General features: G+C 42.9%; 1 protein-coding gene, 1 long non-coding RNA gene, 1 other non-coding gene and 1 pseudogene across 3 annotated transcripts; 2 read left to right on the top strand and 2 right to left on the bottom strand.

The window, feature by feature from the left end:
* Positions 1-32,796: 32,796 nt before the first annotated feature.
* LOC127306333 (uncharacterized) lies at positions 32,797-34,595 on the top strand. Its single transcript, XR_007854607.2, has 2 exons — positions 32,797-33,873; positions 34,381-34,595. It is a non-coding gene; the product is annotated as an uncharacterized lncRNA (long non-coding RNA).
* Positions 34,596-44,641: 10,046 nt separating this feature from the next.
* On the bottom strand, positions 44,642-51,688 carry LOC127310094 (pentatricopeptide repeat-containing protein At2g35130-like; annotated as a pseudogene).
* An 848-nt stretch (positions 51,689-52,536) lies between these two features.
* Positions 52,537-52,664, top strand: LOC127311026 (U11 spliceosomal RNA). The gene has a single exon (XR_007857519.1). It is a non-coding gene; the product is annotated as a U11 spliceosomal RNA (small nuclear RNA).
* Positions 52,665-53,316: 652 nt separating this feature from the next.
* On the bottom strand, positions 53,317-57,355 carry LOC127306334 (uncharacterized). Its single transcript, XM_051336949.2, has 6 exons — positions 56,847-57,355; positions 56,667-56,767; positions 55,462-55,559; positions 54,410-54,621; positions 54,247-54,302; positions 53,317-53,549 (listed from the first exon to the last, which is right to left on the bottom strand). The coding sequence occupies exons 1-6, from the start codon at positions 57,235-57,237 to the stop codon at positions 53,478-53,480; spliced, it is 930 nt and encodes a 309-aa protein (XP_051192909.1). The 5' UTR covers positions 57,238-57,355; the 3' UTR covers positions 53,317-53,477.
* Positions 57,356-72,089: the final 14,734 nt, after the last annotated feature.

The raw sequence follows: 72,089 nt of genomic DNA, 5'->3' as shown, positions 1-72,089 counted from the left end.
ACAACTCCGCTGTTAAGGCTTTCAAGTATTCTTTGTCTCCCCTTGTGTCGAATCAATAAATTGGGTTTTACTTCCCTCGAAGACTGTTGCGATCCCCTATACTTGTGGGTCATCAAGACTATTTTCTGGCGCCGTTGCCGGGGAGCATAGCTTTATTTGGAAGTTCACTTGGATTGATATTGTTCGCTGCAAATTCTCCATCATGGGTAAACCTCGCGATACTAAGGTCGCCATATTACCATCCACTACAAGAAAAGGTACAACTCTGAGTACCTCTGCTGCTCTTGATTCACCATCTGTGATTGATAAACTTGTTTCACCGCCACATGCTTCACATGCGGGTACTGTTATCACCAGATTTTGGCCAAATCAGGAGGTGGGCCGTGAGGGAGATGGGCTTGGAAGATTACACGTGGAAGATCTCTGAAGCGGCCTTGCACAAAGAGTTTGGGCTAGATTGCCCGTGTATCTTTAATTATAGTAGATCGCATCTTAGATTAGAAGTTAGAATTCGTCTCGTGCACGGTTGGGATTACTCCCACGTTAGAAAGTCCTCTGGACTATAAATATGTATCTAGGGTTTATGGAATAAACAACAACCAACGTTCAACCAACCAATCAATCTCGGCGCATCGCCAACTCCTTCGTCTCGAGGGTTTCTACCGGTAAGCAACATGCTGCCTAGATCGCATCTTGCGATCTAGGCAGCACAAGCTTCATGTTGTTCATGCGTTGCTCGTACTGAAGCCTTTTTGATGGCGAGCAACGTAGTTATCATAGATGTGTTAGGGTTAGCATAGTTCTTCGTGTAACATGCTATCGTAGTGCAACCCTTGCATATCTAGCCGCCCTTACACCTATCTTAGGTGTAGGGGCGGCACCCCGCTTGATCATTGTTTAGTAGATCCGATCCGTTACGGTTGCTCCTTGTTCATCAAGGATTAGTTTAATATCTGCAATAGTTAGGCCTTACAAAGGGTTGGAGGATCCAGCGGCACGTAGGGCGTCGTTTGCTAGTCCTAGACAGGATGTTCCGGGGATCAACCTCGTGTTGGTTTTTAGACCCTATCTAGGATCGGCTTACGATCACCGTGCGTGGCCGCGAGGCCCAATCGTGAGTAGGATGATCCGATTATGCGGTGAAAACCCTAAATCGTCGTAGATCTCATTAGCTTTATCTTGATCAAGCAGGACCACCATATATTCGTGCACCTCGTACGAATCATGGGTGGATCGGCTCCTTGAGCCGATTCACAGGATAACCTGAGAGCCGATCGAGGCTCGTATTTAATGTTTACGTGTATGCCATGCAGGAAACTAAGCGAGGCATCTCCATCACCTTCCTGACCAGGTATAGGTCAGGTGGCACGCCCTTGCATCAGCATCGGACGTGTGTACCAGAAGCTTTGCGGGCCGTCGCTCGGAGGGACCTCGGCCAGCCGCAGCCCTAGGTTGTTCCCGGCTCTACGGTGTGGCCCGTCGCTGCCCGCCGGTGGGTTTTGACCGCAACACATTCTGGCACGCCCGGTGGGACAAGCTTCTACATCAACCACATCGCCATCTACATCTGAGATGGCGGACGGCACGCCAGTCACGTACGAGGATCTGACCGACGAGCTCAAGAAGAAGTATGACGAGATCAAAGTCATCCTCGAAGCCGACCTCATCGGCTCTTTCCACAGAACCCGTTCACATGGCATCAGGTGGAAGGGGTTCTCGCCTAATGGTGCACTAGATGGGATAGACCTCTCTGCCCCGTCGGAAGAACGCACCAGGTCCCTGCGGCAGGAGATCAACTACTTGGTGGCTCACTCGCTACACCGCCACTCTGAGAACCTGGTCAACACGTTGGAGCGTGTCGCTCTTCGCGTGATCCAGGAGATCATGAGGCACCAGTACTCGCCGTCAGGACTAGCTCTCGGGACGCATCAAGGAGAGTTGCCACTCCAGTCCCGTCCACCGCTGCCATTTGCGTTGGCAGTACCAGAAGTGCCGACTTCACCGGCATTCGTCGTCTACAAGATCGGTGGTGACCCTAGTGACTACCAGTTCTTGCTTGAGGCGCCTAAGGAGATCCCTCACGGGTACACGTGCACGTATGTGCCAGATTGCGGTAACTGGGCACTCACAAACCAGGCCACAACATCAGGGACTTCTGGGAAAGCGGGAGGAACGTCGGCGACGTATCTTGAGAAGCGACGTGGCTAACTAAGTACGCCACCCCGACGAACCTCCGAGCTCAGCTCCTGCGGTTGGCTCGAGCTGGAAAAGCAAACATGGCTGGCTAAGTACGCCACCCCGGCGAATCTTCGAGTTCAACTCCTGCAGCCGGCACGACGGATCAGATCAGCACCATGCGAGAGATCGGTTCGGCATGGTGCCGAAAAGGAGGGCAATCGGCTATTCCTAGCCGTACCCGGCGGACTACGAGATGATCCCGCTACCACCTAAATATCGGCTCCCTGATTTCTCCAAATTCGGTGGATCAGATGGTTCCAGCTCCATCGAGCACGTAGGCCGATATTTGGCACAACTAGGACCGGCCTCAGTGTCGGATCAACTACGCGTGAGGCTCTTCTCACAGTCCCTCACGGGATCGGCTTTCGGGTGGTACACCTCGTTGCCACCAGACTCGATCCGGACTTGGAAGCAGTTGGAGGAACAGTTCCATATGCAGTACCATTCAGAGGCTTCCGAGTCCGGCATTGCCGATCTAGCACAATTACGTCAGAAGCGTGGAGAAACTGTGACAGAATACATCCAGCGCTTCAGGAATCTTAGGAACCGATGTTATTAGGTTCGTATAACTGAAAAGGAAGCAGTCGAGTTGGCGATAGCGGGCCTTGCAACACCGCTCAAGGACATGGCCTCCTGCGAGACTACCCCTCATTGGCGCACATGGTTCAGAAGCGTCGGCATATGAACAGCGCCACCGGACTGTGCAGGACAAATTCAAGCGTGCAGTAGTCCTGGTCGAGGCAGAGGAAGACGAAGTTTCTGCGGGAGATCAGGAGGTAGCAGTGGCTGAATGGACTCGGGGGGGAACCCCCATGTCCTGCAAATGGGTAAAGCCACCAGGCCCGCCCAGGGGGTTTGATTTTGACGTGACCAAAACTGAGCAAATCTTCGACCTCCTGCTCAAGGAGAAGCAGTTGACGATTCCCGAAGGTCTCAAATTCCCCACGGTGCAAGAGCTGAACGGAAAGCCATACTGCAAATGGCATAACTCGCTCTCCCATGCCACCAACGACTGCAGGGTGTGGCGTCAGCACATCCAAGCGGCGATTGAAAAAGGGCGTCTGATTTTCAACCAGTACGCCATGAAGGTCGACACCCAACCCTTCCCCGCCGTTAACATGGTAGAATGCACTTACCCTGAAGGTTGCCAGCCAGGATCCTCGTTCAGCATCAACATGGTAGGACCTGGGAACCACTCTGGCAAAGATGGAGACGAGGGCAGCTGCTCTCGTAGCAAGGACACAGAGGAGGCCGCTCCACGCGATCGGCTCCATCATGATGGCAAGCGCTACGTCACAGAGGGAGAAGTGAAGAACATAAGATATCAGCGACCCCTCTCTGATCACCTCCTCAACAAGTATGTGAGTCAGTATGACCAACGCCGACGATCCAGCGATGATGATGAAAGAGATCGTCTGGCTAGAGAAGCCGGAAGATATCGTCGGTATGATCGCGATGAGGAGGAGCACGAGCGCCGTGCCACAGAAAAATCAAGGGAGCAAGACGACAACGACAGGCACTGGGACTGCCCCTTCTTCAGACACTGCTGGGATTCAAGAATGAGCCGATTGCCCACAATCGGCAATTGCCCAGAATGCAACCAGAAGAAGAAGGTGGCAGCCAACGTGTCCGTGTTCAAGCGCTTAGGGCCTCTCCCGCCACAAAGCAAACGTGCTGAGTCCCCTCGATGGGAAGATCTTGAGGATTCAGAAGACGAGGGACAAGAAGAAGAAGACAGGTACCACCGTCCAAGGTGGTGCCCTGATGGACTCAGTCGTTCCCAAAAGCGCAGGGTTCAGCGATTGCGCGGCCTGGAGGAAGCCGAAAGGTTATATTTGCATACGCTAAGGAAGGCACGACCTGATCTGGCTGTGAAAGTTCAGCGAACCCTGGATGAAGAGGGTCGTCCACGGAAAATGGAGTGGCGTCCCAAGCAAAGGAAAGCCGATGATGAAACATCGGCTGGCACAAACATGGTACTCGTCCTTCCGACAGAGCTTAGTGCTCCACGATTACACGATGCACTCAAGGTGGACGACAGCAAGCGCATAAAGTCAAAGGTTGGGCTGGTTTTATCCACCAGTCTGACCGAGTAGCAAGAACAAACCGATGAGCAAACGGGGCGAGGCTGATCCTTGTGATCGGCCCCAAAAATTATGAAGGGGCATTACAAAACCTTCAGTCAGCGCTTCAATCGATATGGAGGCCGATTCCAGCAATCGGCCAAAATTATCTTCACCACATGTTCTGCTTGTGTTCAACATCGATCTACTGGGCAGTGGCCACGTCGGCGGATGAAAGTCAGCACGAATCCTCGCGGAGCCGACGTGCAAGTACAGTGCTTTGGCTAACCACAAAGCCGATATCTGCAGTCACCTGGCAGATTCGGCTCGGGGGGCATATAGTCAGAGGAACATGTGCAGATAAACATGTGTAAACATGTGCGCAGTGAAACATTATGGGCCGATTAGGAAAAATCGGCCATTAAAATTTTTTTTTTTTTCATAACAACATACAGCCGATGCGCAGCCATCGACTCTAGTGCAGTTACACAAGACCAAGACCTACTGGCTATGTGCTCAAAGTTCACATCAACATTGACGTTCAGTGGAAGAAAGCTGATCAACGACCTGTGCATCCTCGCCGGTATTTTCGCCTTGATCAAGGCTCGGGGGGCAGCTAACTTGGCAGATGTTCTGTTTTGGGAGCCGATTGAAGTCGCATCGACTGACCCTGCATCGTGATCTTCTATGAAAGCGGTTCAGGTGTGGCAAAAGAAAACTGCTAAAGCTACGGAGAGGAATCAGAAAAGGAGGCCGTCGGTTTTACAGATTTTTGGACCGTCCTGTTGCTGCAAGAATAGGAAAGAGACTGGATTCTCAAAATGGCCGATGAGTAGTCATCGGCTAAGGGATTGCGAAAATTATGGTCAGATATCAAATCGCAGCCTGAATTTGAGAAGTGCTTGACTGACGGTCTAATCGACATATGAGTCCGGCTTCGCGGGCGTCCAAAGGAAAAGGAATCCGATACGTTGCTATCGGTCTTGGCATGACAGGCGGAAGGAATGAAATTGGATTAATTGAAAGAACAATTTTCATTAATTCAAAGGAGCGGCTTTACAAGAAAGAGCCGATGGCTCTCAAAAGAAGGATCTAGTGCCTAGTGCACTGCTACTACTAGTCCTACTCTACTAGTCGTCGCTGTCCTCATCGTCGCCGTCGTCGATGTCATCGGCGCTGCTCCCAGGAAGCTCCTCGTCGCTGCTACCCCAGCCTTTGGCCGGAGCTTCGTCTTCCTCGTCATCATCATCATCCTCGCTGTCCGCCCAGGAGCGGAAGCGCTTGGTCGGCGGATACCCGATGGAGGAGGAGGATTCATCCTCCTCCTCTTCCTCCTCGTTATCATCATCGCCCTCACTGTCTGCCCAAGCGCGGAATCGCTTGGCCGGCAGAAGCTTAGCGGGGGAAGGGGGGCCGCCCTCCTCTTTTTCTTCCTCTTCCTCTACTTCTTCCCCCTTCCCGTCGGGGGAAGTGGGTTTCGCCCAAGGGTGGAGGTCGTCTTCACTTTCGCTTATCAGCTCCCCATCGATGAGGAACTTGAGGTCCTCTTCCCCATCGGTCAGAGGCAGGTGGCCCTCTGGCGCGTGGTCAGAGGTCCACTCCGGCTCGCTCGAAGAGAAGGACTGGAGGGAGAGGCCGGAGGAGACAGAGGAAGAGGAAGGCATCGCTACAGAGGAAGAGGGTTTTTTGGTGCCGATGGCTGGAACAGAGGAAGGGGATGAAGAGGGCTAATCTATCGGCACGGTTAAATAATGAGAAGCCTGGTGAAATTTAATGCCATTGCAGTATCCGAGGAAGTGATGCCAAAGCTATCGAATTTCGCAGAGAAGCTGGAAAGACAGGGCATCATGATGAAGAATACTGCGACAGGTCTGCTCTGCCACGACATGACCCTTCGAAGGAAAAACAGAGTGGTTTTGAAATTATCATTGCCAAAACCAGGGGGGCATGTGTTATCACCAGATTTTGGCCAAATCAGGAGGTGGGCCGTGAGGGAGATGGGCTTGGAAGATTACACGTGGAAGATCTCTGAAGCGGCCTTGCACGAAGAGTTTGGGCTAGATTGCCCGTGTATCTTTAATTATAGTAGATTGCATCTTAGATTAGAAGTTAGAATTCGTCTCGTGCACGGTTGGGATTACTCCCACGTTAGAAAGTCCTCTGGACTATAAATATGTATCTAGGGTTTATGGAATAAACAACAACCAACGTTCAACCAACCAATCAATCTCGGCGCATCGCCAACTCCTTCGTCTCGAGGGTTTCTACCGGTAAGCAACATGCTGCCTAGATCGCATCTTGCGATCTAGGCAGCACAAGCTTCATGTTGTTCATGCGTTGCTCGTACTGAAGCCTTTTTGATGGCGAGCAACGTAGTTATCATAGATGTGTTAGGGTTAGCATAGTTCTTCGTGTAACATGCTATCGTAGTGCAACCCTTGCATATCTAGCCGCCCTTACACCTATCTTAGGTGTAGGGGCGGCACCCCGCTTGATCATTGTTTAGTAGATCCGATCCGTTACGGTTGCTCCTTGTTCATCAAGGATTAGTTTAATATCTGCAATAGTTAGGCCTTACAAAGGGTTGGAGGATCCAGCGGCACGTAGGGTGTCGTTTGCTAGTCCTAGACAGGATGTTCCGGGGATCAACCTCGTGTTGGTTTTTAGGCCCTATCTAGGATCGGCTTACGATCACCGTGCGTGGCCGCGAGGCCCAATCGTGAGTAGGATGATCCGATTATGCGGTGAAAACCCTAAATCGTCGTAGATCTCATTAGCTTTATCTTGATCAAGCAGGACCACCATATATTCGTGCACCTCGTATGAATCATGGGTGGATCGGCTCCTTGAGCCGATTCACAGGATAACCTGAGAGCCGATCGAGGCTCGTATTTAATGTTTACGTGTATGCCATGCAGGAAACTAAGCGAGGCATCTCCATCACCTTCCTGACCAGGTATAGGTCAGGTGGCACGCCCTTGCATCAGCATCGGACGTGTGTACCAGAAGCTTTGCGGGCCGTCGCTCGGAGGGACCTCGGCCAGCCGCAGCCCTAGGTTGTTCCCGGCTCTACGGTGTTGCCCGTCGCTGCCCGCCGGTGGGTTTTGACCGCAACAGGTACTTCTGCTGAATCTGAAAACTCTCATAATATTGATAATATTTCTGCTGTGCTTGATGATAGTGGTTCATTGGGATCTTTTCTAGATGCTACAATTGCTAGGTCTAGACAAATTGAAAATACTGAAACTCCTAATGAAAATCTTGTTACACTGTTAATTCACACGAGTCTGTTGAATACTCTAGTGATGATCTTGATGAAGATTATGTGGAACTTGATGATGATTTTATTGAAAAATGCAATGCTACTACTGATGCAAGAAAAATTAAAAAGTTGCTTGCAGAACATCTTTGTTAGATATAAACTGTCTCCTGATCCTAAGTTTGCCACATCTCCTATAAACATTAAGGATAAAGATTATGATTTTTCTCTTGATTTATCTCATATAGCTATTGTTGAGAAAACACCCTTTTGTGGTACTGAAAAAGAAAGTGCTGTTGAACACATGATTGAGCTATCTACTCTGAGTAGCTTGTTTTCTGATGATGTTAAGAAGCGTACTTACTTTGTTGCTAAAATCTTTCCATTCTCATTAAAGGATGACGCTAAAACTTGGTATAATAGTTTGCCACCTAATTCTATTAAAAGTCCAAAAGAATTGCTTGATGTTTTCTTCCGTAAATACTTTCCTGCTAGTGCTCAACATATTGCTTTGCAGAGAATCTATAATTTTGACCAGGAAGATGGAGAGAAATTGCCTGAGGCTTGGGCGAGATTTTGCTCTCTTATTAGAGCTCGGCCTGATCATGATTTGGAAAAGCATGATTTACTTGATATATTTTATAGTGGACTAACCATTGAGTCTAGGGCATACCAGGATAGTTGTGCTGGTTGTGTTTTCAGGAAAAGAACTCAGGGCAGCTGAAGAATTATTGGCTAAAATAGGCCGGAATCATGATGATTGGACTACGCCTGAACCAACTCCAACGCCAATATTGAAGAAGAGGGGTATGATTAAATTAAATGATGAAGATATGAGGGAAGCCAAGAAGTCTCTCAGGGAGAAAGGTATTAAATCCGAAGATGTGAAGAATCTACCTCCCATAGAAGATATATGTGAGATAATTCTCCCTTCACCCATGATTGAGGTAAACTCCCTTCAACGCTTTACTAGGGAAGATATTCCGTATTCAAAACCTCCTGCGCAATGCTTAGATGAGTTTGATGATTATATTGTTAAGCAAGAAAATTTTAATATGAGAGTAGAGAATCATCTAATGGAAAATTCCCAAGCTATTAGCAATTTGCATGATATTGTGGAGAGAACCTCCAATGATGTTAAGGTGCTTGTTAAACATTTTCAAATGATTCAAACTCAAATTGATCAACTCACTAAAGTGCAAAATGACTTGCTAAATAATAATTCTAAAGAGAAACATGCTTATGAAGTAAACAACTAGAGGCGGTGTTTCTACTCAGGATCCTTTATATCCTGAGGGACATCCCAAAAGAGTTGAACAAGATTCTCAACGAACGAAAACTAGTGCTCCATCTAAGAAAAAGAAAAAGAAACATAAGAATGTTGTAGAATCCTCTGAACCTGTTAATGATCCTAATAGTATTTCTATTTCTGATGCTGAAACTGAAAGTGGTAATGAACATGATAAAGATAATGATAAGAATGATGCTTCTGATAAAGAAGAGGTTGAAGAAGAACCTGAAAAGCATGCTAAAAACAAAAAGTATACTAAAGAAGATTTTATTGCTGAGAAACATGGTAATGAAAGAGAACCTTGGGTGCAAAAGCAAATGCCCTTTCCTGCTAAGAAACTAAAATCAAAGGAAGAAGAACACTATAATAAATTTTGTGATTGGATGAAACCTTTATTCTTGCAAATCCCTTTGACTGATGCTATTAAATTGCCTCCTTATTCAAAGTATATGAAAGATATTGTTACTAACAAAAGGAAAATCCCCAATGAGGAAATTTCCACTATGCTTGCTAATTACTCTTTCAATGGCAAAGTTCCAAAGAAGTTGGGCGACCCAGGTATACCGACTATTCCTTGTTCTATTAAGAATAATTATGTTAAAACTGCTCTATGTGATTTGGGAGCGGGTGTTAGTGTTATGACTTTTTCTCTTTACAAGAGACTTTACTTAGATAAGTTGATACCTACTGATATATCTTTGCAAATGGCTGATAAATCTACTGCTATTCCTGTTGGTATATGTGAGGATGTTCCTGTTCAAGTTACTAATAACTGCTTGATATTAACTGATTTTGTTATGTTGGAAATGCCTGAAGATGATAATATGTCTATTATTCTTGGGAGACCTTTTCTTAACACCGCAGGGGCTGTTATTGATTGCAATAAAGGAAAGATTACTTTCAATGTTGATGATAGGGAGCATACCGTTTTTTTTCCCAAGAGGATTGAGAAAGCGTGTGGAGTTAATACTATTTCTAATGTGAGAACTATCAAAGTGGGAACTATTGATTGTCCTATATATGAGCCTAAAGAAGAATATCAAACTCTCGTGATTGGATCCATATCAATACAATTCAAGGTAACATGATTGATTTGAGGTTTATTTCTTCTTATGCTATGTAAAATTTATTTGATGGCAAGACTTGATCAACCTTGTTAACAAATACTTTTTATATGCATAGAGGAGGTAAACAACATCTCTTTCTTCCTCCACTTGCTCTAGTTGCTGTAGCACTTTTAATTTGCAAAGTTCCTTAGTTAATTAGAGATTTCAAAATTTTTCCTGGCCAGTAATAATAAACTTAATACCCAGAAATGTGCATTTTTCAAAGTTTTCAAAAATTCACAAAAATTATACCGTTGGTCCTATTTTTCGACGAGGCACCTGGGAGCACCAGAGGATGACCTGTGGGGCACCACAGGGTGCCACACCACCAGCCGGCGCGGCCAAGGAGGTGGGCGCGCCACCCTGTGGTGTGGGCCCCTCCTTGCCCCACCACTTCATCTCTTTCTCCCAGCATCTTCTCTCTCCCGAAAAAACTCGAACCAGCTTTCTCTCACTCGCGTTTTTGCTCAAGAGCTCAGGATTTTTCGATCTCTTTGCTCAGCCCAGATTTCTGTCTGAAATTTGGCACATTTGCTCTCCGGTATGTGACTCCTCCACCTATCCAAGTAGAATTTTGTTTGGTTGAGTATATCTTGAATATTTTGCTGCTGTAGGTAACATGTTTAGTGAGCTTGCATGCTTGTTCTAAGTGGTAGAAACTAGTTTTGATGCATGATTAGTACTCTAGCAAGTTCCTATGGTAGTTTCCCTCAATTATATGTCACCAAATCAAATTTTATATCACTTGTTGAAAATTTCAGAAAAGAGATGAAGAAGTTCAACTTTGGAGAGTTGTTCAAGAAAGGAACAACCAGCACCGGGAGACCTTCTAGGACCGCCACCCAACTTAGGCGATCGTACAATGAGGATATCATCGCGCCTAGCTTCGCGCCCGAAGAGGACAATGGGGCTCCTAATGCTTCATCCTTCCCATGTTATGATTTTCTGACAAATGTAGGGATACTGGATGATTTCTTCACCCTTGTCAACAAGGCGGGCTTAGCCACCTACGTGGGAGATGAAAGGGAGCAATACTACATGCTCACCAAAATCTTCGTCGAGAGCTTCAAGTTCCAAAACACGCAATATGAGCCGATAGTTGCATTCAAGATCTATGGTAATCCTGTTACTACGGAATTGAAAGAATTTTGTCGTGCATTGGATATTTCCCCTGTAGGTACAGCAAGGAGGATTGATGACAACCCCCGGGACTTGTTGGAGCTTTATCGAGGGATCACCAATGATGATTGTCGCACCATTCAGCGTGGCAAGATAAGGAACATTCAACTCCCCGCCATTAAATATTTTGCATATTACATTGCTACTAGCATTCTTGGTAGGGAGAACACTAGCAATATTTCTAGTTACCATCTTGCTTTCTTGAATATTGCACTTACTGGACGGACATCTTATCATGGTTCTCTTATTGCTCGCCGCCTGTCTAACAGGGGGCCTATTTTTGGAGGAACTATTGCATTGCGCGTTTTAACACATTTAAGACTTCCTATTGATCCTAATGATGTGCCATTAACCCCTAGGAGGCTTGATATCGCTGCTATGAAAAGCCATCATTTTGTTACCACTGATTCCACTTTAGATAATATGGTCTATAGAATATTGTTTGCTGACGGGGATGAGAAAGAAATCCCTCTTCCCCAGCCAGGTTTGTTCTGTATTGACAGGCAACCATGGTCGCGCACTAAGGAGGAGGTGGATGAACATATGAAGATACAAGATTTCCACCAGCAGCATGAGTCCGAGGACGCCGAGCCCTCCTACGACTACACCATCACGTATCCGGGTGCTTCTTCTAGCACATACCCGGAAGATGATCCATCTTCGTCGTACTACGGAGATACTACCTCATGGGGTCGATGGGATTGAACTCCACTTAGGCCAAAAGCCTAAGCTTGGGGGGAGGTATACCGGCATCACTCATTCTTTGCATATTATGGTTGCTGGATACTTGTACATACTTGTTTAGTCTCTTTGAGTGGTTTTCTAATGAGAGGGAGATGATATTTGGGGAAGTGCTGCCTGAAAACAGATTCTGGACTGTTACTAGAAAAATTCGTGCGCACAGCCAGAACGTTATTTTGAGCTGCCAATTTTTGTGCAGGTTCCCTAGGTTGTTATCTAACTTTCATTAGTTGAACACTTTTCGAGCTGAGCAACGTAAGATTTTTGTAAAAATCGATTTCTGTACTGCTGTCAGGTTTTGGCAGATTTCTGCCATCTCGCTTTTCTGTGTTTCTTTTAGTTTTCATTTTCTTGTTCTTGCTTTGTTTCTTTCTTAAAACACAAAAAGACCAAAAATATTTCTGCTGTTTCTCTTCACCATTTGTTTATCTTGGTTTCTTGCATTTGTTTTGCTTTATTTGCTATTGCCAGTTTGCTATAAGAAAACCCAAAAAGATTTTGCTTTGTTTGTTTGTTTCCTTTTGTTCTTGTTCTCAAATTCGAAAACACCAAAAATATTTGCTGTTCTTCTTTGGTTTGTAAAGTTCATCTTGAGTTCAATGGTCTTCGGTGGCTGGAGCGTGGTTTTCATTTCATATTGTCCAAGGTACACAAGTGAAAGGCAATAATGACGATCTACGACAATTGGATTGTGGTGAGAGGCTGGTATGAACTCTATTTGTTTTCATTTTTGTACATATACTCATCCATGTGAGCATGCTTGGTTGGTTCATGTGAGGTATATGTCATTTAAGAAGTCTAGTAGTTCATGATCTCTCATGTTAAGCTCCAATTTATTAATATGAGTAGCATGTCATGGATGTTTGCTTGCATTGTTTTATTCATAAGTAAGTATGGCATTGTGGTATCCTCCTCTGAATAATTCATTTATATCGACTTGGCACATGCTCACGCATGCATATGACTGAACAAAAAGTCAATTAAGCCTCGATGATCTATATTGCTTCAGAGTTCTTGTATCATTTTTTATGCCTCCGTTAATTTATTTTGCCGCAAGCATGATTATGACAGTTACTGCTCTCTTGATTTGTCGCTCCCTAGTCTATTGCTAGCCTTCACTTGTAATGAGCGGGAACGCTGCTCGTGCTTCCAAACACCTGAAAACCAAGTTGTTCCAAAAGTGTCCACCATAAATACCTACGCATGGCATTTCAAACCATTCCAAGTAAATTCTCATGCGCTACCTTTAAAACCTTCAAAATGCTTCTCAATTTGTGTTTATGTTTCATAGCTCATAAGGAAGTATGTGGTGTTTAGCTTTCAACCTTGTCATTTACTTTTGACGGACTCTCATATGGACTAGTGGCACATCCGCTTATCCAATAATTTTGCAAAAAGAGCTGGCAATGGGATTCCCAGTCCCGAATTAATTAACTTAAATAGACACTCCTCCGTGGTATGTGATTGTTGGATGGCACCCGAAGGATTCGGTTAGCCATGGCTTGTGTAAGCAAAGGTTGGGGGGAGTGTCATCATCATAATAAAACTAAAATAAAAAGGCACTCCTTCATGGTATGAGATTGTTGGCAGGCACCCGTGGATTCGGTTAGCCATGGTTTGTGTAAGAAAGGTTGGAAGGAGTGCCACATAAACATGCAAATAATTCATGGGAGCCGCTCTTGAAAGTCCGGTTGGCAAGGTAGTTAGTGTACCCATTACCATTCGTTGACAACGACAAACACCTCTCAAAATGATTTTACTCCTGATTTCAAAAATGAAAAGCTCTAGCGCATGTTAATCCCTGCTTCCCTCTGCGAAGGGTCAATCTTTTACTTCTATGTTGTGTCTCCATTATTTCTTTGAGCACTATCTTGAGAGCACAACTGTCATTCTTAGTATAATATGCTTGTCTCAAAATATGATTGATTGTGGTATAACTTTGATGCTTTTATCTTTGACAATCACTACTTCTAGTCTTTCTATGAACTCCAGAGGTGCCTGGGCATTTATGTTTTGCCGATCAAATACGGGCAAGCGAGATACCACTTTATCATACTCTCTTATGAACATTGCAATCCTGCTTATATACATGATTCATGATGCTTATTATTAATTGTTGGTACCTCTCCATGATTGACATAGCTGTTAGATGATCCTATTTGCATGTATCTCATTATGAACTGCTTAAGTATTAGCCATAGCATGAGAATATATACATCATATGAGCAAATGTGTTCGTGAAAGTTCTTTTATCGCTCAGTTGTTAACTGAATTGCTTGAGGACAAGCAATAAGCTAAGCTTGGGGGGAGTTGATACGTCCAAAACGTATCTACTTTCCCGAACACTTTTGCTATTGTTTTGCCTCTAATTTGTGTATTTTGGATGCAACTAACATGGACTAACGCTGTTTTCAACAGAATTGCTCTGGTGTCTCGTTTTTGTGCAGAAATCCAACTTTCGCGAAAATCCTCAGAATTTATGCAGAAGGCCCTATTTTCCCAGAATACTGACGGAGCCAGAAGGACAAATAAGGTGGAGGCCCGAGGGCCCCACACCATAAGGCGGCGCGGCCTAGGGGGGGCCCGCGCGGCCCTATGGTGTGGCCCCCTCGGCCGGCCTCTGACGCCCTCCTTCGGACTATAAATTGCCTTCGACCTAAAAACGCACGGAGAGAAGTCGAAATCGCCAGAAAGCCTCCAGAACGCCGCCACATCGCGAAACTCCGTCGCGGGAGCCAGAAGTCTCCGTTCTGGCACTCCGCCGGGACGGGGAATTGGAGGAGATCATCGCCATCATCACCGCCAATGCCTCTACATCAACCAGCCATGTTTCCCCCATCCATGTGTGAGTAATTCCCCCGCTGTAGGCCGAAGGGGATGGTAGGGATTGGATGAGATTGGTCACGTAATAGCATAAGATTGTTAGGGCATAGTGCCTAGTGTACGTAATTGGTACTTTGATGATATTGTTGCAACTTGCTATGCTTAATGCTTGTCACTAGGGCCCGAGTGCCATGATCTCAGATCTGAACATGTTATTGTTTTATCATGATATTCATTGTTTTATGATCTTACCTGCAAGTTGTATACACATGTCGCTGTCCGAAACCAATGGCCCCGAAGTGACAAGAATCGGGACAACCGGAGGGGATGGTAGTGATGTGAGGATCACATGTGTTCACGGAGTGTTAATGCTTTGCTCCGGTACTCTATTAAAAGGAGTACCTTAATATCCAGTAGTTTCCCTTGAGGCCCGGCTGCCACCGGCTGGTAGGACAAAAGATGTTGTGCAAGTTTCTCATTGCGAGCACGTACGACTATAATTGGAACACATGCCTATTGATTGCTTTGTACTTGGACACCGTTTTATTATTATCTGCAAATGCCCTGCTATGATTGTTACATGAGTTTCTCTCATCCATGCAACACCCGTTCATCCGTCCCCGTGCCTACAGTATTTTAATCCTGCTGTTTACTAAAATCACTACTGCTGTCTTTGTTACTCTCGTCTTTGTTATTTCACTACCGCTCTTGCTATAAAGCTGTTACCTGCGATAAACTCTTGCGAGCTAGTCTGTTTCCAGGTGCAGCTGAATTGACAACTCCGCTGTTAAGGCTTTCAAGTATTCTTTGTCTCCCCTTGTGTCGAATCAATAAATTGGGTTTTACTTCCCTCGAAGACTGTTGCGATCCCCTATACTTGTGGGTCATCAAGGCGGAAGGGCAGAGTCGGAGGACTGACGAGGGGCCCACACCACAGGGTGGCGCGGGCCCCTCCCTGGCCGCGCCGCCTTGTGGTTTGGCCACCTCGTGGCCCCACTTCGTATGCTCTTCGGTCTTCTGGAAGCTCCGTGGAAAAATAAGACCTTGGGCGTTGATTTCGTCCAATTCCGAGAATATTTCCTTTGTAGGATTTCTGAAATCAAAAACAGCAGAAAACAGCAACTGGCTCTTCGGCATCTCGTCAATAGGTTAGTGCCGGAAAATGCATAATAATGACGTAAAGTGTGTATAAAACATGTGAGTATTGTCATAAAAGTAGCATGGAACATAAGAAATTATGGATACGTTTGAGACGTATCAGAAGCTCATATGGTACTAGATCTATGAAGAACAAGAGAGAGAGAGAGAGAGAGAGAGAGAGAGAGATACCGCCACAAACTCATTGTCCAGAGGTGGACTACTCCCTCTTCATCATGGTGATGACGGTGGAGATGTTGGAGAAGCTGGAGATCCCTCCGGTGGCGTCTCCGGCGGATTCCCCCCCCCCCCCCACTCCAATTTTCATTGGTTCTAGTTCTGTTTAGGTGTTTCGGTGTTTCTGCGGTGCTCTCCTCAATGAAGCCTCGGGAAGTCCTTTATGTAGAGGTTTTTATGTTTGTGGGCGAAAGATCAAGTGAATCAGATGGTCGAGAGGGGAAAGAGCATGGGTGGCGCGCCTCCCCTGGCTAGCTGCGCCACCATGCCTCTTTTGGCCCTCCTGGCCCATCTCACGAGGTCCAAGTTCTCCAGACGCTTCTTTTTTTTTTTTGAAATATTGACATCCCCAAAGTTCTAGCTCCATTCGACTTTGTTTAGGTCCCTAAAAGCTAAAAATACACAAAATAGGATTTTCCTGTCTTGTAGAGTTATAACCAAAATAAAGGAGATCATTGGTAAATCTCCAAAAATCAATATAAAACATGGATACACCATCATATATGTTAAAATATGTGAGATTATGTGTCAATAAAGTACAAAGTTAATGCATGCATTTTACATGCATTAGACATTTAACCATCTCTTCATCAATGGTCACTTCACTATTTGGCTTTTGGAGAAGGCCAAGGAGTGGTTGGGTGATAAGTGCAAGTGGATAGGTAGGTGTAGCTACTTTCGAAATAAGAATATCGATCCCACAGGGAGCCTAACAACTGCGGGTTCAAGAGTTCTTTGTTATTAAGTACTTAATAAAATGTTTAAGTTGACTTTGACTTCAAGTGGAAAAGTGTGGGTTATGAAAAGGTGGATTTAGAAATGATTTAAGTAAACTAAAATAAATAACAAGATGCAAAACAACACAATGCGTAACTAAAGATTGAAATTGCCGAAGACTAAGATGTTCCCGGGGAATGTAGGATTTACTACTAGCGTAGTTGAAGATTGAAACTGCTGAGGAGCTCCTAAATGGGTGATTCCAGACCAGCCATATGTTCAACCACCTCTCATAACCACAGCCGTATACCCGGCAAACCACCTTGATAAACAAACTATTAATGGTTCAACCAAGCCCCCATTGATATGCATAGGCTTTCTGAGTCCCCTTTCTCCCCCCTCTAGTCACGTGATGGTATATCTGCGTACAATGTCACGTGACGCTTTCTTACCACCACATGCCTAGAAGTAATTCCCTATTTTTTCCAAAAGGCGAACATTGCATGGAGCTCTTCACACAATGTCAAAAGAGAGAACTAAACCACAGTGCATAAACAAAACATAACCATCTTTATTTCACACCATAGTATTTGTTAGGGTTCCTCCATCTTCCCCAGAACTAAAGAAATACTCACTCATTGAGGGAGTAAGCATCATCATAATAAGGTAAAGAAGGTACAGAAAAGCAATGGATACTTGTGCAAATCCACATATGAGTCTAGGAAATACAACAAGATGAATGAAGAAATGGAGATGTTGACGAATATGATGGAGATGCTTCGTGGTGATGATGTCCAAGCCTTCAATGATCGGAGTAGCAGCAAGGATTGTTGCCCTTCTACTAGTTATCCCCTCCATATCCCTTCCGGAGGTGAGCTTTATGCGTTTTCTACTATCTACGAGTGCCGGATCTTAGATCTGTTTGCACGGGGTGAAACTATTTGAAGAGACGAAGGCAGTGGGGAGTGGTTTCTCATCAACTCTTTCCCCAAGTGTTAAGGTAAATATCTTTATTTCGTTAATGGCCTTCAATCAGTGTATTTATGTCCAAAAATAGCCTCCTCATTGATTTATTCCAATCACTCCTTCCATTTCGGCCAGAATCTTGTTGAAAAGTAACATAAAAGGTGTGTGGGAGCATAGTATAATACCAAAATCCTACTACTACTTATGCAAAATTATTAAATAAAAATACTTAAAAAATGCGCTCGTCATTGGGCATCCTAGAGCTTCTCATGACCCAGTGGGCAGATCTCACAATAGCAGAGCAGTGGAACATGATGTACTCTGGCCAAAACCACAAGGCCATGGCATCTCTCACTTTGCTCATTTCTTGGGGGATTTGGAACAAGCGCAACGCTAAGATCTTTCACAACAAGCAAACGCCCTTGCAAGTTATCTTCAACAAGATTAGAAAAAAAAAGTTGTTTTATGGGTGTTAGCCGGCGCTAAAGGTTTGGAAATTTGATGTTGGGAGAGTATTTCTCCTATAAATGTTGAAAGACTACCCAGCCATCTAGAGGGTATGAGAGGGGCACATCAATCCTGGTCGTCCGTTTCACTTGCACAGTAAATTCTGAAACCCGCTTTTCACCTCTGCCGTTGGATCCAGTAATTTTTTTGCTACCAGCCGTTTCTTGTTCTGGGTGCATGACGGCTGGGCCCATGCATGCGTGGGACCGTTTGTTTGAGACAACCAGGTTTCGTGCTCGCGTCGCTCAGAAAATCGAAGACGGTGAAAACCCTAGCCAACCAAAAGCCTCATCCTCTCCCCAATCTCGTGCCTCCCGTCCTCCCCCAATCCCTACCTCCTCCTCCTCTAGAGACGGCGGCGGCTCGGCCCGGCCATGGAGATGGACCTCAGTGCGGTTGGAGGTGAGAGCGGGAGGAGGCGCTGGAGGAGCGTATCCTAGAGGAGGGTGGCGGCGACCGGACGGAGCTAGATCGGATGTCCACGGTGGTACGCCGCCTCTTCCCCGGGTCGCCAGACAGCCGAACGCGGCGATGACCAGACGCGGCGGCTGTACGCGGCGGAGGCTCGCCGGACGGCCGGATGCGGCGGCGCGGCGGCGGCGCAGCGGCTGAACGCTGCAGCGGTGGAGGCTCACCGGAGTTTGATGCTTAGGAGGCGCGGGTCAGGCGGCGGCGGGCCTCCACGAGTAAGGTCCTCCTCCTCTCAGTGTATCTTCCCTCTCTCAAGTCCATCTCTCACTTTCTCTCTCCGGCTCATTGCCAATTTTTTACTTTCCTGATCATATACTCCATATATGCATATTTGAAGTTCTGAATCGATTTGGCCGGTCCTTTATTCAGCTTAGTGAGCTGTTGTTGATGTTGATGATTGATACGTCTCCGACGTATCGATAATTTCTTATGTTCCATGCCACATTATTGATGATATCTACATGTTTTATACACATTGTATGTCGTATTTATGCATTTTCCGGCACTAACCTATTAACGAGATGCCGAAGAGCCAGTTGTTGTTTTCTGCTGTTTTTGGTTTCAGAAATCCTAGTAAAGAAATAGTCTCGGAATTGGACGAAATCAACGCCCAGGGGCCTATTTTTCCACGAAGCTTCCAGAAGTCCGAAGGAGAAAGGAAGTGGGGCCACGAGGCGCCGACACAACAGGGCGGCGCGGCCTGGCCCTTGGCCGCGCGGCCCTGGCATGTGGGGCCCTCGTGTGGCCCCCCGCGTTGCCCTTCCGCCTACTTAAAGCCTTCGTCGCGAAACCCCCAGTACCGAGAGCCACGATACGGAAAACCTTACTGAGACGCCGCCGCGCCAATCCCATCTCGGGGGATTCTGGAGATCACCTCCGGCACCCTGCCGGAGAGGGGATTCATCTCCCGGAGGACTCTTCACCGCCATGGTCGCCTCCGGAGTGATGAGTGAGTAGTTCACCCCTGGACTATGGGTCCATAGCAGTAGCTAGATGGTTGTCTTCTCCTCATGTGCTTAATTGTCGGATCTTGTGAGCTGCCTAACATGATCAAGATCATCTATCTGTAATTCTATATGTTGTGTTTGTCGGGATCCGATGGATAGAGAATACTATGTTATGTTGATTATCAATCTATTACCTATGTGTTGTTTATGATCTTGCATGCTCTCCGTTATTAGTAGAGGCTCTGGCCAAGTTTTTACTCTTAACTCCAAGAGGGAGTATTTATGCTCGATAGTGGGTTCATGCTTCCATTAAATGCAGGACGATGTGAGAAAGTTCTAAGGTTGTGGATGTGCTGTTGCCACTAGGGATAAAACATTGATGCTATGTCTAAGGATGTAGTTATTGATTACATTACGCACCATACTTAATGCAATTGTCTGTTGTTTGCAACTTAATACTAGAAGGGGTTCGGATGATAACCTGAAGGTGGACTTTTTAGGCATAGATGCATGCTGGATAGCGGTCTATGTACTTTGTCGTAATGCCCAATTAAATCTCACAATATTCATCATATCATGTATGTGCATTGTTATGCTCTCTTTATTTGTCAATTGCCCGACTGTAATTTGTTCACCCAACATGCTATTTATCTTATGGGAGAGACACCTCTAGTGAACTGTGGACCCCGGTCCATTCTTTTACATCGAATACAATCTGCAATACTTGTTCTACTGTTTTCTGCAAACAATCATCATCCACACTATACATCTAATCCTTTGTTACAGCAAGCCGGTGAGATTGACAACCTGCCTGTTTCGTTGGGGCAAAGTACTTTGGTTGTGTTGTGCAGGTTCCACGTTGGCGCCGGAATCCCTGGTGTTGCGCCGCACTACATCCCGCCGCCATCAACCTTCAACGTGCTTCTTGGCTCCTCCTGGTTCGATAAACCTTGGTTTCTTTCTGAGGGAAAACTTGCTGCTGTGCGCATCATACCTTCCTCTTGGGGTTCCCAACGAACGTGTGAGTTACACGCCATCAAGCTCTTTTTCTGGCGCCGTTGCCGGGGAGATCAAGACATGCTGCAAGGGGAGTCTCCACAATCCAATCTCTTTACTTTGTTTTTGTCTTGCTTTATTTTATTTACTACTTTGTTTGCTGCATTATATCAAAACACAAAAAAATTAGTTGCTAGTTTTACTTTATTTACTGTCTTGCACTCTATATCAAAAACACAAAAAAATTAGTTTACTTGCATTTACTTTATCTAGTTTGCTTTATTTACTACTGTTAAAATGGCTACTCCTGAAAATACTAGGTTGTGTGACTTCACAACCACAAATAATAATGATTTCTTATGCACACCTATTGCTCCACCTGCTAATACAGCAGAATTCTTTGAAATTAAACCTGCTTTACTGAATCTTGTTATGCGAGAGCAATTTTCTGGTGTTAGTTCTGATGATGCTGCTGCCCATCTCAATAATTTTGTTGAATTGTGTGAAATGCAAAAGTATAAAGATGTAGATGGTGACATTATAAAATTAAAATTGTTTCCTTTCTCATTAAGAGGAAGAGCTAAAGATTGGTTGCTATCTCTGCCTAAGAATAGTATTGATTCATGGACTAAATGCAAGGATGCTTTTATTGGTAGATATTATTCCCCTGCTAAAATTATATCTTTGAGAAGTAGCATAATGAATTTCAAGCAATTAGATAATGAACATGTTGCTCAAGCTTGGGAAAGAATGAAATCTTTGGTTAAAAATTGCCCAACCCATGGACTAACTACTTGGATGATCATCCAAACCTTTTATGCAGGACTGAACTTTTCTTCGCGGAACCTATTGGATTCAGCTGCTGGAGGTACCTTTATGTCCATCACTCTTGGTGAAGCAACAAAGCTCCTTGATAATATGATGATTAATTACTCTGAATGGCACACGGAAAGAGCTCCACAAGGTAAGAAGGTAAATTCTGTCGAAGAAACCTCTTCCTTGAGTGATAAGATTGATGCTATTATGTCTATGCTTGTGAATGATAGGACTAATGTTGATCCTAATAATGTTCCGTTAGCTTCATTGGTTGCCCAAGAAGAACATGTTGATGTGAACTTCATTAAAAATAATAATTTCAACAACAATGCTTATCGGAACAATTCTAGTAATAACTATAGGCCATATCCTTATAATAATGGTAACGGTTATGCTAATTCTTATGGGAATTATTACAACAATAATAGGAACACACCCCCTGGACTTTAAGCTATGCTTAAAGAATTTATTAGTACACAAACTGCTTTTAACAAATCTGTTGAGGAAAAGCTCAATAAAATTGATATTCTCGCTTCTAAGGTTGATAGTCTTGCCTCTGATGTTGATCTTTTGAAATCGAAAGTTATGCCTAATAAGGATATTGAAAATAAAATTGTTACTACAGCAAATGCCATCCAAGTTATAATTAATGAGAATATAAGATTGATGGCCGAATTGCATGCTAGGTGGGAAAGAGAAGAAAATGAAAAACTTGCTAAAGAGAATAATGTAGTTAAAGTTTGGACTATTACCACCACTAGCAATGCTAATGCTCCACATGTTGCTGCACCTCCTACTAATAATGGTCAAACAATTGGTGTTGGCAATGTTACTACTCCTAGTGCAAAGCGTGCAAAATTGCCTGAAACTGCTAAAACTGCTAAAACTGCCTGTGATAAAACTGCTAAATTTTTTTCCAACATTGGGGATGATGATCCCATTGCTTTAGATTATAATGGTTTGGATTTTGATGATTGCCACATCTCTGAAGTTATAAAGTTCTTACAAAATCTTGCTAAAAGTTCCAATGCTAGTGCTATAAATTTAGCCTTTACAAAACATATTACAATTGCTCTCATAAAAGCTAGAGAAGAGAAACTAAAACTTGAAACTTCTATTCCTAGAAAGCTAGAGGATGGTTGGGAGCCCATCATTAAGATGAAGGTCAATGACTTTGATTGTAATGCTTTATGTGATCTTGGTGCAAGTATTTCCGTTATGCCTAAGAAAATTTATAATATGCTTGACTTGCCACCATTGAAAAATTGTTATTTGGATGTTAATCTTGTTGATAATGCTATAAAGAAACCTTTGGGGAGAGTTGATAATGTTCGCATTACCATTAACAATAACCTTGTCCCCGTTGATTTTGTTGTCTTGGATATTGAATGCAATGCATCTTGTCCCATTATATTGGGAAGACCTTTTCTTCGAACTGTTGGTGCTATCATTGATATGAAGGAAGGTAATATCAAATATCAATTTCCTCTCAAGAAAGGTATGGAACACTTCCCTAGAAAGAGAATGAAGTTACCTTTTGATTCTATTATTAGAACAAATTATGATGTTGATGCTTCGTCTCTTGATGTTACTTGATATACACTTTCTGCGCCTAGCTGAAAGGCGTTAAAGAAAAGCGCTTATGGGAGACAACCCATGTTTTTACTACAGTACTTTATTTTTTATTTGAGTCTTGGAAGTTGTTTACTACTGTAGCAACCTCTCCTTATCTTAGTTTTATGCTTTGTTGTGCCAAGTAAAGTCTTTGATAGTAAGGTTCATACTAGATTTGGATTACTGCGCAGTTACAGATTTCTTTGCTGTCACAAATTTCGACCTGCCTCTCTGTAGGTAGCTCAGAAAAATATGGCAATTTACGTGCGTGATCCTCAGATATGTACGCAACTTTCATTCAATTTGGGCATTTTCATTTGAGCAAGTCTGGTGCCATTTTAAAATTCGTCTTTACGAACTGTTCTGTTTTGACAGATTCTGCCTTTTATTTCGCATTGCCTCTTTTGCTATGATGGATGAATTCCTTTGTTTCATTAATGTCCACTAGCTTTATGCAATGTCCAGAAGTGTTAAGAATGATTATGTCACCTCTGAACATGTAAATTTTTATTGTGCACTAACCCTCTAATGAGTTGTTTCGAGTTTGGTGTGGAGGAAGTTTTCAAGGATCAAGAGAGGGAAATGATGCAATATGATCAAGGAGAGTGAAAGCTCTAAGCTTGGGGATGCCCCGGTGGTTCACCCCTGCATATTTTAAGAAGACTCAAGCGTCTAAGCTTGGGGATGCCCAAGGCATCCCCTTCTTCATCGACAACATTATCAGGTTCCTCCCCTGAAACTATATTTTTATTCCATCACATCTTATGTGCTTTGCTTGGAGCGTCGGTTTGTTTTTGTTTTTGTTTTGTTTGAATAAAATGGATCCTAGCATTCATTGTGTGGGAGAGAGACACGCTCCGCTGTTGCATATGGACAAATATGTCCTTAGGCTTTACTCATAGTATTCATGGCGAAGGTTGAATCTTCTTCGTTAAATTGTTATATGGTTGGAATCGGGAAATGCTACATGTAGTAATTCTAAAATGTCTTGAATAATTTGATACTTGGCAATTGTTGTGCTCATGTTTAACCTCTTGCATCATATACTTTGCACCCATTAATGAAGAAACACCTAGAGATTGCTAAATTTGGTTTGCATATTTGGTCTCTCTAAAGTCTAGATAATTTCTAGTATTGAGTTTTGAACAACAAGGAAGACGTTGTAGAGTCTTATAATGTTTACAATATGTCTTTTATGTGAGTTTTGCTGCACCGGTTCATCCTTGTGTTTGTTTCAAATAACCTTGCTAGCCTAAACCTTGTATCTAGAGGGAATACTTCTCATGCATCCAAAATCCTTGAGCCAACCACTATGCCATTTGTGTCCACCATACCTACCTACTACATGGTATTTCTCCGCCATTCCAAAGTAAATTGCTTGAGTGCTACCTTTAAATTTCCATCATTTACCTTTGCAATATATAGCTCATGGGACAAATAGCTTAAAAACTATTGTGGTATTGAATATGTACTTATGCACTTTATCTCTTATTAAGTTGCTTGTTGTGCGATAACCATGTTCCTAGGGACGCCATCAACTACTCTTTGTTTAATATCATGTGAGTTGCTATGCATGTCCGTCTTGTCTGAAATAAGGGAGATCTACCACTTTATTGGTTAGAGCATGCATATTGTTAGAGAAGAACATTGGGCCGCTAACTAAAGCCATGAATCATGGTGGAAGTTTCAGTTTTGGACATATATCCTCAATCTCATATGAGAACACTAATTGTTGCCACATGCTTATGCATTAAAGAGGAGTCCATTATCTGTTGTCCATGTTGTCCCGGTATGGATGTCTAAGTTGAGAATAATCAAAAGCGAGAAATCCAAAATGTGAGCTTTCTCCTTAGACCTTTGTACAGGCGGCATGGAGGTACCCCTTTGTGACACTTGGTTAAAACATGTGTATTGCGATGATCCGGAAGTCCAAGCTAATTAGGACAAGGTGCGGGCACTATTAGTATACTATGCATGAGGCTTGCAACTTGTAAGATATAATTTACATAATACATGTGCTTTATTACTACCGTTGACAAAATTGTTTCATGTTTTCAAAATAAAAGCTCTAGCACAAATATAGCAATCGATACTTTCCTCTTTGAAGGACCTTTCTTTTACTTTTATGTTGAGTCAGTTCACCTATCTCTCTCCACCTCAAGAAGCAAACACTTGTGTGAACTGTGCATTGATTCCTACATACTTGCATATTGCACTTGTTATATTACTCTATGTTGACAATATCCATGAGATATACATGTTATAAGTTGAAAGCAACCGCTGAAACTTAATCTTCTTTTGTGTTGCTTCAATACCTTTACTTTGATTTATTGCTTTATGAGTTAACTCTTATGCAAGACTTATTGATGCTTGTCTTGAAGTGCTATTCATGAAAAGTCTTTGCTTTATGATTCATTTGTTTACTCATGTCATTACCATTGTTTTGATCGCTGCATTCATTACATATGTTTACAATAGTATGATCAAGGTTATGATGGCATGTCACTCCAGAAATTATCTTTGTTATCGTTTACCTGCTCGGGACGAGCAGGAACTAAGCTTGGGGATGCTGATACGTCTCCGACGTATCGATAATTTCTTATGTTCCATGCCACATTATTGATGATATCTACATGTTTTATACACATTGTATGTCGTATTTATGCATTTTCCGGCACTAACCTATTAACGAGATGCCGAAGAGCTAGTTGCTGTTTTCTGCTGTTTTTGGTTTCAGAAATCCTAGTAAAGAAATATTCTCGGAATTGGACGAAATCAACGCCCAGGGGCCTATTTTTCCACGAAGCTTCCAGAAGTCCGAAGGAGAAAGGAAGTGGGGCCACGAGGCACTGACACAACAGGGCGGCGCGGCCTGGCCCTTGGCCACGCTGCCCTAGCGTGTGGGGCCCTCGTGTGGCCCCCCGCGTTGCCCTTCCGCCTACTTAAAGCCTTCGTCGCGAAACCCCCAGTACCGAGAGCCACGATACGGAAAACCTTACTGAGACGCCGCCGCCGCCAATCCCATCTCGGGGATTACGGAGATCACCTCCGGCACCCTGCCGGAGAGGGGATTCATCTCCCGGAGGACTCTTCACCGCCATGGTCGCCTCCGGAGTGATGAGTGAGTAGTTCACCCCTGGACTATGGGTCCATAGCAGTAGCTAGATGGTTGTCTTCTCCTCATGTGCTTAATTGTCGGATCTTGTGAGCTGCCTAACATGATCAAGATCATCTATCTGTAATTCTATATGTTGTGTTTGTCGGGATCCGATGGATAGAGAATACTATGTTATGTTGATTATCAATCTATTACCTATGTGTTGTTTATGATCTTGCATGCTCTCCGTTATTAGTAGAGGCTCTGGCCAAGTTTTTACTCTTAACTCCAAGAGGGAGTATTTATGCTCGATAGTGGGTTCATGCTTCCATTAAATGCAGGACGATGTGAGAAAGTTCTAAGGTTGTGGATGTGTTGTTGCCACTAGGGATAAAACATTGATGCTCTGTCTAAGGATGTAGTTATTGATTACATTACACACCATACTTAATGCAATTGTCTGTTGTTTGCAACTTAATACTGGAAGGGGTTCGGATGATAACCTGAAGGTGGACTTTTTAGGCATAGATGCATGCTGGATAGCGGTCTATGTACTTTGTCGTAATGCCCAATTAAATCTCACAATATTCATCATATCATGTATGTGCATTGTTATGCTCTCTTTATTTGTCAATTGCCCGACTGTAATTTGTTCACCCAACATGCTATTTATCTTATGGGAGAGACACCTCTAGTGAACTGTGGACCCCGGTCCATTCTTTTACATCGAATACAATCTGCAATACTTGTTCTACTGTTTTCTGCAAACAATCATCATCCACACTATACATCTAATACTTTGTTACAGCAAGCCGGTGAGATTGACAACCTCACTGTTTCGTTGGGGCAAAGTACTTTGGTTGTGTTGTGCAGGTTCCACGTTGGCGCCGGAATCCCTGGTGTTGCGCCGCACTACATCCCGCCGCCATCAACCTTCAACGTGCTTCTTGGCTCCTCCTGGTTCGATAAACCTTGGTTTCTTTCTGAGGGAAAACTTGCTGCTGTGCGCATCATACCTTCCTCTTGGGGTTCCCAACGAACGTGTGAGTTACACGCCATCAATGATCTGCTCTTTTTGCAGCTTTGACCTGGATTTGGGCAAAGAGAATTGTCAAAGAAGGTGATTTGGAGAAGGGATCTCACTATTACTCGCTAAACTGTTACATGACACTAAAAAATGGTACACTTCATAAGTTAATTTTCATAATCTTTCATTTCTTCATAGCTTACTCATATAGTCATATGGTAGATCAACTTAATTTTGAAGCAGATGTTGTGAATAGGTTACATGGGACAATGATTTCTTAATTATGCTACATGTTCGTATTTGTTTTCTATAGATCCACCTACTGAAGAATTTTGTGCTGATGGGATTATGTGCTTTGAGTATCAGCATTCAGCAATGAATGCTGATGAAACTCCCCCGTGTATTCTTGAAGTTAAGTGTCACGTTCAACAATTCTGACCGGCAAATGCATCATTTTTCTTATATTTATTCACAGTTTATATATCCGGCAAGTGCTCGTCTCGGTGGCCATGTATTAGCTAAATATAATTTTCTCCTTTTGTGAAAACGAAAGCCTAATGGAGTAGTTCCTTCAGTAGAAACAGACAAGCCTCTGAATACTTTAGCAACATAATTGGATCGTACCATGAGACGGTGGAATATAAAGGGCTATGAAGGCAGACCAAGAGATCATTGTTGTGTCGTTGTCTGCCTCAGTTACATCGAGCTTTACTTCCAGAAGGAGAAAAGTCACTCTCCAACTTAAATAGATACTGAGATTTTACAGGAGATGATACTCGGCTCTTTGATCACATATCCTGGTATTTTTGATCCTTCAGGTCGTAGAAATGGTAGGATCATGACTTCCCCGGTGGCTTGAAGAAGATTGATGGGTTGCTATATTTTGTTTCTCTTCTTCATTTTAAGTTTAAGAATGTGTGCACCTAAAGGATTGCTTAGGTCACTACCAATAGTTTATTTTTATTCTATGCATCTTAAGTATACTCCTAGAAAGAAATTGTACAAATTTAGTCATTCTGCACAGTCAACAAATGTCCTGCATTTTTACGTTGCCATATCTTTAGCTCTTCTTATATTAGTTTGTTTTATGTACCAATATTTCTAAACCATTAAATGGACGGATGTAAAACTACAAGCTTTTGGTATCCTATAATTTTTAGGATAGTTTACAGGATAAAGAGTGAACACAATTTTTTTGCAGGATAAAAAGTTCATATTGATTAGATTTTCAGTTGAACATTCTTTGTCGAATCTTTGATCGAAGGTTGTTGATTTCAATGTTCGACTAAGCTTGTTTATGTTATTCACTTTCTCCTTATTTCTGCAGTAATTACCTACAGCGAACACGACAGATTGATTGCGAGGAGCTGGTGCTCCTTCATCTCCTCCGCTCAGCCAGGAGATGTCATCGAGATGTCTTGAGCCAATTATGTACAGTGAGGAGATGGTGGGACCTTGTGGTTGCAGCGGTGGATCCCCTGGCACTGCGGTATCCTCAGCCAGAGCAGGACGGCCTGCCACCAACCCCGTCATCACCAGCTTGTTCCTAGGTATAGAATCTCCCTCCCGGCTCTTCTTTAACTCTCCATTGGAATTCATGATTTATGCTTAGTTGGCATGGTTTTCTTAATGTTACTTGTTCATATGTTTTGCTGGTTGACACAAATGCAAAAGAGGAGGTGAAACTTTGGGATTAATGATGCATTGCTTACTAAAACAGAAGAGATCTATTTTTTTTATGAAAAGATCTAAATAATAGTGCTGAAAATAATATCAAACGCTTGATTAAAGTTCATTAACCTACACAATGCAACTCCATATATTTGGTTTCCTAACTATTTCTTTCAGTTGAGTAGCTCCAAATTAATAAGCTACAGATCTACATTTTGAAGGAGTGGAAAAGAAGTATGTTGAGGATAATATAACCGTGATAATATATGTTGTCAAGGTACACCAATAACTTGACTGTTTTTCAGCCTTTACTGCCAAACTATTAGAGAAATTGTTTGTGCTGAATTACAAACATGTAGTATTGTTACATGTCAGAGTAATACGGTTCTGATGTCATCTTGAAATAATAGCAGTCGAAGGGGACAAAGTTTCCTTGTGGCAATTTTATGTTTGTGGTGAGTTAAGAGTATCCCATCCTACTTAAAAGGTTAGTTAAGAGTATCACATATCCGGTAACATGTGACTCTCGTTTTGAATATATAATATTTATATATTGTTAAAAAGGGTAAGGCTGGTGTTTATGTTGGCGCTACGGTTTATACGTGAAAATATATGTTCCTTGTTTTCAATTTCTCATGCTTTCTATTCATTGTATACATCATTACCTTGTCAGGTCAACTCATTGTTCTTCAATACATGCAATGAACGGATCTTGGCTACATGATTTGGCGATGCAACTATTAAGCTATCTGACTTGTGAAAACTATCAGGAAGCTTGCATGCTTCCGAAAGAGTGTGTATTTTCTTTATTGTTACCTGTTTGGGTTAGTCAGTCTTTCTCTTTTATCATGCTGCAGTTTTCTGTTTTTTATTGGTCAGTCAATCTACCTACTATCCTTAACTGCTATGCGGTTAAGCATCTGATACTTTGCGCTGCATTGCACCTGTAGGGGTGATGTCTTTCAGGTTGTGTGGAATCCAAATTTGGAGACTATTATATTGCTTTCCAACTGAGGACAAAAGGGTGATGATATGGGACTTTAGTGAGTAAGTTTAGTCAGATATTCTCCCATATTCTATTTTATGTTTACTTTTGTCATCTCCTTATCACTCCTGCAACATTGTTTTTTACGGGTGAATCATTCCAAATCGAAACAGTAAATCGTGAAATGAGATTGATCCAAAGCAACAGCTTTTGTGATCTGTGTCTGTAAATAGCTTCCTTATCCCTGCTAATGATCTCACTAGGCTTAAATTCTAATTTTTTTAATGTACGAGCTCGCTAAACCTTAAGTTTTGAAAATTAGCATAGGTGAAACAACATAATAAGGTAGCACGCAAATTGATTTACCAACATTTTTTCCTTTTTTCTCTGGCCAAGAATAATTTGGACGTTTTCTAAATACCTTTTAGATTAGAGCATAAGTAGGAACTAGGAGTTTCCCAGCTTGCATCTGATCATCTAATTAGGATGTATCGATATGAGTGGTTAAGATCATGTTACCATATCCGAAACAAAATAAACATGAGGAATATAGCCCTCATCAATTGAATTGAACCTTTCATTCAGGTTTTAACTGCGTTTTGTATGTTGACTTTCCCAGGAGATTCCGTTCTGAATTTCCTCACTGCTCTATGGATCTATTGTTGTTGGACCTAATGATATACTGTCAGCTGCCTCACACCATCATTTAGCCGTTATTGACTTGACAAGTTTGATGTAATAAAATGGTGTGCCTAGCTATCGAATTAGAAATTCCACCATATGATGCATCTTCCAGTTCTTCTAAATATCTAAATTTGGTTGCCTATAATCAATTTAATACTCCCTCCAATCATATTAAGTGTTGCTGATTTAGCTAAATTAGCGACACTTAATTTGGATCGGATGGGGTTCTAGATATAGTATATGCAGGTACTTTGTATACTTATGGATTCTAGGATCCCGCTTTCTATGGGCGCAGAGGAGAGCATGTCTGCAATGTCTAGGTCGTTTCATTGGTGGAACCAACCCAGGCCTAGGAAAAATAGCAAGTCTCGTGGCTGGCGGCGGGTTGCCTGTCTATGGAAAATATTGGTTAGTTCTTCATTGCTTGCTACGAGTTCATTGCCGGCGGCAGTTTGCCTGCCTATGGAAAATATCGATTAGTTCTTCATTGCCTGCTATAGTGCTATGAGTTCAAAACAGAATAATCAGTAATACACTATAAGAATATGTTCTGAATGTAGGCGTCTTTTCAAAATTGAGGACAACGTAAATACTTACTTTTAGAAATTGCAGAGAGGCTGTCCAAGTTGAAAAAGATATATAGTATGGAATCCAAAGGAATATTCACCGAGTGCTTCTGGGATAGAAGTGCTTGTGTTGGTATGTTCCTGTTGCCGTTTACTCTCTAATGTTAGCTTGCATGGATGAGAGGGAAGTGTTAGTTTTTTTCCGCTGGATATATATTTGTTGAATTATTTGGTTCCTTTCTAATCACATAGATGCACTTTTACTGATTACATCAGTGAATAGAATATGTGGCGAGGTAACAGTTTTCACTCGTGTAATAAGAATCCTTAACATTTGTTCAGGCATCATGATGAGGCTCCAGAAATAAGTGATGTGCATATTTTCTAATGGCCAGCCAAGATACATGTAAGATAACAATTGGTATCTCTCGATTCTCTAGGTAATGCCTTTGTTTTCCTATTTTGAGCCAACTGGTGTAAATTTCATTCTTTGTTGTTGTCTAAATTAATGGAATCATTATAAGAGAATAGGAGATCCTTTAGCGCAGACAGTGCTTCCAGATCATGCCCTTTGTTTGGCTGCTTGAGGTGATCCCTTTCAGTCCATCCTATTCCGCTACTCGGTAAACATTCTTTATTTTGCTTAGCTTGCAACAAATAGATAGTTATTGGATTTAGCTATTAGAATACCATCTACTGTGACACCATGGGCTTTTGGTATCTCCAGTTCACATTTGCACTTGAGTTCTTGAGAAAGTTGCGGACATTTTTTTATTTTCCCGAGATCATGCCTTGTAGTGACTGGATTAAGATAATGATCGACGACTATTTCTGTAATCATTAGCCCATCATGTGTTCACACTTAACATCTAATCTAATATTCTATGATAACAAAGTTTATTACAATGTTTACACCTTCTAGCTATGAATCGTTGAAGAAGCTACACAACAGTAGAAAATGGTTTGTGGTCTGTACTTTTATTGCATCAATGGTAATGCAGTTATAAGGTTCTTTGTTTTTGTTGTGCACCGATCAGATAGAAGAATGGTGTATCAATGTCATTGCATCCAGTTATTTGCTATCGGTTTCCATTTTTTGTTTGATGATGTTGCTTGGCCCTTGCTAAGTAAAGCACCAGTACCAGACAGTTGCATAAACTGCTCAAAAGGGAACCAGACACCTTGCTCATGTTTGTAACAGTTTGCTACAGATCTTCTTAATAAAACTCCATGCTTTTGGTACCGCTCTCATGATATATTGGTTTTAGAATGTAAAGACCAGCAAAATAAAGTGCTTATACATGCCTGTAACAATTTGCTGCTCTCTTTATTGCCAATGTTGCTGGTTTAGAGTTTTTCCAGGTGGCATATAGTTTTCTTACTGACAGTTTTTAAGCTTCATTGTATATTACTGCTCTCTTTATTAACAATCATCTATAACTCTTAGTTCATTGGTGTTAAATGTTTTTGCAGAGTTACGGATTTTCTTAAATGTTTAAAAACCTTCTCATATATAGTTCACTCCCCTACATTTTTTAATAGCTTAATAAAGGATCTGATAGTCACGTGAATTGGGCAACCTCATTTTAAATCAAATAATGACAATTATCTCTAATTTCATTGGTCCTCGTTTCCTTTCTATTTACTACATACCTCGCATTACATTTATCCATGTTTTCTGTTTCTACGTTTTGTTGTTGCTGAGCTTGAAGTGAGGCGGACTATAAACTTCTAGGTGTTCTTCATAGCTCTACACATTTACATACTCAAACAACTGAGTCGAGTAAACTTAGAAAAAAAGTTTTTTTAACCAAATATTTAGAAAGAAATTTTGTTCATCCTCTTCTCTCCCATCACCACGGTCATTTCCCTTCATCTTATCTCTGACAAGGAGCTAGAACTGATGATTATATATGAACTAAGGGTAGTCGGATTAAAATAAATGTTTTACCCAAATTGTTCTTCTGTAGGGTTCATTGTTTTTTATAGCATGGTGTATGAATTATTTGTGGTTGATTAAACAAGTCAGCATTATGGTTCACACATTGAAAGGGGCATACAAGGTGTGTTGTTTTTCATGTATCCATTCACTTAAATAAACTAATTTAGGGAACAGTTCCTCTTATGTACTAATGGGCATAAAGTTGAGGTGATAAAACCCACTTTATCTTCCCTGTTGTTATTTTATTTTGCAGATAATAAGCAATGGTTAATTTTAAAGGAACTTCAGATTTGATATTAGTTAACTGATGTTCTTTGTCCAGCGTGCTTTGTTTGGCATCAGGATTCGTCGTTTTAATGTAACTTAACTACTTAAGATTTGATATTAGTTACCTGATCTTCAAATAGTCATTTAGTTGTCATTGGTGAATATGGGCCACTATGGTAATCGACATGTTGAGGAAACATGTAGGCTCTAGCTTTTTTGTTGAGCTGGGATGTCTTTTGAAGTGTTCAAATATCAGATATGTGTTCAAAGGAACTGTATAGAAGTGTATATTGTCATGGTGTAGTGAAGGATGATTCTGAAAATCTGAGACCATGATTCTTTGCGTGCATAGTTTTATATATTTTCAGTGCATTGTGAGATTTAGTTCAGTGTAGTTTTATATACTCTTCTTATGTTGATTTGCTTGGTTTGCTCGCTTCAGGGAGGAGAGGTTTCAGAGTTCAAGCCGTTTCAAAGTAGAAACAGTGGAGGGCTAAGTTGTGTTGCAACTTCTTTTCAGCCCTAGGTGAGTGCTCAGGTTGTACAACCAATTTCTTATTTCTTCTTTTCAGCGCGATGGTGAGTGTTCAGGTTGTACGACCAATTTGTTCTTTCAAGGAAACTGGACCATTTTCTTTCAAGAATATATACCTGATATAGTCTGAAACTTAAGAACCTTTGCATTCTGCCGTTGTTCTGGAATATGTTGCCTGTACAGGGGTAGTGGTAATCTGCTGTTCAGCAATGAGTCGCTTGAGTAAAGTTAAATACGGCTTTAACACCATGGATTTATGTATGGCTTGACTGCATATCTAGACTGTACCTCAAACAAATAAGAATCATAGTTTCATCATGCTAAGAAAAAAAGAGCGATCCAATACAATGTCATATCGTTTTGGAGTGCAGTTTTTTTTATAAAGCAACCACTCTAGGTCCTCTTAGATAAACTGTGACAGATCTTGAATGCATGATTGAAATGGGTTTCCTGAGTAGGTTAGTACTAAAAAAATCCAAGAGATATTTACTACTACAGTTGGTACACATGAAAGCAAGCAGGGAATTATGATGCTTAGTTACTGCCCAAAGTCCCGAAGTGAATACCTCTTATTTGTTGTCCAGAATACCGAAGTGAATACCTCTATTTACTTTCTTCATCATGAATGGTGTTGCTGTCCAGAATATCGAAGTGAATACCTCTATTTACTTTCTTCATCATGAATGGTGATAACCGTTCGCGAGAATTTTATCTTCGGCTGCTTTCTTAGTGTACCATATGTGCTGGGTTTATATTGCTGCAGGACTGTGGCTAGGGAATTGGTGGTCTGGTGCTTGGACCGTGGTACTGTCGCTGCTACTGTCTAGGTTTCTTCCTGCATTGTTTATCTGAGAGGGAAGCTGGAACCTATGCAGTAGAAGTATTTTAGCCTTTACACCATGGTGAAGGAATGTCATATTGCCTTGTGACACCACTCCCTGCAGTGACCATAATATGTACTCTGTACTGTTAGTGGAAGAACCTGCAATCCTGTTAGCCTAAAGTATGAAATGAATCTTTCTATGTATAGTGTATGAATCATTGTCCAGACTTTCAGGCATGCCATGAGTTGCTATCTTTAAATGCTTATTTCCTGTGATGTGCATTGCATACGAATGTAGGTATGGTCTGCTGATATTGATGACTTTCCTGCTTTGCCAATGACATTATTCATCTATCGCAACTGAATTAAAGAGGAAAATGAAACTACGAATCATCCTGGCTATTTTCTTTTGTCTTTGTCATTTCATGGACCTTAGTTTAAATAGATTGTAATGGTGTATTGCATATTTTCAAATTTTGGGTAATTACTAATTAGAAAGATAGCCGATGTAGTTACTCTTGCATTGTTAGCAGTTACTTTGGATGTCAGAATCATATAATGATCCATGTTAACATGTTTGCTTCATTACTGGGTTTTAAGTTCAGATGAGCCATTTCATATGCATTTTCTCTTTTTCAGATCTATTAGATGAGAGTAAAGTAAGTCTGTAGGATACAAGGAATTAGTACGTTCCTTACTATCAAAATATTTATATTGACCGTTGTACTTCAGCAAGAAGCTAATTCACAGTGCCGCGCAAAATTAAATTAGCTTATACTGAAACTCTATGCACTTTCTAAATACCAGAGATTGATGTACCAGATAAATTTCTTTGTTCTTTTGCTTGGATATGCATGTGGAAAGGGTGCATCACTACGTGCGGATACCCTACATAACTCTGTGGGTGCATGTATTTGTATGTAATGTTGGGAGATATCTACTTGGCCATATGCAGATTTTGTTTAAAGGAAGCAGCTCTTATTTGTGTATAATTGCTTGAAAGATTTTATTCTCCCTAAAAAATATTGATTATACAGGTTTAAGGATTCTCAGATACCTACTGAATTCTTGGATAATTACATAAACATCAACCCGTTAAAACTTATGGTTACAGTATCGTCTCGCTTTTGCCTGTGCGCCGGGGCGCACCGGGTCATCTAGTTCTTTTTAATAAGACACAAACCATTACTTTCTTGGAAAACTTCTACTTAATAAATAGATTGGGGCAAAAAAATTACCCCCGTTTAAAAACAAAACTAATTTCCCACACTTGTGCAGGTGTGAGCAGTGTCCTAAAACGTTCATGGCTTACTAGTTGCAGCACATTAACATGTGCATTTTTTCACAGAGCCAAATATCACTAGTTTTCCACCCTTCATCATGGGATGTACCAGGTGCGAAAATTAGCAGGTGCATTTTCTTATCTTTGTAAAGCTCAAAATTCCTCAGAAATATATGTTTACATGCTTCTAAAATATCTTTCAGGAGGTTTAAGATAATTGTTCATCTAGTTTGAGATAAATGTGTGTACAACTTAACATTCATGTATTACATAAAATATTCATATAATCATAACAAAAAATAAGAAGAAATATAATCGTAACAAAATTGAAAAATAAATAAAATATACTATAAAGAAATATAAAAATAGAAACATAAAAAGTAAAGAAAATAACAAATAGAATGCGAAGGGAAAAGGCAAAAAAAACCTGGAAAACCCAGAAAAAGAACACATAAAACAGAAAACATAAAAAGGGACCTCATCTTTCTAGGCCAGCCCAGTCTACACCCAAAAGGAGGAAAAAGAACAGCGATAACAAAAAAAAAGTGGTGTTATAATTTACTAATCATGTATAGAACACTAACTGTGCCAACATTAATGATGATTGCTTACGCTAAGAGGCTAATTGATTTACGTTAATCACTTAATCCTAATTATTTTGACCAAATGCTAATTTACCTTGGTTATTCATAAAATTAGATGGTAATGATCATGCTTACAACTAGTTGATTTGGGTTAAGTCCTAATGTTTGTTAGTTGCCAATGGTTTTTGATTAATGATGACTGCCCATGTTTAAACCGTAAGTAGAAATAATGCAAGATATATATTATAAAATAAATATCATTAGAAATCTCGGATATTCTACTTTCTAATGACATAAGTTTTGTGTTGTACAATTGATATTATGTTGACCAAATTGATAATCTAGAAATATGTGCAAGTCCTATAAACTAGGACGAAGGTAGTAGTTCAATGCTAGATTGGCATGTTTTAGCCCTAATGACAAAACTTTAGGATCATTTATTCTTTCACAACACAAAATGAAGGGGCGAAAATCCATTTCTGCCAAACTGGGGGAGGTTAGCAGATGCTAATAATGTTCTCCTGGTAGTACATTTAAGAAAAATGACTTCGATACCACCACATAGTGTTGTGTCTTGTAGTGAAAGCAAAACAAAAAAATCTACTAGCATATCCATTTTCCCAAGATCTATCTATTAGCAATGCTCAACAGGAAAGGTGATATCGGCGACGTACCTTTCGTTGACCGATAGCGGTTAACATTCCGCTAGAACGTGGATGATGTAGTCATACACGACGCCAACCTCAAGGTCGAGATGAAGTCCTCTCGTGAGACGTCAAGTGCCCCAAGTGTTGCACCTCGTAGGTCATGTAGGCTTATGGTGCCCAATGACTCTTCCCGCCTCAGATCCAGCTAAGGTGCGGAAGTTGATATTCTGGATCCGAATCCCAGTACCGCTCCCGCGTACCAGGTGGCCATACTCCCTCTGTGTGCAGCTCTTCAAGAAACCACGTATGGGAGAGAGAACAAGAGAAGGATGGGAGAGGAGGAGCTCTCCTTTTTCCTTATGGGAATTGTGTGTACCTCTCCTCCAAATCCCTCCACTATATATAGGGGGAAGGGGAGGGTGGACTTCATGGCTAAGCCATGTGGGACTAAAAGGGGGCAAGGGGAGATGTGGCCAGTTGGGCCCCTAGGGGCCCATGTGCCCCCTCCTCCTCAAACCCTAGCCGCCTCCTCCCACAAGCCCATGTGGGAGGTTGGCCGGCCCCTTAATGGGCTCCCCTACGAGAGGAGTCCATTAAGGTGGGTTGCACCTTTTTAATTAAATAAATATATATATTTAATATTAATTTACTTAATTAATATATAATACATATTATTTAATTCTCGATGATCCGAGACACCTCTTGAACCACTCCGAACATCTTTCAGATTCTCCCAGAACCCTTTCCGGTTCCCTCTTCTCTATTCTCCGATGTTTCTAATGAATCCAAAACAATCTTGAACCCTTAAGCGTATTTCCCTACGGTTTCGTGAATCACACAGGTATGAAGGAGACACTCATCCCATCAAATGATCACGCGGGTGTTTTAGACAACAATAGTGATCCATGCGTATATTCTACGAAGATGTGATCATCGTATGATTGAACCGCAAAACATCGATTCCCATTCCCTTTGTTAATTCGATACATGAATTGTCCGAGATGTGATCATTGGTATGATTATACCTAGTTTGATATTGTTACCGACAAGGCTATTCAACTCGTTCCGTGTGATTCCATCATCATGACCTAGTCATGTGTCGATATGAATGTAATCTCACCGAGTGGGCCCTAAGTATATTCCATCACATGGATGAAAAAAATCCCGCTCTTTACACGTACTCCTAAACCCATTCCATTGGAATACCCAAATACACTTTTATAAATACTCTATTACAGTGTGGTGGTTGATGCAATCAAAGCAGCCGCCGGAGACAGTGATTAGATATGGTATCATGGTCTAAGGATTAAGTTACAACATTTATGTCAGTATCGCAATGTGAACTTCATGATTTGATGATGTTACAATACTTATGCTGGGAATGTCCATCCATTCACCTAATGATATGACTTCATTGTCAATGACGTTGGTGTCCATGATCGGGAAACCTCGATCATCGATTGACCTCAATGAACTAGTCGTGCACAAGTGTGCTTATTAGGGACGCTGGTTTGTTTACAATACCACACGTGTATTAATATTTCCGCTTAATACCGTTATAGCATGGCGCAAAACTATTATGAACTATTGATATATAATAATGAACACTCTTTATTATTTGCCTCTAGGGCACTATATCCAACACATAGAACTTGTGTAATTGAGACATGTCATCCTTGTTATTACTTGACTAACCATAACTTTTTCTTTCACAAAAAAGTCATGAAATAGGATTCTAAGTCCATACATGTGTCGCTCTTGGCCTAACTCGGTGGCGATTTGGGTGTCGAACTCGGCGGTGTTGACCAGCATGCTACACACTGGCACCCCTTGGAAACACATGTGCTACTGTAGCCACCGACTATCTTGCACCAGTCACGACAAGTGGCTTCTTCACACGGGCCGTCGTAGACCTTAGGACCGCAGTGCACAGCGATTACCACATCTAACATAGATCAAAACAAAAATTAGGGAGGACCATTTGCAAAAAAAAAGTATATGGAAAAACATGTATGTGTCTAAATACCCGAGGATAGCACCAAGAGAGCAAGTGAGAGGAATATGATTTGGGTAGTCCTCATCTCTTGTTACAGCTGTTGGGAGATGTGTTGCACAATGAACTGTTGTGTGCTAAAAGGAAAAATGGTCCATTTATAGACATGTGAACTTACTGTCCTTGAAGATAAGACATGTGAAAATTTAGGGAGTAAATTAATTTACATAAATTGCATGCAGCTATAGATAAGTATTGGATGTCCTATAAATGAAAGAAATTAATAATATTAATGCAGATAATTAAAGAGATATACTTACACACATACCAAGTCATCCTTGTTATTTATGTCCGTGTAGGCAATTAATAAGTTGCATACATATAAAGGAGTCAAATTAATAGGACGAAGATATCTAGTGAACATAAGAGCAACTCCAATAGTGTAGCCGGTTGTTGGTTATAAGGAAGATGTCATGTCATCTATTGTCAACATGTAGCCAACAAGTACAATAGTTGGTTATAAGAATGTACTACTTTTTCAATGGATTGCCCACCTTTCATTCACACACCTTGTCTAGGAGCACATGCTAGAGCTAGCTCTTGCATAAGAGCCCACTTGCATTCCCTCTCCTCTTCTCTCTCCTCCAACTAAACACAAATATATTATTTTATTCCTTGTAGCCAGCTGACTAGACATTATTGTACTTGCTCTAAGTAATTTAGCACCAACACGCGATAGGTTGGTAACCACCCGTCCAAGAATTGGTGGCGCTGCTTTATTTTGGAAAGAGATAAGTTGCCAGGACCCACACATAACTAACCCTAACCATTAAGGAAATGGGTTACGTCTGCGCCCTACGCATGCACGTTTTCTACCCATAAATTTCAAATTGATAACATTATGCAAATAATTGGGAGCACACCGAGATGGGGAGAGTACTCTAATATGGAGCAAACGTTAGGTGGAACGAACGCATAAGAGTTGGCGTGTGACAACGATTCAACATGCCTTCCACCATGGATAAAAAGAATACAATGGTTGAAACTCGTTTACTCCGTGCGCAAAAATCTAAACGTAAGCTCAATATAATTGTCCTACTTGTTCAGCAGAGAAACCCTGCCACCACCATCAAAGTTGCACCTCCACCAAGCTCTAATCCTAATCTATCTACAAGCCTACATCGAGGCACCTCGGATCCCCATGGCTTCTAGCACTGTATCGGCAGATATAGGGAGGAGATCCAACGGGCTCGTCATCGGCGGTGGATGGTTAGAAAATGCTCTTCTCCCTTACCGTCCCTATTGGGAGGGTGGGGAAAGACCTTCTTTTTTCGAAACGTGATATAGACGCAAAACTAAAACATACATATATACATCACTATGAACGCACACACCTCCTATCTCTATGAGCACCTCTGAGAGATTGAGGCGACGAGTCTTGAGATTGACTAAGTAATCTGAGACGTCTCAAGGAAGAGGCCAATTGTAACAACTAATCATACTTGTGTAAAATACAAATGGTACAAAAAGAAAGTTAACCCATGAAGATTTTAGTAGAAAATAATAGCAACAGGAATTTTTTTTTTTAGATATGGGAGCATCGCCCCAGCCTCTGCATCAATAGATGCACACAGCTCTTTTTATTAAACCAAACGTACGAAAGTAGTTTACAATAATATCTGGATTACACTCATGGTGAGGCTAAGGTCGATACATGAATCAACCACAGAAAGATGCAGCATAAAGACAGCCTATCCATTTGATAATCTATTAATGTGTCGCCATCCAGTAGCCCGGAAAAAGAAGTCCTGAGCAACCACTAGCATCCGGTTGCATCCAGTAACCATATCCTCCCGATGTTCCATAGGGAGAAGCAAAACCCATTGTTGAATCCAATGAGCAGCGCGTCGGATAACCTGCAAAAAATTAGTCCCAATTTATTTATTAAAGATGATATCATTCCCCATCCTCCAAATGGACCAGCATAAAGCAGATACACCCATACGAATTTTGTGTTTATCCTCCTTACGTACCCCGTTAGCCATTTACCAAACATATTAGTAACATTAGCTGGTGGAGGAATGTTGTAAGTAAAATAAGCCATACGCCAAATAATCTTTGCAAATGGGCAAGTGATAAACAAATGGTTAACGGTTTCAGTTGAATCACAAAAACAACATTTTTGACACCCATTCCACTTTCTTTTAGCAAGGTTATCCTTAGTAAGGAGCACTTTGTTACTAGGAACCACATAAAGATTTTAATTTTCAAGGGGATCTTTAATTTCCACAAATATTTTTGAAGGTAAATAGCATGTCCATTCATCATATCTAGATACATAGACTTGACTGAAAACAGACCGGAATCAGTGAGTTTCCAACAAAACACATCAGGTTCGTTATTTAACGAGATTGTCATTAGCCGTTGACATAGATTCAACCATTGTAACCATTTGTTATTATTTAAACCTCTTCTAAAAGTGATATTCAAGGGTGTATGAGCCAAAACGGTTGAAACAAGGACATTTTTATGTTGAACAATGTTATATAATGCTGGGTACTGTTGACACAATGGGGCATCCCCCATCCATGTATCTTCCCAGAACCTAACAGTCATTCCATTACCCACCTTAAAAAAACCCGGTTAAAGAATTCTTTCTTTATATGCATAAGTCCTTTCCAAAATTGTGAATCATTAGGCTTTGCTTCAACCTGTGAAAGAGTTTTATTCTTGAGATACTTATTATACAACAGTTGCTGCCACATACCCTCTTCCGAGAGCAATATAAACAACCACTTACTGAGTAAACATTTGTTCTTTAACTCAAGTACTTCGATTCCTAACCCACCTTGATCTTTAGGTCTACACAAAATATTCCACCTAGAAAGTCTATACTTCTTTTTATTCTCATCTGATTGCGAGATGAAATTTGATCTATAGTAGTCTAACCTTTTCCTCACCCCAACTGGGATTTCCAGGAAGGATAACATGAACATAGGTAGAATCGTTAGAACCGAATTAATGAGAACTAATCTATCACCGTAGGAAAGCATTTTCCCACGCCAACAACTTAGCTTAGATGCAAATCGGTTCTCTACAGGGTTCCACTCAGCATTTCGAAGTGCCCTATGATGTATAGGGATACCCAAATATCTGAAAGGTAAGGATCCAGCTTCGCACCCAAAAATATTTCTATATTGATGCTCCATATCTTTGGCCTTACCAAAACAGAAAATTTCACTCTTATGAAAATTAATTTTAAGGCTAGCTGTTCAAAGATAGAAAGAATAAGCTTCATATTAATGGCTTTTGCTATATCATGTTCCATAAATAGAATCGTATCATCCACATATTGTAATATAGAGATCCCCCATCAATCAGGTGAGGTAACAAACTTCCAACTTTCCCATCTTCCTTAGCCCGAGAAATAAGAATGGCCAAAGAAAATGAAAATCTTTCCCATCCGCATATTGTAATATAGCAACAGGAAATACAATTATCAGTAAAGAAAATGAAAATCTTTCAAGTTCTCGACAAGACTACATGGAGATAATACTGCAAGTCGTGAATACATCACTGAGCTTATAAGTTATATACGTCATTGACTCGCCGTTCTCAAACCGCAGTGGCCAGAGAGATGTGATCTGCTTCCTGATCTGCACCAGTTGTCGGTCCAGTTTGGGGCTGGCTTTGCTGCCCCCTACCCGTACTCGTACCGGCAATCTCCAGCCCAAAGAACCCGTGGGGCGGCGTCTCCGGCGCCGCTGTCTCCAGCAAGACGTACGAAGCGATCCCAAGCACCACGGCGATGAGAGAGGACAGTGATGCCGTTGGGAAATTCCCAATCCTGTCGGGGTCCCTGCACTCGTACGAAGTGGGAGTTTTAGAAATCGGCGGCTCCTCTCGTGAGCTCTCCGATACGCCGAGGCTGAAGATCACGATTGCCACAATCGTGAGAACCCTGCACATCAAGAGCATATGCACGTTCTTAATTAGGGACTCGAAGATCACGACGCAGTGAATCGCTAGAGAGTGACCAACCAGGAAAACATGGACAGGATGATGCCGAGCCTGCGCCTCTTGGACGGCGGAGCCGCCCGCCGCCGCTTGGTCCAGCAGGGGCAGCAGCACAGGCACCAGGCGCCGCTCGTGTAGGCGGCGACGATGACCTGGTTGATCAGCACCAGGAACACCCCCAGGATGCCGCACCCGATCGCCGGCGGGCTTCTGTACACGCAGTGCGTCCCGTCGTACGCCACTGACTGGAGATACCATCACAAATCTGGTTAGCGCGGATCGAAAGAGTTGATGAAAGATGGTTTGAGTTTAGGATCCATGTCCATGCCTTGGAGCTATAGTAGTTGGCGACGAACCCCAGGGTGACGGCGACCGAGCCGAGGAAGCCCAGGATTATACACACCAGCACCGCGTCTTTCTCCATATCGATGATCGGCCAGGAACGAGCACGACACGACCGTCGGCAAAAAACACAAGTGCATTGTCAAAGGTGCTGATCTCTTTGGAGGTTACAATTTTCTCGCTTGATATCACTAGACCGCCAAAGATTCTGTCACCGAAAGCTCAAGATCAAGTTATTAACTAGCATGCGGGCGTAGTTTACTGCAATAATGCTATATCTACGGATAAGTTGTTACGGAAACTTGCTTACAGACATACGTGGCTGAATTTGCTTGGTCGTCCGGGCTCCCATCACTTCGATGTAAACTTCTATAGTCAAGTAAGGCGGTGCTAAACGCGTATGCTGGTTTAAAAAGAGCCAGAAAGCCAGAAGTGCAGTCAGTTGAAAGAAAAACTAAATTGTCAGCCACACTTAATATGGACCCGGTCAAAAGCAAACGAGATCTACAGGATCGTTCGACCCAAAAACCGTATGGAGAATTTGAAGAAAGAGCTAGAGCAAGTGAGCAACTGAGAAAAGGTGCAATGTCGACTGAATCCACGACCAGACAAAAGGAAATCCAGGTTTTTATAGAAAATCTTCTAGAGCAGCAGTAAATCTATTGGTTACAACGTGGACGAGCAAACTGGCTTATACATGGAGATCGAAATATATCTTTTTTCCATAATGCAGCGACTGCCCGCAAGAAAAAAGAAACCAACTGATGGAGAAATGCTCATTTGATCACGGGCACATCTACACACGTTTTCTGATTGGTGATTCTGAGGCGTACTTCCATGTCAATTCCTTAACGAGGGTTCTCTTGTGCAGCCCCCACCACATGCGCTGTATTTATGGCACTGCTGATGGCCGATTGCTACCAGTACATGATTTCTTCACGGTGTAGACCTTGTGGCCTGAGTCGCACGACAAGCAATCTGGGCGGAACTACCTTGCAGCTAGCAACGGGCAGCGAAAGAGGCAACTCCAGGCGGCAGGAGAGGGACGAATCCAGGCGGCAGCGAGATGAATCAGGGCGGTGGAAGCGTTGGGAGAGACACGGCAGCGGCGACGCGATTCCAAGCATCAGCGGCGACGCGCTTCGTCGGCAGCGCGATTCCGTCTGGATCGAGCAAGAATCCATGCCCAGAGCCCTCACCCATCTCGCTGATTATGTCTTCAGGAACCCACGACCCAAACATCACACAAACTACCGTCAAAGTCTGGCCCACTGTATTCATGTAGCACATACGACAAAGTTGGCATAGTACTATTTTGTGCTTTGCATATCGCACATAGAAGTGTGACATGGGCAAACACGGACGATGCATAAAAAGGGCTCATCTGTGCCTGTGAGCAGAAATGTGTCTCCCCCAGCTGATGCCTTTACTTAATGATAGGAGTGTGTGGACAGAAGGAGAACAACTACACAACCATGTTGTAGATTACTTCTCTCACCTTGTGGAGAGTAGGAAATAACCTCTGTATGCTTCTTCTCATCTCCTATTTCTATCATCATAAATGTTTGTACTTAACTTCTATACTTCTATAAAAATTATTAATTTATCTAGTTGACTTTTTAGACTATTTGACCACAACTAACTACATTGATCAATGTATTCGTTATAGTGTTTTTTCAAAATTTTCATACATAGTTCTAGCATTGACCATTAAAAATATACTTTAGATATACACGGTAGATTTACACAATATCTGGAGCAAAATTTATGCCCCTTTTCTAAAACAGTGCCCTTAAGTTGAATTCTCTTAGTAAAAAATAATATTACTAAATTGCATGCCTATAAGAATTAATTTACGGTACTTGTGTAAATTAAAATGTGTGTGCATACGAGCATGCATGTGTCTGTTCCTGTATATTTTAAGATCAGTTTATATCTTAGTGTAGATTTCTAAAGACTACGGTCTAACAAATATCTTAGTAATCATTCTAGACTACCATTAGATTAATTATATATAAAAACAATTGGAAAATTATTTAAGGTGCTGTTTGAGAAACACTAAGCATAATGTACATTGTGGACAAGATTGCTGCCATGATCTCAGGCCAAGGGGAGGCCACTCCAAGCGCTGCATTGACAACATTCTTTCAAAATTTCTAAGCATCTTGCATTATACATGTAGATAGGTAACATGTGGGCGTAGTTTACCTAGACGGGCTCTATCGTGAAATATATATGGTGGTGCTAAATGCGTACCATTTGAAAAAGAGGCATCAGTACAAATTGTTGAAAGAAAAACTAAGCTCTTATAAGTTCGTTACCAATTATAACATGTTCTAATTTTTTCCAAATCATTTGTATCTAGATATATTTTGATATGTTCACTCATTTATTATTCTATATGTAGTCTGTATTAAAATATTCAAAACACCAGTAATAATTCGGAGTTAGAGTGTAGTTAAAAAAAACTATGGTGAGCCAAGTTTACGGCTGCCTCCGCGGGTCGGAAGTCGGCGCGGCGACCGTAATGTAGATGACGCCAGCACATGAACATAGCACACACAGTTCGGAGAAAAACGTCGATGCAAGAACAAAGAGCACCCGTATATTCAGACAAGGCAACAACCAGCAGAACAGCAGAGACCCATTTTTATCTTCCAGTTATCTGAACAGTCACAAGTTCAGTTATCTGAACAAATCACGAGTTGTTAGCATTTGTCACTCTGTGTAGTGTGTGTACGAGTGGAGTCTGCCTAGAGACAGTTTAACTAACCATATCCCAATTCTGAATGGGCACGTGAAGGAGAGGTACGTCGTATAGCCAGAGTAGTTTCACTCCTGTACTCTGTCATTGGTGCTTCTGTTTATAGAGCGACAGACCATGCGTGGTTTACACTATACCTTGTGCGGTGCCGACTCTATTTCACCCAACCAAGTGTCTGTAAGCCCCCTTTGTTGCCGTGAGAGAGACATACATGCGTTCAGGGTTTTCCTTCCTTTCACCTTCTGTAATTTTGGGGCCTTGGAGGCGCGGTGGATTACAGTCCTTGTTGGCGAGAAACTATGTTTTTTGTTGTTTCATCGGTTGATTTAGGGTTTGTGTTCTGTTTAGAAAAGTGTGAAGGTGGTAAGACATCTCCGTCTAGCCTATGTTCCTGTGATGCATCTAGCGTTGCCAGAGGGCCCGTGGATGTTTGTCTCTGAAGAATCCCACATGATTTGATCTGATCTACACTTCTCTTTATCGGCGATGGCTCCTCCTCTCGTGCGTTGGACCTTTGGTACACTTTTCTTTAGTAGAACAATTTCCCGTCTGTCTACTGCAATAAATTCTACTACGACAAGTTTTGTCTGACTTTATTGTGGAGGGGTGAGAACCACAGCGTGTCTTTCAACCCTTCGAGTGCTTGTAATTGTAGCTAGGTGGTGTAAAAACTATTTTTAAAATTTTATTACTTTTATGTTTTTCTATATCGATGTTGAGGATTATTAATAGACTAGTACCACGGGTTATCAAATTTCATTTCTCAATACACATATATAATTCACAATGCACGTATATTTCTCGAAATGCACGAATCTTTTCTTGAAATTGGTGAATCTTTTTTGGAAATAGAACTTTTTTGTAAAATAATGAACATTTTAATGAATTTCCTTGAATAATTGGTGGACGACATGAACATTTTTCTAGTGCACGATTTATCTGTGTTATGGGTGAGCATTGGCACCTGACCTTTTTTATTTTCTATTATTTCAAAATTAGTGAAATATTAAAATTTTGAGATTCATCGTGACTGGTTATTGAAAGCTAACTTTTTTAATTTCTTTCTTTTAGACAAACAAACATAATGTATCACCTTAAGCTGTGACAAGCCGAGGCGGCTGCCTAGGTGCTGCGGAGATCGAAGGCATGAGGCCCTGCCGCCGCGGCAAAACAGAAGGAGAAGGCAGCCATCCCCCGCGGCCACCGTTAGCCTTACCCTAGGTGCTGCGGAGATCGAAGGCATGAGGCCCTGCCGCCGCGGCAAAACAGAAGGAGAAGGCAGCCATCCCCCGCGGCCACCGTTAGCCTTACCCTAGGTGCTAGTATACTGAGTTTAATAGGAGAGACGTCAGTTATGTCTTACTTATTTGCAAAAAAAAAAGTTATGTCTTACCTTAAGGTTCACTTTTTTTTAAGAAACACAATACAAACATAGACACTTATATACACGCAAATACACTCACCCCTATGAACATACACGCACACCCTACCCCTATGATCACCTCCGGAAGACTGAGCCGGCAGATCGGATATTGAAATTGACGAAGTCACCATAGAAGCCTCGCTGTCGACGGGAACATCGCCTCTCACTGAAAGAATATTCTGTCTTTGTGAGACACGCAGATGTCAAACCTGGGATTTAAACTCAGGTGGGCTAGGGATACAACTACCCAACCTTAGGTTAGTTCTCTTACCTTAACGTTCATTATAATCATAAAATATTTGCATGTTCTATTCATAAAGCCTAATTGCACTATCTACCACGTTGAAGTTTCTGCACCATAAGATTCGGTACCTGGGGTGGGTATGTAGAATGAATGAATGATAGGCACCATAAGCTGCCACTTGATGAGCGGATTAAGGCATTTGATGGATGTAGTCAAAAGATTCATATGCAGGATAAGCGGCCTGTCCAACACATATAGTTAAGTACAGAACTATAGAAACATAAAAATCTATAGGTTAAGAAGTAGTACAATGAGCAGAAACTCAATTCGGTTCCCGTTCGTATGATTTCTCTACCATAAAAACATAATTTCAAGTGTTAAAAAAATTTGACAAAAAAAATTACATGTACATCTCCATAATATATGCGTGTTCGTCAAATTTCACGAAAAAATAATATATTCCATAATACATGTGCTGCATTAGGGAGAAGATCTCTGACACGCCTTGCGGAAACCCTGCGCAGCTGCAATACATCGATAGAAAGCTTGCAATCAGGAGCACATATTGCAGTTGAATTATGGATGATTGATTGAGGATGGATGACATGTAGGCCTCCATGAGGGAGTTGTAAGCGTAGACGTCAGGCTCGTGCCGGCCTGCTGCATCTTCTCGAACCTTTCCTCTGCCTTCTCACATAGCCCTTCCCTCGTGAAGGCATTCACCAGGGGTCCAGGGCCGTGCAGGTGCAGATGTGTCAGCCTTAGGCCATCTCCAGCGGCACGACGTAAAAGGTCGTTGAGCGACCATTTTTGTCCGTCGTGACCGGAAATGCGTCTGACACCACCTTCAGCGGGACGACGCAAAGTGATTGGGCTGTCCATGGAGACGCAAACCTGGTCCAAATATGTGCCTGGGATGCGTCTTCGCGGACGCTCCGCGGACGTGGAAAGTGTCCGCTCGCGTCTGGCGGACGTTTTGTCTGGCCCACCAGGCAGTGACGCAGCGTCGATGCGTCTTCTCCGCCAGTACTGGCGCCGAGGCGTCGCTTCGGCAGTTTGCGGCCGCGTAAATGACGATGCCTCGCGTGACGCGGCCGTCGCCTACCTCTGCGCACGAAGTAATGGCGTTGCCACGCGTGCCGCGGCCGTCGCCCTGCCTCTGATCCGTATAAACAGGGGCGCCATCATCTCATCTCCTCCCCACAAAAACCCTAGCCGCTGCACAACCTCCCCTGCCGCTCAAACTCCGCCACAACCACAATGAGCAACGCCGGCTGCGGCCAGGCTGCCGCGCCTCCACCTCCACCTCCACCTCCCACTCCACCTCCCCCGGCCTCGAGCTCCGACGAGGAGTTCGACTCCGACGACAGCACGGGCGACCTCCTCGACCCAGTCAGGGACGCCAAGGCCTTGGCACTCGCGACGCAGAAAGCAGAGGAGGAGCTGGCGGACCACGCGGCGTTGGACGCCGAGCTGGAGCAGCGCAGGCTGGCGGCCGCCGCGGCCGCAGAGGACTCCAACTCCGAGATATGTTGGTCTTTCGATGACCTTGATGCGCCTACGCCGGAGGAGAGGGCGACGGAGCAGAGGGCTATCGTCTAGTCTTTCGAGACGCTCAAGGATGCCGCCGCGAGCGCGAGGCTGGAGCAGTGCCTGCAACAGGACGCGGCAGCGCACCGAGCCATAGGAGCCGCACGGGAGGCGGCGGAGAAGCAGGCAATGGAGCGACGCAATGACGGTGCCGGCCCGTCCGGAAGCAAGTACTCTAGTCACGTATAGTTTTTATGCATTAAAATGCACTACTTTTTATATTTTTAAATGTGTTGCAAATCTAAAAATGGATCGCCCCGATGGACGCACACCCAGACGTAAACGGACACTCAGACAAAATATATCCGCGGGACGACGTAAACGGACGCTCGCGACCATTTTTGGCCGTCCGAAATGCGTCGCCCCGTTGGAGATGCCCTTACACCCGATATACTGCATCTCATTGAACACTTCCATTGCCCACATCGGTTGCTTGATATTCCCGTAACCATTAATCATCAGGGTGCACATCTCTGTGTTTGTCCGGAACCGGTTCCTCTTCATCCTATGGTACACCTCCACGGCCTTGTCGGTGCATCTCGCCTTCAGCAGCCCACTGAGGTACGTATTGTATATGTTTGCGCCTGGAAATAAGAAACCATTTCTTCCTGTGAGTGAATGTTCCAGTTAACCTGAAACTTTCTTCCCCATAACAGATGGTTCAGACCAAACTGGAGCGCCTACTTGGACTAATTCCGTGCTCCCTCATCTCTGAGATCACGCCTTCTGCCTGGTGCACCGGCATTGCAGTACGCAAGCAAGAGGGGGGCTTAGGTGTCCTCCGTCAGCACACACCGCGCCTCCAGCAGAGCCATGTACATAGCCTATGCCTTGTCCAGCTAACGCTTCCTGCCATACGCTTCTATGAGCAGGTTGTAGCAGATGATGTCCGGACGGGAGGAGCTCCGGAGGACGATCCATTCGCAGACCTACAAACAGTTATGAGAAATCACACATCAAAATGTTGATCAGAGCTTAGACGCAATGAATGATGTCAGTGGTGCTGATTTGGGGTCCTACTGATATGATCAGATCCCACTGTGGGATCAGCCGGAGCTGGATGGCGATGTTGAGGATGTCGTCCAACAGGTTGTGTGTGGACAGTGGAAGGGATGGTATACATCAATTACAAGATCTTGGCAACGTCTAGCCAAGTTCTAGGATTTCATGTGCCCTCGAACTGATCATGGGGAAGATTTGATCCACGAATCTAGAGCCGTACTTCCAACCACGGCCTCTCTTTTTTTTTTTTTTTTTTTTTTGAGATCACCACGGCCTCTCATTGCACCTCCTACATGAGGCTTGAAGCTATTAAACACATTTCTATAACAGAAATCTCAAAAAGCAAAGTCTCTTGGTTTCAGAACTTGACACGACCGTAAATCGAGAAAAGGATGGACAATTACCTCTTTTCCGGAATATTTTCTTTCCATCGAATGTCCTCCCTGAATTGTCTTCGTAAATGTAGGCGCAGTCACACTTCTTCTTCCTTTCGCTGTATCCATATGAATTCACCCTCTTCGTTATGCAGGGAAGTTCCTTGTTGGATGTTTCTGCCAGAACAGATTCGCCATCTTGGTCCTGCGACCGGAGGATAATACAATGGAGCCTCTATCCTTAACCTGCAATTTAGCAGTGGAAAAATGAAAGTACAACTGCGAACAAAGTACGGTGGAGGAAAACAGTTTTTACAACGAACAGAATTAGTGAATTAGACAAATCCCCGACAACTATTGCTAGTCACTCAAGGACACAATTGATTTTTTTAGAAAAGCAAATTCCCTCTCCTCTTCGCTACCCCTTCCCCTTCCAGCCTTCCGGTGCATTTTTGCACTTGTTGATAAAAATCTAATAAGTCAACAGAGACATAGTGAGCTGCAGCAAGAAATATATAAGCAATTTGATAACGGAACTTTGATAATTCAACAATTTTGCTTATGTTTGATGACCTGTGTGGGCGAACAAGAAAGGTCGATGTAGTTGAAGTGGTGAACTGCGGGCGAGCTGGTGCGTATAGGTCAAGGCGCGCGGATAACATTGCTGCTACCGTCACCGCCACGTTGTTGATCTGTCTGACCGCGGAGGCGTGGTCCGCATGCCCGCCGCTGCGCTCTGCCTCGCTGGTGGCACGGGCAGAGATGAGGGCCGGCGGAAGTGGAGAGAAAGAGGTCGCGGGGGGGGGGGGGGGGGGGGGGCAAACAAATATGGTTCGTATTTTCCGATCTCGGCGATATATGGGGCAATTACCAATATATGGTATGTACCGATCTGATATTTGGTGTGTTGATGAAAATTGATTGATTGATTCGTGGTTGTAGGCAGGAAATCATAGCAATAGGCAAGCAAAAGGAAAGGAGACATGAATGGAAACCATTCTCGTGGTTCTGGGCGTTCCTAAGTTGAAATGTTTTAGTTTTGGCCGGTGACCTCCAAACGTAGATTGTGCTGAAATCATGTAGTTATTGTGTGCGTTCAATCAACTGAAATCATGGAGAATCGATGTATGTGTTTTCGTGGAAGGGTAAAATGGTCATATGAAAAATATATAGGACGAAATCTCTGACTGGAGGAAATAGAACAAGTTCCTCCTTTTTATATAGTAGAGATAGAGATAGAGATAGAGATAGAGATTAGTGGGCATTTCGGAAAAAACAAACCAAGCGTGTGTGCGTGTGATCTTCTATGCTCCATGAAGCGGTATATGTCACTGGGTTTCACGGCTAAAAATGAAAAGCAATCTCTGGGCCGTAGAATGCAAAGGGAATAACTCATGGGCTATGGGCTGGCTAACATTGTGAGAGAGAGCTCGGCCTATCAGCCAGCACCCATGCTGGATGCCCCGCGCGGCACCGGAGCGATGCTGAATAATCCCACCTCGGGGAGGCAAGGAGAAGCGCGGGCAGTGGAAGGCTACAAATAGGAGCGGCATGCGTTGGTTGCAACTCAAAAAGGGTCGGTTGGCTATGTATGCCACGTCCATCCTTAGCTGATGGGTGCTGTATGGCTATCAAGACATATGGCCGACATAATTTCTGGCAATTAATAGGGTTGGCTCGTTTTGGCCGACCCTCCCTGTCCAAGTCCAAACTGTTGGTAAATTTGTTTATACTTTGACTATAAAAATTTAGGAACAAAATTTTGGTTATATTTGATGTAAATAGTGTTGTTGGATTTGTATTGAAAATCACTTTCTAACAATCTATATATATTTAAAGTAATTCTTGATCAAATGAAAAGCACGTAAAACGAGAACATCTTATTTCCAGAGGTACTATTTACAAACTTGTAAATTTTGTCTCTGGGATTCCTTGTTTCGAAATTTACAACTTGAATTGTTTTTTATACCCTGTCATTGAACATTAGCATCAATGTAAGATGTTTTTTTTAGGTACTCTATTTTAAAATAGACTGGATATACCTACACACACGAAACAAGATACAAACTAAAGTGGATGAACAAACAAAATACTTCAACATCTTACATTTTCAAACGAAGGAAGTATAACGTAACAGTAGTGCAGTGCGCCCTAATACTAGAGTGCAAACTATTATTCTACACATATGTACATGAAATGCTCTTGTGGAATAGAAGGGGTATTTTATTTGACAGAGAAATCAATCCGGGCTCTGTTTAGTTCACCGCTCTAAAGAATAACTGCGTAGGAAGAATTGAAACACCCTAGACAAAAAAAAAAAGGCAGGGCAGGAGTAACCGTTCTATAGACTTCAATCACAACAAGAATAGCATAGCTTCATCAGGAGACAGCAAATATGTAAACATTCTAATTTACAGTGGCAGCTGGAATTCAAGCTGTGCACTCGCGCCTTCATCATCATCAACCCCACCAGTGTATACTAAGGAAAGCATCATTGCAAATGATCAGAGCTACTCCTTCCCACTTTCAGCCTTGGCTGCTGCTGGCTTCTTCTCGTCATCCTCGTCGTCACTTTCTAAGCCCTGCAAAAGCAGGGTTGTGCTGTTAGCATGAGTCATACAGTACATGATACAGCTGGAAAGAGAAGATCTTATATGCCTTAAGCACGTCAAACTCGGAAGTTTCCCACAACATAAGAAGAGACACCTATGTAGCCTAGTGGTAGAGCACTAAGGTTCTCTGGTAGCTGTTAAGGCAAATAGATTCAAGCCCCCACTACTGAAAGTCAAAGATATGTGGTTCCACCTGCATATGCTTTTCTTGCATACCGCAACACAACAAGAAATCGTGTACAGATAAAAGAATGATTACCACACTTCATATTAGTGGGCACTGGAACAAGGAATTCTGTACAATGTCCGAAAACTCCCAATTGTTTTGATTTTTGGAATGGGATATTTAGGGAATACCCATGAATAGGATCAAACCTTATTCCATGTTCAAAAAGATTTTTCTTTCTTATTCTTAAGCAAGCCCTCGAGAGGGCTTAGTTGATCATGAATTTTGTTTTCTCTTTCTTTTGCTTTTTTGTTTGCTTACAGAAAGATATTGTTCGATCTTCTTCTATTGATTCTTTTCCAATCGAGACGTAGTGATCCATGTGCCTACATACCTAGATTAAGGAAAATGTGCAGGAGCTCTATGAAACCCTAGAGTGAATACCATCTTAGAAACTTCGGCCAGTGACAGTATCTGGTTTAAGGAAGGAGGTGTACTTACTGTTGCACCATCTATCTTATCGAAGTCATCGTCTAGCCCATCATCATCACCATCATCTGTAAGTAATGAAAAAAAACCATATATAAGAATGCAGCAGCATGTAGTACCTAATGACTAATGAGATGGATCAGGTACAGGAAACTGAGCAAAGTGAATAGCATACCAGGACCCTCGTCATCACTGCCCAAATCTCCGAGAAGAAAAACATCTAGATCTTGCTCTCGACTTGATGAGGTAGACGTCTTGTTTGGCACTTTTGTGTCTTTCTGTTCTGGTGAAGTGGTAACTTGTGGGGTCTGTGATAATTCCTTCTCAGAAACATTTTTTTCCTCATCGGCTTTCACTTTCAGCTCCTCAAAATATTTCATCTCATAACTATTAAGGTAACATTTAAGTCAATAAGCTATCGAGGATCAACAGCAGTGTGCAAGAAAATGATGCTCAATCTAATTGTTTAATATGTAGTACTTGAAAAGCAAACCATTTAACTAACTAGAAAAACAATAGACCCTACCGGGGGAAACAAAGAAAAACATCAAGCCTGATTACTCACGATTTCAAATTTATGTATTACACTAAGCTATAAGATCCATCCTTGTTCCTGCTACCTATCATGGATACATATCTGTAGGCATGAGGCATGGGAAGTATGTGATGACACCAAAACGAAGTGGCACCAACCAGATAATCACTGCTTGCAAACATGATTCATTTATCAATATACATGTCTTCTACTAGGTTATTGAGCCAGAGGAAGTTTCACAAATACAAATGTGCTATTTGGTCAATGAAACGATGGAATTTCACAAACTGAAGAGCTGTGACTAGAGCAATCAGAATAACTTTTAAATGCCTTAAACGAGTTTGACACAGAGGGTAAATGGAAAACCATCCAGGTTTTAGGGATTAAAAGATTGTTCCAATCCCAATATGCAACCTACGGGTTGAATTGGAAACAACCACCTTTCAACAAACCATTCTGATAGATATTTATTTCGTGTATTACGAAGAAATAATCATGTCGCATTTTAGTAAAAGTATAAAACATGTTCCTCTCAAAGACCGTTACATGTCAGGTATTACGAGGCAACATGGCATCCATTCTGTTAGATAAACTTATGATGCAGAAGTTTGACACTGACCAATGACCAGAATATGTATTAGCATTGGCAATAACATGAGCTAACAATAAGAAAAAATAGTAGGAAGACTTACGGAGTTACATAGTTGTTCACTAGCAAGAAATAAATTCGCCAGAATTTACGCTCTTTCATGTATCGTGGGCACAGCTCATATCTGAACTTCGAAATTTCCTGGATATAATAAGATAGCAATACTCAGAATGTGAATGAAATAAAAAAAATTGGGCACTTGTAGAATAATCTGATACTTTTTAAATGGATAGCAATGAGCCAATGACCAGGTTAACCATGCATGTTAACATGATGATAAATGACTAGCTCAATGGAGACTTGACGAACTGGCCCAGCAACTTGTGGCAACCAAGAACAGAATAGAAAAGAGCTAGAGATCTCATCAAACTATAGTCCTATAGAAGCGAAGGTGAATGGCAAACCATTTTAAACTTCTGATAGGGTAGTCAGATTTGACTAACAAAATCAGCTCACTCATTATAAATGCAGATCAGTGTTCATTTCAGCATTCATCACAAACAGAGAGCAATCTTAATAACAGTGCTTCCTACATAGTAGAAAGACCGCACTTCAAAAATGACACACAGGTAACAACCAGCACATGAAAAAATGGGCACTAACACAATTTGAACCAGCATACTTTTATCATATATGCGCCTCTCTTTGATGTTATGTTAAAATTCTATTCAACCTCTGGTTACCCTATAATTGGTATATCAGAGGACACATGCTTTAAGTTTGACACTGGCCGATATGCCTTCTTATGTTGCGTCAATAACTCAGACAATTCCACCTTTTAGCTTTCAAGTGTCACAAATTTCCCAATATTTTATCCTTTCGTCTATGCAAACCCATCTTAAAGAAGTTAAACCCAATTAAGATGTGCCAATTTTACAACCTTTATTTTGAAAACTTTGTGTTGTTGATACATCCATCTATTGGTCCTAATATCACACCGAAATACATTTGAAATTTATCTAGAGCACATTCTGATCTGTGAGAAGTATGAAATGTAAACATAATCATATTGGCATTCCCCGGGTGTTGATTAGTCAGCAATGTACTAATTGTTCAGTCAGCTATAACTATAACACCAATCGTAAATCAATCTATTCTCCAGGAATAATGATCACTCTAATGTTCCGGATTGTTCGAAACTAGATACATTCATCACCACTCTATAGATGCATCAAAAGACCCAATCCCCTATGGAATTACATATGCATCAAAAGACCCAATGGCTGAAATGGTTAATGGATAGAAAACCTTGACTGCCGAGAGGACGAGAGTGGCGTGCCTAGCCTGCCATTCGTTCAGATCCTGACGCACATTCGACACCGTGGGCACATTCGACATCTCCGGCTCATCTGCGCAACCAAAATCCTATCAGTCAATCCAGCGCCTCCAAAAAAAATCCCCTAAAACCCAACCATGAGTAAGCCGCACCTTGCAAGGGGAAGTCGCGGAAGGTGCTTATGGTCATGCCGTTGACGAACTCGCGGAGGTCTTCGGTGATGCCGTATCGCTCGAGCTCGGCGGCGTCGGGCGCGGACTCGGCCGCGGAGGGGAGGGGCGGGATCGCGGAGATTGGCGGGATGGAGGGGACGGGGATGTCGGAGGCGAGGTGCATGATCTGGCCGGCGAGGAGGTCGGCCTGCTTGGTCGCCTCCGCGGCGATCTCGCGGGACTTGGTGGCGGTCTCCGAGAAGATCTCCTTGGACTTCTTCGCCGTCTCCGACACCAGCACCGACGACCGCTTGGCCGCCTCCAGCGACAGCTCCTGCGACCTCTTCGCCGCCTCGCCGGCGAAGGACCGGGCCCTCTCCCAGAGATCCATCGCGCTTGGAAGTTGGAAGATCCTAGAAGGTTCTGAGTCGTCCCCGCTGACGTCGGTGCGGGACGGGAGTATAGGTTATTGCTTTTTTTTCTCTCTTTTGGCTCGAGAAATTGGAAAGGAAGATATGGACTTTTGTTGCCAGTCTGCCCTCGTTTATTGGGGGTTTATTGTGACTTGTGATTATACTTTTCTTGCTAGTAGTGCTAGACGGCCACTGACACAGTTATAGAACTCCAGAAATGCAGAAATCCTCGAGTAGTCGTCAACCTTGTAGACACTTTATTATATTTTGTATAACTAGTAAAAATGCCCGTGCTTTGCCACGGGTCTTCAAATTTTATTTCTCGATACATATATATAATTCACAACTCACTATGAAAATTTAAAACAAATCAGGGTATTATACTCCCTCCGGTCCTAAATATAAGCCATATAATTTCTGGCACGAAAATTAAGAAACACATATTTAGGAAAAATTACACCATGTTTGGCTAGGGTTACCGTAAGTAATTGCCGTGAGCTAATAGAGGACTTTGCATAAGATAAGTAAACCTAATCAAATCTCCAAAAATATTGTCCATACAAGTAGGGCAACGCAATAAACCTTATATTCTGGAATTTTCTCAAAAAACTATATGGCTTATATATAGGAACGGAGGGAGTAATGTACTACAACATGATAACACCGACCACAATAACAAGATATCATGTTGTGCATCTGCGTGGTTTCATGTTCTAGGTCTTCTTTTTACTTTTCCGCGGTAAGTCTAACACATGTGTTCTGGGCCATTATAACTTTAACTCAACAACCTCTACTTTTGGATGTATTATCATCTCAGAAAACATGGGTGTTGCAAACACAGCTGAAGGAATACTTGTTTTCTGATTAGTCCAAACAACACTTTAGTATTCATAAATATAATAACACATGTCTTCCATATCTTATTTGTCTTTAATCAAGTTGCTTTTTACCTTTTACCTATGTGTGGTTTAATTAGCTACTTAAATTGAGTAATAGTAAAACTCACCTAGTTAGGCCTCCTTTCAGCGATTTGATGCTCTGAACCGTTGGATCCGATCTTAAACGGCTAAGATGACTTCACTATCTCACTGTGCTCGTTTTACCACACTGGCCCCTGTCCTGGCTAGCCCACCGTCTCTGGGCTGCTATGCCAGGAATTGAACGACGCGATATATGGTTTAGAAATATTAAGAAAATAAATGTTTAGAAATATTAAGAAAATATCTCTCATCCTATATTTCGTCAAGTTTAACATCCACACACCACAAGACTTATGTCATTACGGAATTTGCATGATGCAATTTGTTGAGAAAATTATGTTTTTTTCAACATAATCAATTAAAAACATATATGAAAAAGATATTAGAAACTTTCAAAATTTAAAAGCAAGCATAATGTTTAAAATCCTAATATAATCCTAACGCTAGCTGGACCATAGAAAATCTAACATATATTTCATTGGCTAGTGAGAAGTGTATATATTGATGAAGTGGCTCACTTCACTGCCACAGCGTGGAGAAGAAAATAAAGGAGATGTGTATGCCCTACTACGAATTACCGAAAGAACACATCACACTCTCAACCTCCGCCACTGTCTTCTCTTTCCCTCGTCGAGCCGCGTCGACCATCCCCTCCATTGCCTCCCTATTGCTGGTGTCGACGGCCGCCCCTTATCTTCGTCCCCGCCACTGGCAAGAGGATCTGCTCCTCCACTACCTCCCGCCGTTGCCGCGAGTTTCTCCTCTTCCCTGCTGCTACTGCGAGTTCCGCTCCCTCCCCTGCCTCCCGATGCCGGCGAGAGGACCCCCTCCCCTGAGTCCTCGCCTCTGGAGGCACGCCCCCTCCCAGAAGTGTGATATGTAATGCATGCCTCATTCTGGCAAAGTGCACTATATAGCTAGCACAACAAAAACCATATTGAGGGAAGGCCTCTTATAATGAGTGAATCCAACAAATGATCACCATGGAATACCAGAATGATGACACAGTAGGTTGACTCACCAGATCACAAGTACTATAATAATCATTTAGACACCAGATTCAGCAGCGTTTCATTTCTGTTAAGTTCTGCAACCTCCGGAGCTTCCCATCTCATTGCCTTTGTTGGCCACCGCAGCTGAACCATATGACCCACCAACTCATAGTAATAGGAAAGCACTCTGGTTTAAGGAAAGTAACCGATCAGCGGTACATTAGAAATGTACTTAAATGGCAAGAAAAGTGTGCTTACTTGCGGTAGAAGAAGATGGCTCTGCCCCTGAACTTTGATGTCTCTGAAGTTAACCTGCTGATGGTTAATATACTCTCCCTGAGAGGCCTCTGTCCGCTCATTTCCTTCTCAGTCAACTTCAAATTATGGCCGGGTTGCCCTTCATCCAAAAGTGCCTAAAATTACCATCAACACAACTATCAAAGATGTGCAATTTTATTATTTGACCTATTTAATTATGGTTGTACACGATATAATGTAAAAATACAGAATATAATTAGCAATGCTCACATTCTCAATACGCTGGTTGCTGATATCTTTATTGCAGCCTTCACTTGGTCGTTGTCATTGCTAATGGTTATACATAAAGGGGAAGGGTTGTAAATAAATGTTGACTGCAAAAGAAAAACAGTCATTCACCAGAAACAAATGTAACAATTTGCAGTCACATGCGGCGGCCGCTATCCTGTAGTCGATGAGCAAGTAATAGTTCTTTATTGTCAAAGAGTAGGCATTTGCATAATCTCCTTATTATAACTAAAATGACCTTACGACCAGTTTCACTTTGATTTACTTGTAGATGACCTATCCATCACATGTATAATATGCATCCGATTATCCTTTTCTCCTCAAGGATTCACATAGATTTATTGATGTAAAATAAACATCACTTATATCTACTAAGCAGAGCAGTCTGGCTCACACAGAGTAGTAATGTAGTAGTACTATACGCGCTGTGGTCAATAGGTCAAGCAAGCACCCCAAGTATTCAGGCGTTTGACAGGTGTAGAAAAATCTTGGTAGGTCCCATCGATTACAGGCATGCCGCATGCGTCTTTGGCTCAGCGCAAGGCAGGTGTAGAAAAATCTTGTACTGACCCAGTGAGTTGAAGAAGTCAGAGAGATAAAGAAAGGGTCGAGATATCTATTCGGTAGCTCTAGCCGTACAACCGATTCTCTAGGTCTTCCGGCGAATAGTGTGAACTACAAATAAATTTATGCACAAATAATAGTATGTTCTAAATTTTAGTGTTTTGCCCAGAACATCAATGCAGAGTCGTTCTATATTATTATTATCTACATAACATTTCCCTGGATCCATATGAAATAACATATAAATAGTTAAATACCATTTAACCTCACGAATTGGGACGACGGCCCTTGCACCCTCGGCATAGAGGTGCAGAGGTGGCGGATTGTGCATCCCATGTGTGTCCCATGCCGTCGTTCCTCTCACTAAATTTTATTACTTAGGTATTCAGAAACTGAGCTAGTGTGTGGGTCTTATTCAACACAACAAATAGAAATTCTAAGTAGGTATCGGTAAGAACGAATAGTAACCAAAAGCAGGTCTTGTGAGAACAATAGATAGCAATATTTACTTCGATTAAGTCCTACTTGCACACTTTATATCCACTACCACAGAACAACGATTTATCAGAGGAATTCGTTTTTTAGCAGTATCAGAGGAATTTTGAGTGAGAGATTGACAATGTACCACAAATACAAAGATCCTAGTCATGCATGAGTCATCAACGAATATTGCTCCTAGTTGGCACACAGGATTTCTAATAAAAAAAATTGTTGGATGGATCCTTGACATACTTGTTAGTATTCCTCCCTAAAGACATAATCAGGAGAGGTTGTAAGAAAATGCTGCATCAATATCTACCATAGCTTGATGGTGTTAAAAACTACAAGTTTTTCAACAAATGAACCATAGGTGTTGGTGCGAACATGTAAGGTAAATCTTGATCTCAGAAAAAGATGGCCATGAAAGACAATATCAAAGGAAAATTGAATAATCTACCTTGTAGTTCATTAATGGTGGATCTATCTTAATGGATGGAAAAAATAGGAAGGAATGCAATATCAGGGAAAAAGGACAAAGAGGTGCCCAACGTTTGCAAAGTTAGCAATTTTCTCTCTTACATGACCTAGAGAGAAACCTAGCCCCAAATACACCTCACCTTTCATGCATATATCAAATCAGAATAAAAGAAACTGCAGGGCTATGAAATTGTCTTTGCTACATCTTTGGAGTTGATAAATAAAATAAATACCCATACAAATGTCATCCCATAAACCAGATATTTGTATATGTGTGCAATATATGTGCCCATAGTATCGAGACCTTTTAGCATGTTGATGGTGGAATTAGTTGACACACTTGTATGAAGGAATGTCAGGATTCAATTAAATTCATCCAAGTTTATGTAACTGAGAAATACATAATGTGAAGCATGAATGACATGGCACACTATGACATGGCACATTGGGTAAATAAGGTCAGAGGAAGAAATGGAAATACTTACCAGGATGAAAAATAAGTGAAGAAAACTGTAAAATGAGGATCAGTGGTGTAGTGTAATGTCCCAGGTTTAGAGACGATCGAGGGGTAGATTTTAGAAAGGGATGTGCATTGCATTGTAAATTCTGGGGAAATTTTGCGCTTTTAAACAAAAACTGCATCGAAGGGGAACAAGTTTCTCTCTCGACACCTTACAGGGTTAGGGTTTCGAGAGTGCGACAAACTTGCATCTCACTTAACTAGTTTAGGGTTTTGAGAAGAGAGGGGAGAGTTTGCATCAAACTTAAGTTGCATGATTGAATTCTAAATGAAGTGGCATGGTTGAATTCAAACCAAAGTTGAATTTGAATTTTAAATTCAAACATTAAATAATTACCCTAAATAATTCAATTGTGAGGAAATTCATTAAGTAAATTATAAATAATAAACAATATGAACAATTAAAATAAAGTAAAGCTCATTAGAGAAAACTTTGAGCTTTATTGACCATCACACAATTTACATTGTCATTACAATATTCATAAGAGAAAATAAATGAATAATACAACACATTACAAGAATTGCTTAAATAGAAAAAAGAAAAAGAAGATTACAATCAATGGCCTATCCTAAACTACAAGTCTAGTTTCATAAGATGCTTGAGCCTGATGATCTTCATCTTCACTTGATTATACTCTTGATTCCCTGCACATAACAAAGCAAAGCAACAATTATGCCAAGTGGCATTGCCACTTGGCAGGTTAGAAGATTAATGAAAATGAGAGGATATGGATCAGCTCTGCCGAGCTGATCATCTCACAGCCAAGTGCAAAGTATCAGGAATACACACACACACAGGCAGCTCACACTGCATGTGTGCATGCTCACCAGCACACTCACACAGGGGGAGTCACCAACACATGCCAGGCTAAGGTCGACCCCGGAGAAGCAAGGGCCAGCCATATATAAGCTTTTCACACCAAAACCCTAGCTATTTGCTTCATCCATCGACAAGCAACAGGGTAAGTCACCAAGAACACCAAGAACGGCTAGAACAAGAAGAACGACCGGTCTTTGTTCAATCATCCAAACTCACCACTGAACCAAACCAAGAATCACAAGCCACAAGGAGGAGCAGGGCAAGTCAAGCAAACCACCAGAAGCAAAACCTCTACACCAACACACTATTTCTAGGAGCTGGAGTGAGGTATACCAAGCATCATGGACAAACCAGATGGTTTTGTTCATATATAAGCATATGCATCAAGCACACATGATCAACAGGGTGTGATACCCAAGATTGTGTCATCATCTGGCTACAAAGCCATTTGGTGCAAGCAAATATGGGTAAAGACTCTAGGAAATCATCCTATGGGAACATCAGTCATGCAAATCAGTGCATAACTGAAGAAATCCAGCAAAAGATGAAGTCATAGACTAGCCTAGCCCACACACCTAGCACCTACAGCTAATTAACCATCAGACTTAGACAGAATACTGTCAGTTTGATTTCAACATCAAGAGTCACTGGCAATCCAATAAATGGATCACCCAGAAAACATTTGGTAAGCAACAGCAAGCCAACAAATAGGGGAGCTACCCTAGGGCAGCACATGACTACTGCCAGGGTCACCTCAAACCCTAGATCAACCACACCAACAAGCCAAATACATATATCATCACCCTGATTGGGTTCAAAGAAGGGCTAGGGTTCCCAATCACTGTGGGCATCCATCTAGCCTAATCCAACCAAGCTGTGATGATCATCCTTTGTATAGTTCACATCAATTATCCACTGAATCAATTAAAGCAACATAGATAATTGAGATTAACAAGTAAATCATAAAACAGACTCATGCTAATGATCCAATGGATCACTGCAAGTGTCAGCTGATGCTTGAGCAAGCACTTGCACTAATCTGTGCCACACACATACATAGAGTCAAGTAACAGCAAGGCACAGGCAACAATTAAACCATACACTGACCAACAGTTAATGATCACATGAACACCAGAGCCTGCCATAGCATGCTAGGGCATGCTAGAGCATCATTAAGCAACAGAGCAAGGACCAGATATCTAATTGGCCACAAATAATCAACACATGAACCAGACAATAAGATCAGCCACAGGAATTGAACAATTGCATCACAGATAAGTGAATAGAGCATTATAATTGTATCCAGAAGCACTCCATCAAGGGATGGAGTTGTTAATGCAACAGTTAGGCTCAATTGAGCATGTCCAGGAATTAGAGCACATATAATAGCACATCTGGAGCACTGGCACTTGCCAAAGGCAAGGATCATCACAGAATGATCAAGCCAAGGGCAATCTATGGCATATACAGGAGAGGAATATTATACAGAGAATCAGCAGGAGTCACTAGATTACACAGAGCACCACAGCATACTCATGAGCAATAGTTCATGAGTTGCAACAACAAGCAATTGAGCAAGAACAGCAGCACAGCAACACAGCACAGCAGCACACGCGTAAGCTAGCAAGGCGTAGCAGCTAGCACAAGACATACTCCAAGACAAATGCGTGCATCTCCACATGGAGAAGCAGGCCAGTGGCCAAGCTAGACGAAGGGAAGGAGAAGCAGTAGAACAAGTAGCAGAGAAGGAAGGAGGAGATGCGCACATACCGGGGCAAGCAGACGAGCAGATGCGGCCATGGCGGCCACGGCGGCGCGCGCCGAGTGCTCGGTAGCACCTGGCCAGGCCAGGCCATGCACCGACAAGCGCCGTAGCGCCCCACACCACCGTGGCGAGGCCCACGGCGGCGCCACTGCGCCTGGAGCCTAGTGAGCAGCGGGATCACCACGATCCCGTAACCCTAGCCGCCGCGAGGGAGGTCGAAGACGAGCTGGAGCAGCACCCGCTCCAGATCGACGCGGATGAAGATGACCGCCGTCGTGAGGCGCGTCGATTGCGCATCATGGCGGGGGCCGATTCCGGCGGAGCTTCGCCGAATCAAGCGGCGACGGCGGAGGCGACGCGAATCGCCGAGAGAGGATTAGGGTTAGGGTTCGGTCGCGCGTGAGAGGAAGAGAGGGGAATGGGGCTGGTCGAGCCGGACCAGGCCGGTCGGTTCGACCTAACCCACCGGGTTGCACCGACAGTGGCTCAGGGGCATTTTTGCCATTTCACAATTCAATTAAAATGCATAAACTTTGGAAAGGCACAATAAATACTTAATAGCTCTAAAAAAATAATTAAAAATATGAAAATAGATCAGCATAAAATTCTCTATCATAATAAAATACAAAGGGGAATTTTTGAAGACAATTAAGAATAAGTCTTCATTTGATGATTTAAATAATCATTTAGATCACACATATAATTTTCAATAATAAAAACAAGTCCATTAATGCATTTGGACTTTAAAAACACCTTGACAACATTTCAAGGTTGTATATTACTTTAAATCAAGTATCCCCAAATTATTCTTAGTAATAACCTCCTACATGAAATAATAACGACATCGGAAGGGGGGGACAAACCCTAAAACTGGAACCATGCATAATTGCTTCTTTAACCATTGCCCTTATCGGACAATGATGCTATTTTTCAGAACCAGAGGACAAGGGTCAGTCCACACCATCCAACTGCAAAACTTTGCGGTGTCTGTGCAAGTTCATCACTTGCTCATGTCATTTGAGTATTTTTATCAAATTACTTGCAAAGTATTATGGTTATCACTATTGCACAAAAATCAAAACCACTACTTTCATAACTATGAATATGACTATGTGGTGGGCAATGGAACCATGGATTGTGTTGATATGGTGGAGGTTCCATTGCACGGGTTTATATCCATCTAGGATTAAACAACAAATGTCGCCAGTGATTCTTGTGCCGTAATACCCGTGTTAACCATAAGATCCGGAGTGGGACGGAATAGTCAAAAGTGTTTCCACCTCTCGTTCATCAACGGATGCTCATTACCGGGTGCTCATGATCTTGCGAGACTTGATGCAGGGGTGGGAACCCGTAGAAGTCCCAACGGTAATGAGGTCTATGATGGGTTGCATCCGCGGCGTAGGAATGTATGGTAGAGCCCCGCATTGACGTCGTGGTCGGAGTCCACCCTGAAATATATGGGAATAATGGGGCCGGCGTGGACCCGTGGTCGGAGTATGCAACAAAGGGTGGGTGTTCGAGGTAGCGGAGGAACATGATTGGCTAGACCTTATACCGGGCCTCACACCGAAGGAAGTGTGGACGGGAAAGCTGCCCGGTTGGCACCAAGGTTAAGATCTCTTATGGGTAAAGCAACACACCTCTGCAGAGTGTAAAGAACTGTGACATGTCACTCCCTGTTCCGGGATTGAGGAACTGCGAACGCGGCCGGAAAGGAGCTCCATGAAGTTCTAGTAAACCGGTGAAGGCTGACGGACATAGCTCTTTGAAATAAAAGCAATCTCTTGAAGAAATGTTTATCAAAACTTGCATTGGTATTAGACTTTCTGGTCTAATATCGTAGCTAGTGCATTAAACACCTCTTATCTATAATGAACTTGTTGAGTACGCTCGTACTCATACCACTCTTAAATCCCATGCTTAGATTGTCTGAATCATCTGGAGGAGGACTACAACAACAATGAAGGAGCCGAGATCATCGGCTATGAAGAACCAGACCTCTCTGGAGGTATAGAAGGCGTAGACTACCTCATCGTCTACGGATCCGGGGAGGCTTCCGGAGGAGAACAAGCCTAGAGATATCTGATAGTAGTAGTAACCGAGCAGCCCGAACTCTTAGTATTTAGCTGCTCGAGGAAATAAATGTATAACTTAATGAGACTCTTATATTGTAAGCTATGTTGGGTTCGCCTCGAACCCAGGAGTATTCCTCTTAGGACCCAAGAGGAGCTCCAAGACGACATGTGTATGATAATTGTAATAATAAGTGAATGAGTTATGGACCTGCTATGTTCTGTTGTACTACTCTGAGGGATGTAATATTTGCGGAATGGTACTTCGTGAATGTTATATCAACGACTGGCATACTACAACATGCAGTGGTATGCAGGGTCACCACAGTTGGTATCAGAGCAAAAGCTTTGACCTTAGGTTGGAACCTAGTAAATGGGACCAAACGTTAGGAGTCAAATAGGACTAGTAAAGAATTCTCTAAAAATATGGTGTATATTCAATTGAGAATACAACAATCATATATTTTAGTGCGATAATTCTTTATTATCTCTATTATGATACATTATTACTAATCTTATAATCTTTCTATTTCTACAGCCAACATGGCAAGTTCACGACCCGGACGAAACGTGAAAGTGATGGATTCCACACTGAGCGAATACCAAGGAGGACTTGCAGATATCCTACGAGCCATGTTACTTGAATTTGGGTGCGATCCCCAGATTCAAGTAAAGAAATACATGTACTATGATGGTACTGTATTGGCCAAGTGCAGGGTAGGACTGCGACTTCCCGAATCTTTGGGAATGAGCGTAGTCATGCCAGCAGGGGAAGCTAGGACAATCAACACAGCCTACCATATAGCTGTTATGAGAGCCATAACCGACATTCGGGAACATAAGACGAAAGAGCTTATGAGTTCCGAATTCTCCCATATTCCTCATAATCAGGAGGAAGAAGATCCCATGCTTAACCACTACAAATATGCCAAACGCAAACCAATAGCAGCTGCAAAATATATGGATAATAGCCGCAACTTAATATCATTACTCTTTCAGTTGAACCATCATCTGATAGGAGCAATTGATACGATGCTAGAGGAATTTACTGAACCCAAGGAGGAGAGTAGGGGGAAAGAACCTATGGAGAATGTGGTGCACACACCAGTTTACTCAGCTGGTGATTACATCAGTATTGATCCTCTTGAGCGTGAACCTACACCTGTTACACCTGGGAACTATCTGGGTAGTTCCTATGGGGGATACGAGGGCGGAGAGGAATCCGGAAACAACCAGCGTTCCGAGACTCCTATCGAGAATTTCACGGGTTGGCATTGGGGATCTGATACTGGAACTCATAGTACTTCTGTGTATTATGATGGGGAGATGAATGATGACGCCACAACCCAGAACCAGAGCTATCCTAGTAATGAAGGAGTGGATGGAGGGTATCCGACACAAGTTGAGTCGGGTACGAGTGTTGGAAACACCTATGGTGGAGCTACAAGGGAGTACACCCGATGGGTGGACTATGATGCACTTAACGATCAGTTTGTGAACACTGATTTCTCCTTAGGATCATCATCGGATTCGGATTACCAGCCAACGGGGAGACCTTATGTTCCAGGGTCTATCAGGAGGACGACACGTTCGACCGGATGGAAGCCTGGAATGTACCGGGAGTGAAGATCGACTAGAGTCCACCAAGGGAGGCGAGGCTATAATACACAAGTACCACATGTATTATAGTATGTAATATTTGTATAAATTTGTACATAGACTTTAATAAGTGAGTTTGTATACTCACATCGACTTGAGTATTGTAATAAGACCACTTAAGTATGTATATACAGGGTATATGTTTTGTATGATTTGGATTTGCTTCTTGATTTCCATTGCGTGACTAGTTCTGTGCACAAAGTTGAGCTCAGAAAACTTGCGCATGGAGTAATTATGAGTATCATCTTGTGTTGCAGAACTAGGGGGGTATGTCGGGAACGCTAGGAGACGAGACCGAAGCGCAGCGCATGGAGCGCGAAGCAAAACAAAAGGAAGAGGCTGAGGGTGCAGCCAGAGATCAGTTTCCACCGCCACCACCACCCATGACGCAGCAAAATTTTATCCAGTACATGCAGCTGGTAGAGGAGAGACAGCGTGTAACACTGGAGCAGCAGAACAAATTTTTCCAAGATTTGCTGCAGCAGAACAGGGTGGAGAGACCTGAGAACCCGGGAGTCACATTAGCAGACTTCCAAAACACCAAGCCTATATCTTTCGCATACGCGCCCGAGCCAATGGACGCGGAAGATTGGCTTATGGATACTGAGCGAAAGCTCAATACTGTTGGATGTAACGACCAAGAGAAGGTTCGCTATGCTACCCATCTGCTGTGTGGACCTGCCGCATCATGGTGGGACAATATTGTAGCCGTTTATCCGGCTGGAAAGGTATTTACCTGGGAGGAATTTGCAAGGAAATTCAGGGAATCCAATGTCCCTGAAAGTATCGTGGAATTGAAGCGTCGAGAATTTGAAAGTCTCGAGCAGAAGGACAAAGCCATCCTGACTTATGTCAGGGAATTCTCAAAGCTGTCCCGGTACGCTGTTGAAGAAGTCAACACCGAGGACAAGAAGAAAAAGAGATTTCTGAGGGGGTTAAGTCCCCAGTTCAAGGTTCAGCTCCGTATGATGAGAGCGACGGAGTTTCAAGAGTTGGTGGATGCAGCCATCACTCTGGAAGATGATTTCAAACAATTGCAGGAGGAGAAGCGGAAAAAGGCCAAGTTTGAGCCTAAGAGGTTTGTTAGTAACAAGCCTAATACCAGCTTGAGTTTCAAGCCCAGATATAACAACAACAACAACAACAACAACAACAGCAACTACTACGGTAGTAGGAAGAACCAAGCATTCCAAACTGCAAATCAAATAGTTTGCAGAAGCTGTGGAGGTACGGGGCATTTCTCCAAGGACTGTAAGAAGCCCAGGATCATATGCTTCGGGTGCCGGGAGGAAGGACACATGCTTAGGGATTGCCCTAAGAATAAGAATAAAGGAGGACAGTCTGGAGGAGGTGGAGGTCGAGGAGGAAACACCGGAGGGAACTGGAAGAATAAGAAGCCCTTCGGCAAGCTGAACTGTACCAGTCTGGAGGAGGTGGTCAACTCCGACCAGGCGGTGATAGGTACGCTCCAGATACTCACTCATCCTGGCAAAGTACTTTTTGATACTGGTGCAACTACATCATTCATTTCTCAACAATTCATCACCAAACTGTTATCACCAGAATTTGACCAAGTTGGAGGTGGGCCACGATCAAGATAAGCCTGAAGGTTATTTTTGGAGAGAACACGAAGATCGGCCTTTTATACCAAGTTGGGCTTAATTGCCCGTGTATCTGTAAAATATTAGATCGCATCTTAGTTTAGAAGTTAGAATCTTACTCGTGCACGGTTTGGTGCACGCCCACATTAGAAAGTCCGCTGGACTATAAATATGTATCTAGGGTTTATGGAATAAACAACAACACAACGTTCACCCCAAAACAAACCAATCTCGGCGCATCGCCAACTCCTTCGTCTCGAGGGTTTCAATCAGGTAAGCGACATGCTGCCTAGATCGCATCTTGCGATCTAGGCAGCACAAGCTCCACGTTGTTCATGCGTTGCCCGTACTGAAGCGTCTTTGATGGCGGGCAACGTAGTTATCATAGATGTGTTAGGGTTAGCATAGTGCTCCGTATAACATGCTTACGTAGTGCAACCCTTGCATGTCTAGCCGCCCTCACACCTATCTCAGGTGTGGGGGCGGCACCCTGCTTGTTCATTATTTAGTAGATCTGATCCGTTACGATTGCTCCTTGCTCTGCAAGGATTAGTTTAACATCTGCAATAGTTAGGCCTTACAAAGGGGGGGAGGATCCAGCGGCACGTAGGGTGGCGTTCGCAAGTCCTAAACAGGATGTTCCGAGGATCAACGCCATGTTGGTTTTTTGGCCTTGTTTAGGATCGGCTTACGAGCACCGTGCGTGGCCGCGAGGCCCAACCTGGAGTAGGATGATCCGATTATGCGGTGAAAACCCTAAATCATCGTAGATCTCATTAGCTTTATCTTGATCAAGCAGGATCACCAAGTATTCGTGCACCCCGTACGAATCATGGGTGGATCGGCTCTTTGAGCCGATTCACAGGATAACCTGAGAGCCGATCGAGGCTCTTATTTAATGTTTACGTGTATGCCATGCAGGAACTAAGCGAGGCATCCCCATCACCTTCCTGACCAGGTATAGGTCAGGTGGCACGCCCTTGCACTTCGCATCGCCGCGTGTGACCGGAAGAGCATTGCGGGCCGTCGCTCGGAGGGGTCTCAGCCAGCCGCAGCTCTAGGCTCTTCCCGGCTCTACACCGTGTTGACAGGCCGCTGCCCGCCGGTGGGTTTTGGCAGTCAACACATTCTGGCACGCCCGGTGGGACTATCGTCTACATCAACCACATCGCCATCTACATCTGAGATGGCGGCGGACGGCACGCCAGTCACCTACGAGGAGTTACCTACCGAGCTCAAGAAGAAATACGACGAGATCAAGGTCACCCTCGAAGCCGACCTCATCGGCTCTTTTCAGAGAACCCGTACCCATGGCATCAGATGGAAGGGATTCTCACCACAAGGTGCACTCGATGGGATAGATCTCTCTGCCCCGTCGGAGGAACGCACCAGGGCCTACGGCGGAGATCAACTACTTGGTGGCTCACTCGCTACACCGCCACTGCGAAAACTTGGTCAACGTGTTGGAGCGTCTCGCTCTGCGCGTGATCCAGGAGATCATGAGCCACCGCACTCGCCGTCGGGACCAGCTCTCGGACGCATCAAGGAGAGTTGCCACTCCGGTCCCGTCCACCGCTGCCATATGCGTTGGCAGCACCACTGAAGTGCCGGCTACACCGGCATTCGTCGTCTACAAGATCGGTGGTGACCCCGGTGACTACCAGTTCTTGGCTGAGGCGCCTAAGGAGATCCCTCAAGGATACGCGTGCACGTATGTGCCGGGATTGTGGCAACCGGCCGCTCTCAAACCAGGCCACAACGTCGGGGACTCCGGCGCAAACAGGAGGAACGTCAACAACGAGCTTGAGAAGCGTACGTGGCTAACTAAGTACGCCACCCCGACGAAACTCCCGAGCCCAGCTCCTGCGGTTGGCTCGTAGCTGGAAAAGCAAACATGGCTGGCTAAGTACGCCACCCCGGCGAATCTTCGAGTGCATCTCCTGCAGCCAAGACAAGCGGATCAGATCAGTACCATACCGAGAGACCAGTTCGGCATGGTGCCGAAAAGAAGGGCAATCGGCTATTCCAAGCCGTACCACGACGAGTACGAGATGATCCCGCTGCCACCTAAATATCGGCTCCCGACTTCTCCAAATTCGATGGATCGGATGGCTCCAGCTCCATCGAGCACGTCGGCCGATATTTGGCGCAACTAGGACCGGCTTCGGTGTCGGATCAGCTACGCGTGAGGCTCTTTTCACAGTCCCTCACGGGATCGGCGTTCGGATGGTACACTTCTTTGCCAGCAAACTCCATCCGGTCTTGGAAGCAATTGGAAGAACAATTCCATACGCAATACCATTCGAAGCTTCCGAGTCTAGCATTGCCGATCTAGCACAACTACGTCGAAG

This window comes from Lolium perenne, chromosome 6 (assembly GCF_019359855.2).
Source record: "Lolium perenne isolate Kyuss_39 chromosome 6, Kyuss_2.0, whole genome shotgun sequence".
NCBI classification, from domain to species: Eukaryota; Viridiplantae; Streptophyta; class Magnoliopsida; order Poales; family Poaceae; genus Lolium; species Lolium perenne.
Note: the sequence above shows the minus strand (reverse complement) of the source record. Positions and strands in the feature narration are given on the sequence as shown.

Excerpts from the sequence above, each read along its gene's own strand:
- LOC127306334 (XM_051336949.2), bottom strand. The coding sequence starts at position 57,237 with ATGGATCTCTGGGAGAGGGCCCGGTCCTTCGCCGGCGAGGCGGCGAAG. Across the intron at positions 56,768-56,846 it reads CCGCGACTTCCCCTTGCAAG|ATGAGCCGGAGATGTCGAAT; the intron begins GTGCGGCTTACT and ends TTGGTTGCGCAG. Across the intron at positions 53,550-54,246 it reads ATAAGATAGATGGTGCAACA|GGCTTAGAAAGTGACGACGA; the intron begins GTAAGTACACCT and ends CTGCTTTTGCAG.